General features: G+C 39.9%; 1 protein-coding gene across 2 annotated transcripts; it reads right to left on the reverse strand.

Annotated features, from left to right (window-relative positions):
• Positions 1–8132: 8132 nt before the first annotated feature.
• Positions 8133–45819, reverse strand: SMARCA1 (SWI/SNF related, matrix associated, actin dependent regulator of chromatin, subfamily a, member 1). 2 transcript variants are annotated; one of them, XM_064463314.1, is made up of 24 exons: positions 45618–45819; positions 40338–40424; positions 37598–37764; positions 36538–36638; positions 36316–36416; positions 35843–36022; positions 33421–33576; positions 33041–33172; positions 32193–32261; positions 31319–31428; positions 30409–30635; positions 29734–29855; positions 29180–29332; positions 27573–27705; positions 26459–26607; positions 25717–25836; positions 24383–24493; positions 24072–24185; positions 21550–21672; positions 19829–19961; positions 18732–18850; positions 18317–18529; positions 12995–13105; positions 8133–12311 (listed from the first exon to the last, which is right to left on the reverse strand). In XM_064463314.1, exons 1-24 carry the CDS (start codon positions 45711–45713, stop codon positions 12240–12242), a joined length of 3099 nt encoding a protein of 1032 aa, XP_064319384.1. In that variant the 5' UTR covers positions 45714–45819; the 3' UTR covers positions 8133–12239. The 2 variants fall into 2 exon arrangements, with proteins under 2 accessions (XP_064319384.1, XP_064319385.1); XM_064463315.1 differs by lacking the exons at positions 36316–36416; positions 40338–40424; positions 45618–45819 and having other exon boundaries at positions 37598–37740.
• Between the last annotated feature and the right edge of the window lie 14881 nt (positions 45820–60700).

The raw sequence follows: 60700 nt of genomic DNA on the forward strand, positions 1-60700 counted from the left end.
ACTGTGGAGTTCTGCTCAACACTCTTGACTGAGTTCAGAGTATCTCCAGTGGTAGGAGACTGCATGCAACCACCACCGGCAGTGACAGGGTAACAAAGACCTGCCACAGCAGTCAAGGAGTCTTGGGTTTTAAGAATCACTTCAATTCCAAAACACTGATTTGCATTTCATTCTGATGAAATCAACAAGAAATGGTTGCCAGCCATTACTATCCAGGAGCACAGGCGATACCTGCTTTTTGCGCAGCGCACAGAATTCAACCAGAAATCTGACTGCCCCATACCTAGGAACATCAGCAGCTATTGCTTGAAATTAGAAAGGCACATCTTTGTTCTGTAGGCTACAATAATAGAGTTTCTGTGGGTTGGCAGGGGAGATTCTGCAAAATACACATATCAAAGAGCTACACAGGCATAAATATTAGCTTCTTTGCACAGCCTGACTTAGATGAATATGCAAAACAAAGGCATCCTGGGAACACCTGTGAAGCCCCTTGACAAACTCTGCTCAATTTTACCAACATTTCTGCTTTTGACAGCCAAAAAAATGTTGAGGTAGAGTGGTTCCCAGAGTACAAAATTCTGTGTTCAACAAATATAAATGACGGACAGAATATGTCCAATAAAAGAGCAGTGTTTGTGATACAGAAGAATTGTTTAGCTTTTGGGGCTTTCTGAAATACGGTCACGGAACAAGTCCAGGACCTGGCCAATGGCAGTAGGCACTGCACTGAAGGAGCAAAAGATGGTCTCAGCCACAAAACGGTACAGTGAAAGTGATGAGGGAGGTCAAGTAGTACCAAAAACCTTCTAGAGAAGGCCAACAGCCCCTTTGGAAAGAACATCAAATGGCTCAGAGTGAACACATAACAGTAGTTTCGCTGCAGTCAGACTGAAGAAAAAAACAACATACAAGAGAAGTTAAGTGCGGTCTTTTTCTTTTGATGACTATTAGGTCACTAGTAAGTTATTGGAAGAGGATGTTGTCTTAATTTCTCCATTTGGAAAATATAGCAAACCTTAGAGATACCTCCTCAACTTTGCTTCAACAGGTAAAACATCTATCAAATTTTATAGATGAGTTTGCATACACCTTTTTCTTCTGATACCACTGACTCTGACAAGATATCGGTATCTGTTTCTGTCTATATAGGATAGCCACAAACTACAGTCTTTGCCCAGTTACTGCTGCTGTGATTGATGTGAATCCTCTGATCTCCAGCAGGAAAGTGGTCCCCATCTGACAAAACTGACTATCTTATTTTGTCTTTTATTTTAATGTCTCCTGCCAGCTGGGCTCTGCCTCCACTTGATCAAGAGTACTATGTCCTCAAACAACTCTTATCCTTGTCTTCCCCCCGCCCCCCCCTCTACTTTTTAAAAGCAGTGGCCCAAATCCATGAAAGCAGTAAAAATATTATATTTTCTCAACTTTTGTTACTACAGCTAATTCCCAATGAGAACAATAATTTCTATAGCAACCCTCAAATGAAGGTCTCAAAGCTCTTTAAATCAAAAATAAATTATGTATGTAGACAAGCCAGCAATGCTGCTCATCTCTGGTTGTAGGCACCTTCCTTCATCCAAAAACAACACAGAAAAAACAAGTACGTAGTCCACTAACACAGCCTTAGCAAAGCTGTACTTTAGCACAAACCCATCCTGCTGCACTAATTAGAAAGCACTCTCTCCTCAGCTCTCCTGCACCTTGGCACACACAGGCAGGCTCTGAATGACAGGTGACTCACGTTGCTTCATCTAGTCTAGGCCACGAACATCTAGCTTTGAGCAAGGAATTCCACGTCCACTCAAAACTCTTGGAATAACTTAGAATGTAATGGTTTAATTCCAATCCAGGAAAAAGATAGGACTATTTTCTATGTGGTATGTTAATAGGTGTTATTAGGTTCATATTACTTTTAGTTTCCTCCACTGACAAAGACTTTCTGACCGCTTTAAGACAGACCACAATCAACACTGCATTGAGCCCTTTGTGCAGAAAAGATGTTTATTTCTGAAGAGTGACACAGTCAGCCTATGTACAATATTCAAAAGCCAGATACACAGAGTGAGCTAAAGGTAAATATCAGATGGACTTTAGGCCACTAGAATAGCACCATATATAATTTTCCAAGGAGTTTTGTATCTCAGAAAATAGCCATGCATAAGATCCTATTTGCTCATTCTTTTTCATTCCATCTACTACAACTCAGCAGCACTGTGCTCCTGTTTAGAGTGAATTATTCCCATAATCCCTGTTTTCTGCCTCTGCACCTAAGATTAACGCTGCTTACTGTGTACATGAAGCACACAAATGCTCATGGGGCTCTGCAAATGGCAAAAATGAAATGGTGGGCAATATGCAGCAAAGCATCTGATGCGGAGCTATGGGGATCAGCATGAACATAGAGTCAGCAATACCCTGCTTAGGTAACATCTGACCCCAGAGAGCCCTTAGTACACACATTTAGTACACATATTATCAGAGGAGTAGAATCAACATTGTTAGTTTTAAACACAAAGCAACTGGTGGCAACTGGTCAATACAGAAAGACCATTAGTGTCGGAGGTAGCTCTGCAGTAGGAAAATTTAAAAATTACCAATTCACAGAATACCATAAACCACCTTACAGCAAATCAAACTGATGCCTGAGTTCTACCTCCTGCCAGAGATTCAGTCTCCACATAAAACCATTATACCTGTCTTCCCAATTCAAATCAGCTCTATTATTTAAAGGAAACACTATCAGAAGAGAACAAGCTCTGCCACAGTGTACAGGACTTGGTGCTTTTAATATCAGAAAAAATGATTGTGTAACCATGTTCTGGTTTTCAGTTGGTTTTGGCTGATTTCTTACTTGACCATCAAGCTGCTACTCGTAATGATCCATGAAAGGCAACAGCCCTACTCACCTGTTGGCATGTGAGGGTCATTCTCCCCACCTGGTAGGAGTCCAGGTGATGGTAAGGATACCCTCATACCTCTGATGGGCAGTTGGCTGCTCTCCAACACCATTGGCAGGAAGGCATCTGCACTTCAGAGCGAGATCAATAGCCTACCTTAACAGTCTCCACCGCTAGTTGACTTTCCCAGTCTCATAGCTACGGCATTTTAAGGGATTGTGGAAATAGTCATCTCCTTCAGCCAATATCAAGTTGAGATATCGTTGTCCATAAGGTGAGCAAGAGCCAGAAATGGGCACTGAACTACTGCATCAGCACAGCGTGGTCATGGCTCTACCAGCACCTGTAATTGAGAAAATTTACACAAAAGGCACAAAACCACAATTAAAAGGATTGTATGCAAGATAACTTCCCACTTTTCAACCAAACCCAGAGAAGATCAGATGGGCATCAGGACCTGTGATCAGAGAGCAAACCCTTAACTCCAGGTTTCTGAATAAACTTCTAAAATGGGACACCTGTCAGTCAGCATTTTAAGAAAATCTTATCAGCATCCAAGAAATAAAATTATTCTTGTGTTTCTGATTCCGCCTAAGGTTCACTACAAATTAATTTGCAGCTCAATAAACTTATGACATGTTTTCATGTTATAAAAACAAAGGCAAAAACTTATTTATTCACTTTTTAACTCATACATCCCAAATCAATAATTGCACCTATTGATCGATGACATAAATTCAAAACATTCATTTACATTGAGTACTGTAACCTAATAAGAAGGCAACAACTGAATTTGTTGAAATTGATTTTCCTTTTGTTTCCAAGAGAAAATCTTCAGGTCCATAGAATAATAAGATGCAGTGCATGGAACAGTTAATTATCAATGAGTATCACAAACAGCTAAAATTAGATTTCTTTTTGAATATGGAAAGAAAAAGTTGACTCTCCAGGGCTGATGTTTAAGCAAAAGATATTTCTTATACTTCTTCCACATTCAAGCAATATGAACCATGGAAAGGTGAATTTCAGCATGTACTAAAATCACTTTATAACATAAATAAGTAAAATTATTTCAGAGATATGTTCCTACAGAAGCTATAAAGTAATGCTGACACATTTTGTATTGAAATGGCAGTATTTATTTATTTATTTTAAAACCCAGCAACATAATTTTAGTAGTAAGTCACTGAAGCAAAACCCTGTGGCACAAAGTGATGCTGCTTTTTGTGGTGCAGAGGGGCCTCCAAGCAGCGACTGAATGCACGCAAATACAGTCAGCACAGTCCTGCGCGCTGGCTCAGAACTGCTCAGAGTATGGCACTCAGTGCCACATCAGCTAATAATTTTGCTTAAACTTTGATGGAGGCCTTTTAAGTTGAACATAATGCAATTTTTGGACAGGAAGGCCTACCCAAATCCCCTCTCGTGCGGTAACTAGCCAGCCAGCCAAGAACTCTGCAGGTACATCTGGTAAGGACTGGCAAACTCTGAGGAGAGAGCTGGACTATAGCCTCGTCGAGACAAAAATTGAGCCATTGCAGAGAGCACCTCAGCACTGCCACACCACCGGCCACATCCACATGCAAAGGCAGCAGCCCCATCCTCAGATTTCCTCCTTTCAGGTCCACCACTGACACTGGGGGTCTGAATGGGTAAAAGCAGGAGAGCGCTGCAAACAGGGAAAGCAAGAGAGAAGAAAAGCCTAGTGCTGCCTTCACAAGCTACATGCACAGCTCCAGTTCCTTTGGCGGTAACTCCACTCACCTGGGAGCAAATTACAGCGGCTTTACTTTACATTTCGGTTTGCTACCAATAAAAATAGACAGATTTGGCCATCAATCTCCAGTTAATTATACAGAGTTTCCCTGCCCAGCTCTCACCCCAGCCTGGCATGGGCCATTGTTTCCAAGATTTAACGTTTTCCCTCTGCGTTTCAAATGTCAGAGGAGGGGCCTGCTGCAAGAGCAGCATTTCCACAATAACTGGGGATTGCGCCAAGACACCCAATCTGTTAATTTGGACAGGTTTCCAAGGAGCCTCCTCATGAAAATATCCACGATGTCAACTGACCCAGCAGGATTTGAAATAAGGCCTAGAAGCAAAGGCTTCCTCTCAACTAAGAGCCGCATTTTTATTAAGCGCATCACGCACACCTGTGCATCTTTCTGCTCCTTACAGGGACCTGACCACCCTTCTATCCAAATACCAACCAATATTTAAAGCAGGTTAGTGTAATAACTCACAACTCCTCGTCTCTTCTCCGTTTGCCAGCCTCGCAAGCACAGCTCAGCACGCAGCGGCACAGCTTGGCGTCAGGCTCCAGGACTGGCCCAACTCAGTGTCCTGAGAGGCCACGCAGGCTCCACGCGGGAGGGTGACAAGTGCCTCCGAGGGGGGTTTGTAACCCCCAGCCAGAGGCGTGTGTAACCGATGGCGGCCTCACACGGGCTGCAGGGCAGGAGGGAAGACCAGACAAGCGACAGCCTCCTTTGTGTACTTTGTGCCCTTTGTACACTCAGTACAAGGTACTGAATGAAAATACTAATCCACATATCTGAAATCCTATGGGGCACACAAGGTTTCCAAGTCCATGAATGGCCTTGATCAGCTCCAGGACAAGGAGGGAAAGCAAGTGCCATAGGCACGAGTGCCACCTCAAGACAGAAGGGGCAGCCACTGGCCCAGAGGCTTCTCCTGCCACCCAGAGAAGAAACTAGGCAGGCACAAGCCCCATCAGGTTAAGCTTTTTTGAGTGGAGCTGACTGAAAGAGGGGGAGGTGGTGCAGAGTAGGCAGGGGAAGACACGCACGCTCGTACCGACAGCCAGGCTAAGAGGTCCCCTGCAGCGTTGGGGCTCCTGAAGCAGACGTCGTCCCGCACCTTCACCCAGGGTTACACCCCACCCAGCTGAAACAGCCTGCTAAATCCAACACAAACACCCACAAAGCATAGTTGGAAATATCTAACTGGTCGGTCGCATCAACTAAATCAGGTTATCAGTGCTCTGGTTTGATACTGCTGAACCAAAGATATTAATACATTTACCAATACATTGAGTTAGGCCTCCAATTAGTTGATACTGAAATTCTCAAACTAGGAGAGTGTCTGCAAAAGGTGTCTCAAAATCCCTAGTGAGCAGCTATTCTTTTCAGAAGAGGACAAGAGCACTTCACTCACAGTACCTATTCACATATTTTGACTAAATAAAAACTAAGATTCAATATCAATGAAGAACTGAAAATTAACGTCCATTTTTCTATGCTGTTATCATGCCTACTACCGTGGAATGTAAGTTCATTTAACAAAGCATTAGTCAATGAAAATATATTTCAGCAGAAAAAAATTGTAATTGGCAAAGTTGTCAACATTTTATCCATACATACATAAAGGAAACAATTATTCACACAGATAAATATGGAAAGAAAGTTTATGATTTACCAATGTCTATTTACTATATTGCTGACTTTACTGTAAGACAGTAATATTTTATAGCCACTTCCTCAAGGTGAATGACTATTAAAAATTTTAAATAGTCAATTTCTTCAAGAACCCTAAACTGTAATGAGTTACTACCTGAACAAAATGCTGTATTATATTTATTTAGAAGTGAGGACTGACTGCTAACAGCATGGATATATCCTTGGAATTTTGTTAAAAGTTCCACGAGATTCATAAACCACCAGTGTGCAACACAGTTTGCACTATCTTCGCAAAATCTCAACAATTTTATGAGTGTAAGGACTACCATCCTTAGTATTATTTTAATAATTTGGAATACTCAGTAGTCAATACACTTTCTTCTTTTCCTAAGCAGAAATGACAAAATAAAGGCAAAAACCCAACCAAAACACAAAAAAAAACCCTGAAGGAATGAAGACATGAGAAGCAAGGTATCTAGAAATTCAGGTGGCACTAAGAAAATGTGAAAGCAACAGTTCTAAGGAAAGAGAAGTAACGGAAGCCTTACTGGACTCTAAACCCTCACTGTGAAGCAGTCTCCCGAGGAATATCTACCTGTTAAGCTAGAGAAAGAAGACACACAACGAATGCCATTTACCAAACTGCTGAGTGGAATTGAAGATTTGGTGGCCTTCAGCAGTGTCCACCTAATTAACAAATAAGAAGATAAATGAAGATGACTTTTCAGCCTGTTCTCTTATGACAAGAAATTGCCATGAAGAAATAAAAAGGCCTGTTTCCTGAAAAAGGTGTCTGTCTATAGCTTGACCTTCCCAAAACCACTGAATGCATACAGCAAGAGCGATCATCACATGCCAATACCAAACTCCACCGCAAACCCCACAGCTACTGCGTAGCTCCACCCGCAGGATCACTGCTCCCATTAGAAGTTCTGATGTTTGAACAGAGCATCTTCTCCGGAAGAGTTGGCAAGTACTGCCAATCTTGAAAACAGGACTTCAGTGCTGGTAGACTGCCACAGCGAATATGTAGGAAGCAGGAACTAGCTATGCGGTCATGCTCAGCCTGGCACTAAGCAAAGCTGTCTGGAAGAACTACGGTTCTTACAGTGAACCCAACAATTGTTTTGGCCTGCTACCGAGGACACGGTAAGGCGACCCATGTCTCTATTCCCAGCTCCTTCATTCCTGGTCTAGGTGCCTCACCTGAAAAAGAGTGAGGTCAATCAAAAGTCAACATGAAGCAGACAGAATTGCTACCAGCCAACGCCAGGACAAACTGGTCTCCTGGAGCTCCTTACCATCTCTCCTTTTTTCTAGGGGGTCATCCTGAGAGAAAAAGTGGAAACTGAGCGTTCATTTCGGACACGTACCTCTCCAGGCAGAATATCTGGCCTGTCTACTAGTGATCAACAGTTGCAATGACAAAACTCCTGGTCCCTACCATTCTGTGTCTCTACACTTAAGCTCCAAAGTGTTTTATTTTAGTAACACACCAGAGGTATGGAATAACAGAAAAAAGTAATATGCTTTAACACAGGATCAACATACATCCTATCATACTTACTAAGAGATAACACAGGCAAGGCTGTCACAAAAATACAGACACTACTAGTATTTTATTTTAGATTACAGGAAACTAGAAAGTTTGAAAGCAGATGTGGAACAGCCGCACACACACACTTACATTCAGCCACCATAGCCTGAAGGTTATGAGGGGTACAGGAGCAATGAAAACAAATCAAACTATTTTGAACAGTATCCAAGTGCACCGGCCCATCTGTACCAGAAGCATAATTACCAGAAGACATCAGGTTTGTATTAATTTTTATTTTCATATATGTACACCTTAAGAAACAAATCTCAATCTGAAAAAGTTCAGAAGTTATCTTTCAACAGCACAACGTAGACATACCTTTGAGGCAGCAAATATTATCCTATTAAGGCTCTTACAAAAGGATCGATATCATGCAAATGCAATTAAGGAGTACATTACATTTCAAAATATGCAAACCAAGTTCAACTTTAAGTCTTTCAGAAAAAGAACATATCAAACATTATAACTGTGACCCACCAAAGCATTTACATACATGCTTGAAGCTAAGTACACGGACTAGGTAAACTTAAGTAAAATGTAACAACTGTCAAGCTATCTTAACCAGATCAGAACTACAGTCAGTGATGAATCCCTTCCAGCATCACAAGTGCCAATGTCTGTACCAACCGTGTCATTTTACATTCATATAAACCGCTGCTGACTGCAAAATTCCATATGCTTTTTCAACCTGTAAGGCCCACGTTTTTTAGCTTTGGCATCAATTTGTGATCACTCGAAGTTCTTAATCCTTCCACTGAACCTGGGGAAGAGGCATGCACAGAGAGCGCCTGTATTATAGCAGTGAACAGCAGGAACTGCAGGAGGTGCATAACAGAAGTTGCTTCCATCACGCATTTAGAAAGATTCCGATTTATTTCCATATACCGTACCCCTTGCTTATGATATCAAAGAGTGAAAGCTGGATTTTTTTTTTTAAACCGTAACCAGCATTAGCACTACATCAACCAAGCAATGCTAATCTACAAGAAAAAATTCTTACTTAATATTTTAGTATTGTAATGCTACTTGTGCAAACATTATCTAAAGACGGTCTAATATTACCAGCAGGGAGAAAGCTTCATTCCTTCTCTATGTCTTTATAACAAATTGAAACTAAATATAATGAAGATGGTCAGCTGTGTGACTTTATTGTCATCACTAACATAACTCAAAAATAAAAGGACTGGTAATTTGAAAGCAATGAATGTGAAAAGAAAAAGAACCCAACTCTTGCAACCTCTCCCAGAATGATACGTGCACTGCCTGATGTGTGAAAGGTGCTAGATGACTGCCTTTTCTTTCAAGCCTAATGCTAACACACTCAAATTTCAGTTGTCTACTCAAAGGAAAAAGTAAATTATTTTCAAAATTTTATAACATGTAATTTTTTGCAACTATCAGATTGCCTAAAGGTCCGACTTCTGAGGAGTTTCGTATCACATTACATTCAGTGCTTACAAATGTCTTACAAACGGTATTCCTCACCTAAGAAAACAGTAGTTAAAACTAGGAAGATTCTTTTAATTAGTCCATCTAATTTTGAGTCACAGCAGCATATCATTTAGATACTGCTAGGCACATACTGCATGTATATCTGCAACTAGAAGAATGAAGAAGGCAAAGAAAGATCCGTGTTACTTTAAACCTGACCAGCAGCTGTTAGCAATTTTCTTCAGTTCTCGCTGTGGGGCATGATGGATGGGAAGACTCAATATGCTGAGGAACTAGTATATAGTGTACAAGTGCTCTCAAGGACTGTTGTTCAACAGCACGTCCAGTTTAACTAGGAACTACAGACTTCAAGAGATAACAGATAGCTCCTGGGAGCATCTATCATTCTTCAGAGAAGCTGTCTGATGGACAGGATAATATCTGGAAGAACAATTGCATGATCTTTTGCTATATAGCTAGTATATCACGTCATTGAATGAGAAGAAAAGTGAACATTAAACTAAGTGGTAACTCAAACCAAGAAATCTGCATAAGAAGAATAAGTTGAGATATTACCATTTTAAGACTTTCCATACACTTTGCAACACAGAGAAACTGGATATACGAAAACATGCAAGTCAAACAAAGCTAATCTACAACAAACAAAACCAGAATACAGTTATTTCAAGAATTAAAACATTAAAATATTCACCCGCTGCTAAACAGGAGCAAAGGAATAAGGACTAGAACTAGTCGTGTAAATTCAGTAAAAATTCAATTGGCTCTTCCAGCCTTTATTTCCCTCCTCTTTTTACTTGGTTTTAAAATTTCAGGCAATAAACTTACTGAGTGAGACGGGAGTCGAAAAGCAAATGTAAATAAGGCATCTTTCTCTCTCTATTAATAGCAATGCTCCAGGGATTTGTGATTATATATGTATGTAGCTGCACGGCCTTCTTCCAGGCTATAATTACACAGGATGTCCTTCTCCCAAGGATAAAGCAGGATGTCAACTATTCCAACACCAAAAATATTACTTGAAAAGACATCCTTCTTTTCTGAGCAGACCTATCCTATCTGGGTTGCATACTCATTTAAAAGCATGCACTTACACCCATCGCTAACCTTCTGGCTGAAAGTTGTGCCCCATCACCATTAGATGTAGCTCTCGACTCATCAGGTGAATCTTAACAGATGAACACGCTTTTTTACACTACAAGTCTTCGAAATAAAAGCCCAGTGAAATAATTAATAACTTGGTCCCCAAACAAAAGCTCCATTCCAATATACAAGATCAAATTATTAATCTTTCAAAACGCTCAACCAAGCCATCACATCCATTTTGCCCCAAACCTTAAACACAGACTATCAAGAAAGGCTGGAAATTACTCATTCATCTTACAGAGATTAACCCCAGAAAACTTCAAAGACATTCCAATATATTTTAAATGACACAAGAGAATATGAGTAGAACTCCATCCTAAGACTCAAGAACTTTTTTATAAAGTCCTGAATTTTACGAATACAGAAGGTAGCCAATGCAAAAAGCATGAAATACAAAGATTTTCAAGAGGTTTTTTCATCTCAAAACACCTCAAACCACAGAAGGAAGCAAACTGCACGAGAAGAAATTTACAAGTAGTCTTCAAGGGAAGTACCATGTAAAGCACACTGCATTAATCTAGACTTGACATTATGAGGGCATGTCTCACTGTAGCAAGGTCCATACTAAACACCAGATCAGAGACAGAAGATTAAAGTAAAACATTAGATGTCACAGTCACTGTTCTACTGATCTGGGAAAGGCAGAGACTCCAAGGTGAGCAGAAACTATGAACCTGCTTAATAAAGGCCATCCTTGCAAAGTCAAAAAAATCATACATCCAACACTTTCATCCCTTCATTAAAATAGAAACACTGAAAAGGAGCACTCCATAACATATCCCCATTGCTTCTGACTGACATGTGAATCAAAGGTAAAAGCGGAGAGTTAGCAGAGATAATTAGAGCAACAAAGATCTTTTGGCACAAGGCAGCAGAGCCGAGAAGCCTACCAACCAGAAAATGAATTATTTTGTTTGTTACTTAAAAAGAAGCTGAAGAAGTTGACTACTTCAGTTTATTAGGCGTAGAAAAGTTTTCATCTAGAGGTCATTCTGAAAAACACCTCATCCTGTCTTTAAGCATGTATGAAGCCCACCAGAAACCAGTGATAAAGAAGAAAAGAAACAAATGTATAAGTATTTGCTGGCTTCCCTTCTGAACGTTTCAGAGAAAAACGTCAATTTAATGCTGACAGCAACCAAGGATGTCAGTCTAATTAGATTTTTTTGTTCTGTCATGCTCCTGATCCTATCTAAGTACTCCTCTGAAAAAAAAAAATCTGATCGATGATGAAGGCACAATTATACAAACCTTAACATTCACTCTAAATGTAGCTACGCGAAAAAGGGAGAGAGGGTAGGGAAAACAAAAGTGAAGTATATTTCTCTTCAAATAATTAAGTCAGTTTATTTTCCAACAGCCATATAAATTTAAAATATGAAACAACAATAATACAGCTATAGAATCTAGGTTTTCTTTCAAAGCAGCAGCATATAAAACATATAAAAGCTAAAACCTCAGCACAAGCTTCAAAAAAACAAGGACTGAGTGAACTTTGCTGAAGACATGAAACTCACAAAATACAGTACACAAAAATACTGGAATGCGTAAGATATAAAGCTACACATTTTAGGTAAAGAGAGACATTGTAAAGTATACAAAATTTGCAAAATTAAACCATGGGATTTGGGGGAGAGTACCATGAATACAAAGAAGTTGGCAATTAATATTTGTAGCTGGAGAGAAGAAAGTGGCAGTTTTACATTCAGCATTCAGTTTTCATGTTCACGACTTCACTTTCTTAGCATCCTTTTTTCCAGAGTTCTCAGAAGCCAAATCTGCTTTTCTCTTCTGTGACTAAAAAAGGGGAAAAATATTTTATAAATTCAACAAAATGGTGGCTTTATTAAAAAAAAATTAAGTACATGACTAACTATTCAGAAAAAAGATAAGTGACTCTAATGTATTACGTACTTCAATTCAGCTTTGTGAGATACAATGGAAGGGCAAACAAAAATCCCAGATTTAGACACTTAATTCTGCTGCCCTTTTTCTCCTCTTGAAATCATTACGTGGTCTCAGTGATAGAGGTACCACACATACCATGAACTGGATGAAGGGACCTTGACTTATATGCAATTCTGTTCTAAAGATGGCAACTCTTTGAAATAAAAGCAGCGCTTCTTAACGTTTCTTCTTCCAGAAACTATTATGTAGGGGAGGAACAACAATCTGAGATTAAAGCAAACATATGGTGTAAATCTGTAGGTTGAAAGAGGGCAGTGCTACGTTTTCTTAAAAAGAGTCTTGCTCTGCTACTTAAACAACTCTTCTTAAAAAAAAAAAAAAGCCCCAAAATACTATGAATTGGGAACACCCATGTAAAATCTAGGAGAGCTGTGAACAGACAAGTATTTCAGTTTAATCTCTCAACTAATGGTTTATACTAAAACAACCAGTGGCTACGATCATCTTTCTCATTGTCTAACAAAATATATTTGAATTCCACCCCACTAGAAGTAAAGTGCTGCTAAACATACTGCTGTAACTTTTGCTCCTCTCTTCTTCTTTTCAGCTCGCTCTTTTTCCTCAATTTCCATATTTTCTTTTTCTATTAATGATATGAGAGTATTGCAGCGCCTCTGAAACTCCTAAGGAAACAGAAAACATCAAATACTCTAAATAAATTATACAAATTCCCTCATTTGCATAAATATGGTCAAAATTCTTGCATTCCAAAATACTGAAGTTTTCCAAAATATGTTTAATATTCATGTACTAATAAGATTGGTTTTGTCATTGTTCCTCATCTTACCTTACTGCAATCTTTGTTATAAATGGAGAGAAAGAGATTTACTGAAACATTTGACTTCCTGACAAGGAGTTTTCAGGATTGTCTGTATCTTCCAAACTGACACCCCAAAAGACTGATCTGATCTTTCATCTTGTTTAAATGAAGCACATTATAGCCTGCCAGCATTCTATGCCAGATTTTAAGAAAAGAGGTTTTCAAGTGTATCTTTAAAGTAGAGAGAAAAGGAATCAAAGCTATCTTAAGCAATACTTTTCTGAGGCACGCAGACCAGATTTTTTGTGGAGCTCCAAACTGGCAAAAATCAATCCAGTCTTAAATCATGAACCCACTGTAGTATTTTTAGTCAAACAGCACCCAAAAGGCAGCAGGCCCTAAATGCTTTTAGCATCAAGACTTCCAAGTCATCTGAAAGGGATCAAGATTAAATGCCATAAGGTCATCTATACTTTAAGAAGTATTTCCAATGCAACTCTAAAAGTATCTGCATTGCAGTTAATAACAGTTGACCTGGTTAACAGAACTCATTTGACTTGGGCAGTTTCTTGTATCGCATCTCAAAAAAAAAAATAATCTGTCCAATACGTAATAGCACTCGTTTTTACTATAATTATTCCATATGTTCTATGTACATTGAGAACAGTGATTCTATGGGCTTTTCTTTCCACCTCAAAGCAGGAAGCTTTCTTCTGAGAGGAAAAAAGGTGGTAAAATGCATCTTATCTGTATTAAATTCAATGAAGCAATTTTTGAACAGCAAGCTATCCTAAAACTACGTAGTAGCATCGATCTTCACCTACAACTGGTCTATTTATTTGCAATGAAGTAAACAGGTGACCTTTTTGCCCAGGAATTAGTCCTTATTTTCTCAGCATCTGTAACCTGTACATTGCCTCAGCCATTACATTAGGTGATGGAAGACAGTGCATCCTGCACGCTTTCTTGAAACATTCTGAAACAGTCAAGTCTGTGACTCATCTTTCAGACTTAATACTCTCAAGCTTAACCACATTCCTTAGGTTCTATAGTTTCCACAGATTTGTCTACGAAGGGGGCTCCATGGCCTTGGGTGAAAGCTGCATAATTCAGAATGGACACAGAGAATCCTTCCACCACATGAGATATTTTTACCGGAGGGGAGGTGGGGGGAATTTCTTTGGGACATTTTTCTTTACAAGTCCCTACTGAAAAATGTTCCAGTCTCATGCATGTAGTTTTGCAAAAAAAAAAACTATGATAATGAGTCATTTCTATCACATCCATGTAAAGGTAACGCCACACCCCGCAGTACGGGTTCAACCATAAATTTGGGTACCACGCTTGTTGTGCCCTGGAATGTGACAGTCCTGCTGGAGCCAAAATACTCTCGCTTTAACCAATAAAAACCCTCAAATTCCACTCACACAACAGTTTTTAGATAAAAAGGCAACAAGTCTGAGAAAACTTGAGTGCAAGCCCTCCCAACAGACACTGCATCCCCAAACGTAGGACAAAGAGCCTCTGTCCCAAAACCTACACACTATTGTTGAATATAGAGATGATCAAAAGTAAAAGACAGAAGTAGAAAGACAATTATCAATATGTCAGAAGCATTTTACATCATTTAGAGTTGTGTACATTGCACTGACTTAGGAGCTGTAGGTAAAGACCGATGACAAGCTGCTCCATAATAACAATCAGCTCAATCTTTTCTAGTATGTGAGAAACTGGTTTGTGCTAAATTCAAGACAACCAATTAATCAGAAAGGACTAAGAAATAACCTTGATGCATTTGCTTAAGGCACTAAGAAAAATATTCCTCTTTCCTGGGGAAAAATGCTTGCATAAATACATACATTTATTGAAGTGTACAAGTTCATGGTTAAGACTTTCCAGAAGGACTACTACCCCAGAACACCACGCTGTGGACAGAGGATGGACTCAAAAACAATTTTCTCTGGAGAACCACAGAAGCAGTTGACAGTAAGATGTGACATGCACACAGGTTTCTTCTACACCTACCATCAGAAAGAACCTGCATAATAAATCCGGCACCGAGCTACTGAAATTTCAGTATGGACTGATTTTATTACTATAAAAATACACTTAGAGTTTAAAATGCCTTGCACCTTTAGAGATGAGATTTTATTCAGTGTGCCCTGATACTTTTCTCTTTAGGATGGAAAGAGATAAGCTGTACTTTGCTTACCCCTTCATAGATATAAAGACTAGTATTGCAATAAATAAGATGGGAGCACTGAACCATCACCTTCTGCATGACTGAAGGCAGAGATGCTGAGTTGGGAGTGATAGTAGTCCTAAGCTCTGTCAGTGGGCCCGTCTATTCCTGTATTTACAAAGGAGTCATTTGTCTTATCCTGGGTAAGGTTTGCAGAAAGGTAAAAGAGAATATGTGTAATTTATAACTTCAGCAAACAGACACATGATTCACTGCTGCCATGATATTTTGCATTCTTCCTGCATGGACAGAAATAAAGGAACAATAAGAACTAAACTTAAACATTTAAACCTGCATGCCTAGTTAAAAAAAAAACCCACAAACCTACAATTTTAGGCACTCTCAATCTCTTTGAAACTTACATTTTGGGTAAACCATCTGGTTTTGGAATAAATAAATGAAGCAGAATTTTTGTTTCCCAAAGAGAAATCTTCAGAGGGAGAAGGAACAGAAATAAGAACATGGAAGATAAATTAGCTGTTTATATGGAATTCAAGAGACATCTAGTGGTTAGTAGAACACAAAGTTTTCTTGAAGAGCCTGGTTAAATTCTTTTCAGAATGATGCTGCCCTTTCTGTCTTGTTTCATACCAGTTTGAATGTAATAAAGGGTAATTTTGAGATCACACGTGAATTTCAGTATTCTAGGAAGTTTTATCCACTTCCACTGAACTTACTGTTTACCACCTATAAAGATTTGTATTTATATTTGGCTCATTATTCTTATCAAGTGACTTTCCAGCACATGTCTTCATAAAAATTACCAAGCTAGTGCAAAATGGACCCATAGAAATTAATACTTCCACAAATGTCAGGATATTTGAATACATGAAATATATACATGACTGGCAATTATAAACTCCTAAACCATACTTATCGTGACAATTTAAAACATTTAAGAAAATTAAATGCACAGTGAAAGACTCCTTCAGCTTTGTATTTTCATACTATTCTTTTTCAATGATGTAATAGCAGAAAAACTAAAAATATTCATATTAATGGATAGAATTTTAAGATAAAACATACACCAAAAGATTCACTATATTCTCAGTGCCTCAAGTTCAGCATTAGACACCACAGCACATATTTCTACACTTTAGCAAATGATTTCTATCCCCTTTAAAAAGACAATTATACTGAACACAAGGATCTGCAGGAAGATTTAAACTGACTATTTAACTCTACCCCTGATTTAACTATACATCAACTTATATTAAATGTTGAGCTACATTTTTAATTTTTAGTATCCACTTCTATGATTTACTTAAATGGATTCCTCCACAGACAAAAGAAACTTCATAATAGACTAAATATTGTAGGTTTCCCTCTTTATGGACATAGTTTTAAAATCCAGTGTTCTTCACACAGACATTTTAGCCAGTAAAGGTTGTAATGCTTTTAAATTAAGGGCTAACTGCTGCACTATCACAAATGCTTTAATTGCTGAAATATCAGGTAGAAATTGTATTGCATAATTATAAGTAGCACTAGGAAAAGCAAGTATTCCCACCTGTTCAAATACACATTTTAAATGTTTTATTTATTCGTAGTACAACACCCAGAACTCTGAAAGAACATTTTATAAACAAATCCTAAGGCCAGGAAATAAAGACAGTAAACAATAAGGCACAGTGGTTCTGCAATTGCTGAACTAAACTACTAAAAAAAGATCCAAGTTTGTATACAAAATGAGATGTAAGTTACATGACTGCAGCACAGCATTTATTTAGAAATTTGCTTACAAGGCAATAGGGAGTATCTATGACAGCTGTGTAAGGGACAATGTCCTCCACTCTTTTGTATCACACTTCAGCTCTCGCTCATCACAAGCGAGTAAGATGAAGTTATTTCCAGTATTATAAAAATAATTTGTAAGTACATTTTTCCCATATAAATACGTTCACATGAAAATGCACGTGTGTGTTTCGTACATAAGGTGCACAGACTTACAAATTTTACTCATAAGAAAAAGGAACTGAATCAGGCAAGATTGGAGCAAAAGTTCCAGGGCAGAGCTAACGACTCTTTATCATTAAGAGAGTCCCATATTTTGAGGTTGGTACCTACATAGCTCATTATTTGCAACCACCAAAGCTTCTGTTAGTGTTATCACTTCCCACTTAATGACTAAATTAAAAAAGAATGGCTCTGCTCTTCAGACAAAGGAAAAAAAACCAGCTAAAATTAAAATTCAGAGCACAAGTCTACTTGCCATCAAACTTGTTTTATATTCTTTAAGTATGAACAAAATCTTTAGAAAAGTACAACTAAAAATATTTAAGCACTTGCATGTGCTAATCCTTTTTCACAACTACAAAGTGTATTTTAAAACAATTGTTTCAATGATTAATTCTTACGTGAATCACTAAATTTCCTCATGCTTTTAGAAATTAAAGTACCTATATTAGAAAAGCTGTTCTTTTCTCCCAGTATGTAATTCAGATGTTTTCAGCCTTTAATATTATCCAATAATTCTCAAAAGCAAGTCGTATTTTAAGAGACGTTGTTTGGTAAAACTTTTAGTTTGCAATAAAGGTAACGAGGATATTTGTAAGGATAGTCTACCTCTGCATTAATCCCTTTGGGTGACATGGGACTTTAGCTTGGCAGATTTTCTAATCTGTTTGTTTCAGCTACATTCTGTTTGCTGTACTAAGGGAAAAGGTCATTTTATTGTAAACTAGAAATGAGAACAAACCCCAAAGTTATTCTTTCAGCACTTGTTTCCTAGACTTCAATATTCTGGCACAAATGCAAATATCATTGATGATGCTTAAAGAAAAGGAACAAGGCACTTCGTATAACGACTTAGTCCATGTAACTGATACCTACCATTGCAGTTCTAGATTTGATAAACCAGTCAAATCTGAACTGAGGAGCATTGCGCACACACTGCCTTAGTTCCTCGTACACATTTTCTTTGTCAAAGCCCATCTTGTGTAACATGCATATCAAAAATCTGTCTTCCTCTTCTGTGTAATTTTTCCCTTTGTTTGTTCCATACTGAATACGCAACTGATGAAAAGGTGCTTTATACCTTGCAATCTGAATGCAAAACAAAAATAAGGACTATTAAGCACACAATATTACATCAAGGATTTATTACACATTAGTGTAGGTTACTTATACATGCATGGTATACTATATATGCTATATAAAAGGTAAAACTCCCATCCCCAACTATTCCTTTTCTGAAGGAATTTGGAAGAAGTCAGCTGCAGAAAACAGAAAAACCTGCAATAATTACTTTGGCATCGAGGGCTTTCTTGATACTGATCCTCCGTTGAATTCTTGCCTCTCCTCGTTCAATTTGAGCCATAATCCTCTCAATGTCCTGTAGTTCATTACAACGTTCCCAGAAAACAGCTAGAAATGCAAAACATAATTTTAAAATAAAATCTTCTCCTCTGCTCTTACTACCTTACTCAGTTGAGGCACTCCAGCAAAAAAAGTAATGCAGTTTGTGATTCCATTAAATCTTAAGATTTCCTAATAGTCTCCCTTTTGCTATGCTAGCCAAGAAATGAACTTGCACAGACCCGTTACTCAGTGTCTCTAAAAGTTAACTATAAGTAAAGTTTTAGTAACAACTGTAACAAAGTTTATGGTCAACATAATTAGTCACGTAAAACTCTGCAAAAAAATTACTTCAAAGGATGGCTTTTCCTAACAACAGTGAAACAGGTTAGGGCTGCTAGTCCAGCAGTGAAACATTCATATTCAATTTTCACTGGTTATCTCCAAGGTCAGCAACTACTTAATCTCTCTGTTATAAAAGCTAATAATTTGTCACTTCTCCAGTGACATCCTTCAGCCAACCCAAAATAAATTCAATACTTTGAAGGGAACTCTTGTGGAGATCTTCCTTTCTAAGCTACAGGAAGAACACTGCAATGTTAAATTTTATGAAGGCTTTTAGTAAAATTAAATCCAAGGATGAAAGAGGAAGAACTCTGTGCAAATTAAAAGGGTTATGTAAATAGAAAACACAAAGATACAGGGTATTAGCTAAAATTGCATATATACTCACAGCATAAGAATGATGTTGTCACTATAAGGCAACTTCATGGTTCCATAAGACCATGGTGTCAATGTAAACTAACTATTCCAAATTCTAAATTTTGGCTAAGGAGGGATAAAGGCAGTTGAAGGCGTATTTATATGCTGCAAATTCAACGTTTTTAACAGAATTAAGTCTTCTGAGAAGAACCATCATGTACTTTTTTTAAAAAAAATTAATCTTATACACATCCAAATTCTACATCTTGTAATTTTAGAGGAACATGCAACAAAAATAATGGTGATACCATGTAATTAAGAAATAGATTTCAAAATATCACGAACCTGAATACTCAATGACCTCCTCAGGTGACTTTCCCTCCACCTCACGGGCAATATTGTCTATATCATCACGACCATATTTCTCATTAGCTTTAATAAACTGGTTAAAATCTCTTTTATTCCAGTTTGTAAAACCCTGTAAGCGGCAAGAGATCAAGAAGGCATTACTAGGTAGAAGGGAAACGTTTTGCAAAATTTTGCCGTATGTATGTATCATTTACTCCAACGGGCAATGCCTCTGCAATGTCACATAATTACAGTGGTTAATGGTCTTTCAGGATTTCCATAAATTTGTATTATCCAGGGTTTATTACTGAATCATTAGAAATCTAAAGAGTTATTTTTGTGCATGACTCCACATCCATTAGCGAGAGCTTTTTACTCTTCTTTCTTTTGAAACTTTTTATGTGGTATTTCTCCAAAGAAACAAGCTCATTGATAGGTTACTGTAATTTTATTTAAGTCACCCTTCAGCAAATACAAGCAACAAATGTCTTGGGAGTACAGGGTGCACCAATGCAAGTGTCATTACAAGGTCTTAGAGTAGCGCAAGTACCTAAAGCAAGAGCTCCTACTTCGGAGATTTACAAACCTTGAAGCAGACAAACAGTTGGATGAAAGCATAAATATGTCAAGAAACCATCTCTAGTCCAAAAAGATGCAATCAAATGGAAACTCTACAGCACTGTCAAACAGAAAATTTGTTATGTACCGAAGAAATGAATCCAAAACTGAACAACAGTTAAGTGAGAAGCAATGCACAAAAACATCAGCCAAGAATGAGACATTACAATTTAAAGACAGGGAAAGGAGAAAAACAAACAAACAGGAAAATCACATGTCTGCACAGCAATTTGTAGTGCACTGAGTTTCTTTCATCACAGAAGTGCATTTACAAGGAACTCTTGTCAGTTCTCCAGCTGAATAACCTCGCTCCACAATTAGCTAGCATTTTTACAAGAAGTCTAACATACACAATACAAATACTTCTTTCTAATCATTAACAGAAGTACTGACATGCGTATCAGCACCAGCTTAAAAATTTCCTCTGCTATCAACAGGTGAAATTAATGGTCAAATTGTGACCTTGCAAATTCCTTCTCAAGGTACACTACTCCCAATTCTTTTACAGAAAATGTTCTGAAGCAAAAAATCCCGTTACTTTTTGAGATACAACTTTCTCCTTAACAGCTAGTTTTTAATAAGCCTACTCAGCAGGGTAACATTCCAAAAGTCGAGAAGCTAGCCAGTGACAGGGATTCAGTCCCAGTATAAAAAGAACATGCCTAACAACCCAAGTAGGACAAAATTAATGGATGTGACATGTCTCATACATCTGCATAAATACCGTATATCTTGATAGAGGCTTATCCTCTCTGATTCAAACCTTCTTGATACAAAACCCCCCATGGAAAGTAGATGCATATACAAGAAACCCACTGATTGCATTTCTGCATGTATTGCTGGGTAGTGCATCTACTATACACGTCCTTGCCTCAGAAATGTTGCAGACATTCACGGAAATAGTAGGTGACTAAGACAAACTTGTTCAAGAACAGGAAAGGTACCCTCAAAGAAAAACCAAGCAAAATCATTACATATTGTGTGCTTTCTTCTTTCTATAGCATCAGCGTAGCTTTCCTGTGCATATTTAGTAGTAGTATTTACATTCCATACCAGTAAAAAAAAAAAAAGATTAAATACTTCACCTGTTTTTATTTTACCTGTGTTAGAAGCTTTTCTTTCTCTTCAGTTTCCTCAGTGTTCAGAGGCATAGACTCATCTATCTTCTTTTGTTCCTCTTTTTGTGCCTGAGCTGCATTTGGGAGGTCAGGATTCCTGGGGACCTAAAATCAGGGGTATCAGTAAAGAGTAGTGCAGCGATGTTATTAAAAAGACAGTACACTTTTCCATCAACCTTGGGTTACAATTTACAAGTGCATGTTGGATCTCACAGGACTGATAACAGTCCACACCCACTAAGCATTTGTTGTCACAGAACAAAAAAAAAACCAAACCCAAACAACAACAAACCCCATCACCCCACACCTTGGCTACCCTGAAGAAACCGAAGCACAATAAAAATATTAAAATAGCTACCAGAATATTTTCATTAGCATCTACAAAAACTGTCGCAAAATCGAAAATATCCTCCAAGACAAGGTGATGTATCAAATATTGTCATTTATCTATGCTTGTGCCTTCTTGTCTCACAAGCTTTTAATGTAAAGTTTATCTTCACCTATAAGTAACAAGACTCCTATTCACTTTTTCTTTAAGAAACTTCAGTGAAAAAACACTGTAGAATACATGTAAATGGTAAAATACATTTTTGCAACTATTAAAGCACTGACCTGTAAAACAGTTAGCAAAATGTGTTTTACCTAGATTTGAATCTTATTGCTTAAAGCTCCCAACTAGATTTTGTCAAATGTACACTGTAATTTTGTTACGCCCTGTACCCACTGCTTCTACGCACAATGACTCAGGGATATTGTGAGAGGCAGAGCCTCACCTAGCGTGGGCTGTCACAGTTCACTGATTTCAATGGCGCTAAGGATCTGCTTTCTTACATGCAACTGTTTATGTTTTATAACTGCAGTGAAATACCAGGCTTACTATAAAGCTCTGCACACCGCCAAAGTAAGGACCAGACAGAAAACACTATGTAAATAAGGCCTAGCAACGTTTTATGTCCACACTGACACCAATTTAGTATTTGTGACCTTTAAACTGTGTAGTGCAATTCCATACCACAAAACAGCAACCAAGTCAGACACCAGTATCCAGTAAAGATTCTGTAGACCTTGCATATCTCTGCAGCAAAAGGCAAAGGAAGTTAAGAGCTGTTTTAAGTAAATTTTCTTGGCTTTGGTGGTTTAAGTTCAGACTGGTACATAAAGCTCAGTCTCTACCTATTTGACACCTTCTGATCTTGTTTATGGCAGTCTTCAGTTTTAATAATAAACTCTCTTCAGATGGAAGTTATACTTCCATTCCAAAGCAGAACAAACTTTATCATATTTATCACCTTCACTACCAGTAAACAGCCATACTAAGTTTTTAAGATAACAAGTATTCATGTTCGGCCTATCCAGTCTGACATATTTCAGTAACAGAACAGAAGCACCTCTCTTTTTGCAGGCATACTGTCAACATTAGCAATTCTCTCATCCTTATTTGTTGGACCATTAATTGAATAATTTCTTTTCCTAAGCTAATTATACTTCCTTTAATTCTTATCTTAATTCTATCCTGCCATCCACAAAAAATTCTTTTAGCTTCAAACCAGATTCTGAAACACCATCTGCTTTTTCTTAAAAATATATTTTGCTAATATTAGTTGTACTCTTTTGCCACACCAATTTCCTTTCTGTTGCTTTGTATGACAAGTTTATGTTCTCCAACATATTTTATATGTGATTTCTTCTTGCTGCAACCTGCCATGAAACATGGAGCTTTTTAAAGCTACAAGTCTGGAAGTAGGAGATCCACTTGATTTACTCAGCCAATACTGGCACAAGTAATGAAAATTAACATCAAAACAGAATCCATGTTCACTGCTTGTCCAGTAATGTCAGCAGGAAAAGGGGGAAATTCAGCTAAGGCATAGTAGAAGGAATAAAAAAAAGGAGCCTGTTGTCTGCTTTTCTTTTTGTAGTAGTAATACATTCAGACTTCTCCACACTTTTAAACATTTTGTATCACAGCAAAATGCAAGGAAAATGGATGCCACTTTACTTACCTTCATATCAACACAAAGTCAACTTTAATATTACCTGAAGTTACTTACTCACAAAATATACAAAAGCTGTAATGAAAAAAATCATATGCTGGAACGTGATCTTATGTTAGCCAAAAATTATTTTCTCACCTTAGACTATATATCGCATTTTTGGTTTTGAGAAGTACACGAAGCACCAGAACTGTCTTTTCCCCACTCTATTTTACTGTTAGGAACCCCACCACAAAGCACAAAGCTACAGAGATGTGAAATTTTTAATGAAGGAAGGAATTACAGATTACTTTTTCTGTTCCGCAGTGGAACAGAAACAGGGGAAGAGAGGTTTTAAGCCATTTCCTTCATAATGAGAAGCACTTTGCAAAAAAAAAAAAAAAAGACCAGAATGCGTATTTTTTAGTTGCAGCCTCATTTACTTCATTTAGCTATTGTCAAGGTTGCAGTAAATCTGCAGAGAAGAATACAAATACATTTCACTAGTTTGAAGAGGATAAAAAGCATTACCTTATATCCTATAGTCTTACGATAATACAGAATTTCTTTTTCCAGAAGTTCAAATAACCGTGGTGGGAAAAACTGGAAGTCCTGAATATTTGGCTGTTTTGGAGGTCGTGGAGCCTTCAAAAATACACAGGTATATTAAAATTATATAAGCTTGATTTCTGTGCAGTAAGACTGCCATAATTCAGCAGCAGGGGCAACCTACCACTTTGCCAATAGATTCATTTTATTACTGGTACAGGGTGAGAGCAGGAGATGCAACATGGGAGAGGAGAAGAGCAAGAGAACAAAATAAAAAACTTGCCAGCTCTTACCTTTGGGACTTTCGGTTCGCTAACACGTAGGGCTTCTCTGAAATAGGCGTCAACTGCGTAATTAGCTTTACGTTCTCGTTTTGGAGGCTCTATCCATTCCATCATGCTCAGCTACATGCAGAATAGAATAAAAAGATATTAAAGTAACTGTACGCTTTCCTAAGGTCACAAAAACGACTAATGTGGCGCTGCAGAACAGGAGCATAGTTTTGTACGGCAAATCTAACAGTTGTGCTCAACAATATGGATAGTACAACAGAGCTGAAAACTAAGCTAGAAATTATAGCTGATTATAACCCATATTTAAACACATAAAAGATAATACACAATTAAGGCAGCGCAGCGGCACGGATAGATCCCTTTACAGTATTCTACTTACGTCAGACACCTGAGTAAGGTTATGATTCCATCTACCAAAACACAATGGAAGGACTGGGGACTTGGGCTCTGAATTCTATAATACCTTGTGATACGAATGAATTGCTTCTCCTCTAAATACCACAATGAATAACCTCTACAGAGGCTACAACATTGGCAAAAAAAAAACCCCATTAGCAGAGAATTAATTTTAAGTATATTACTTGAATTAAACTCAACAAAGCATATTTCAAGACTATGCTGTATTTAGCTGGCTCTTGTAATGAAATTATCAACATGAAAAAAGAATCCTATGTATATGCACACCCCCAACGCTCTGTTCTCATTAAATATTTAATTTTTCTAAATGTTGCTTCAAAATTGATTAGAAACCTGGGTTTGAAGGGCATTCTGTAGTTAACAAATAAAGAGCTCACATATCTGGTTCCAGATAAGACCTTAGGTTATCTTGACTATATGTCCCGTACAAAACACAGACGCTTAGGTAATGCTGTGGGACACTGAGTAATATGACTCTGTTTGGATGATCCTTCTATAATTAGGTAAATTGTTGCACAAACAGTTCACATTAATGCTTGTGACTAAAACCTTCACTGCAAAAAATACTTTAAGTCTGAGTTCCACGTATAAAATCATTATCAGACCTGTTTTCTCCTCTCAGTTATGTCGCAGTAAAATACCACCGGCTGCAGCAGTATAGTAGGATGCAACATAGTATTTTTGCTGCAGAAATGATAAAATCTAAGCAATTTTATCAGATCTTACCATCAAGAAAAACAATGGGGCTGAAAGCTAATTTAATGAAAATTCAGAGTATTGATGCTTCTGCAGAGCTAAGTGAATTTTTCAGTAGCTTCTTACTTCTCTAGAACTACCTTTATAGCCATAACATTTCTAGTATTGCCTTTTTGCTTGCACCTCTAAACTAAGGTCTTGAACACTTTAAGAAAAATTACCTTTTGTTTTTCTCTATAATCTTCACCTTCAAAGTTGTATAAACTCATCTCTGTGTCCATCGTGAAATTTCGTAAGGAGCTCTCCCCCATTTTCTGCAATCGTTCATTCATTTCAGCTGTCTAAAAATACAGGAAGACACTTTAGGCTCACTCAAGCTGTTTTACCTTTTCTGAAAAAAACCCAGCTGTCATCATTATTAAAACATTCTTAATGTCTTTTTCTGCTTCAAACTTGCACTTACATTTTTCTTGTAAGGAGAGACACCCACAGTGCTTTTCAGTACTGAACAATCTGACTCCAAGACTTGCCATTAAACTAAATGTATTACACTGGGATGTAGCCCTACAACTGTATGATTTAACTTTTAAATTTATATGAAATTTATGCAGAATTCTTTGAAGCTGAAATAGTAGTTCATTTTCCACAGAGCTCCCTATTCCCTAATAAAGTTCGATAAAGGTTTTGCATCTACTAGAATTGTTGGCATAAAATTTACATCTCTCTAGAACCCCACAAAATTAACAGTGCTGAAGATATGATACACACAGACTCAACTTTGAAAATAATTATAACTCACTAATTCAACTCCTTCAAAACTTTCATCGCTTTAAAATATTTATGAATAATAAAGTAATAGTTGGGCATAAAAATAGATTTACATAATCAGATTTAACATATATTTTGTGCCTATATATTTAATGTTTGACACATTTCAAATTCTGTACGAAACTGTTCTCTAACCTTCTTTTCACCTCTTTCTAAAATAGTGGTTATATCTTCCTCTGTCAGCTCACTATCTTTGGAAGCAAAAACATGCGTGGCTCCATGCCGGATCATCTGCAGCATTTCATCCTTTGCCAGTTTGTTAGACTGTTGGTCTATGAGCCTTCCTAAAATTAGAAGAAACACGTTGAAAGTTACAATACAAAACTTCTAGTAGGACCATGCAATCAGTGGATTTTTTTAGTTCACTGGCAGAACAAGAAAAGAAAAACAAAAGAACGACACAGAAAACAATCACATTTCACTTGAGCTGAAAATAAACAGAAATCAGGACCTTCGGGGAAAATAAAAATAACAGCAGCTTTGGAACAAGCCATAACACTGAATGTTTCACATTCAGATAATCCAGATTTTATGTTTAAGACCTTATTCTTACGAAGTTAGCTGAACTTTTAAGATCAAAATCCTATTTCAAGATGAAAAATTACAAAGTATTCTGTAATAAGTACTTAAGATTTTTAACACTCACTTCACTGATTTCAACCTAAATCTCTAAATATTTTTCGCAAAATTCTAATTTCTGTCCCAAAACTTCACTTATCCTATCTCATCTCTTCACAGACCATCAAAATTTTGACCATCATCCTTTCAGTAGCCCACCATTTTGGAAATACAACCAACCTTCAAAACTTAGCTTGAGAACCTTGTTTTTTTTACAAATTATTCTTCCAAAAGCTTCTAAACAATGACACACAAAGCAGTTGCAATGTTCAATAAATACATATGTGGTATGAAGCACATCTATATAATTATTTTTATCTGTCATGGAACATATCTTTTCTTCCTTTTTAACATATCACAAAAACCAAGTAACATCTATGCAGCTGTAGTTTGCCTTCCGCATTTAGAGTCCTAGGGTAAGTCTACGCCCACAGCATGTAGGAAAACAACATTTTTTCACAAGTTAACAAGTCAACAAGTTAATAACTTATACATTATAGTTTCTTAGGTTGATTTAGCATACTGCTATTATACACAAGGCCTGCTTCCTGTACATCTGTACAGTTATTTAACCCATACTTGAAGGGACTGAACAATTCTGTTGCAGACAAACATATATAGCAGTTGATACCTTGTTGTATAACTATAGAGTCCAGTCTCAGTTTTATTTCAGCTCTTTCTACAATCCTCTCTTCAACAGTATTATCAGTGATTAGTCGGAACACCCGTACTGGTTTCTTTTGACCAATACGATGCGCACGATCCTAACAAACATAAATCAATCAGTGTTCAGCAACAAAAACTCACAAGCAATAGACAGTTAGCTTGCTATATAGCAGAAGCAGCAGACTGAAACTAGCATATATTTCTTGGTTCCATGCTTATTCAAGAGCATACAAAAACGTAAAACCAGTACAGTAATATTTACTTATAGTTGGTTACTACATGTTTTACTTCTGGGTCGTCCTATAGTAATAAATGCATCTACCTCATTGTAAATGAGGATAACGAAATGTCTGTCTAGACTGCAACTGGGAAGTGGCGATACAACAGTATATACATGCAGACATCTGCACTGCTGTCAAACTAATTCGCTCACTTGACATAGGTATTGAAACTGTGACATCCCTGGCTTGAGCATATTAATTCATGGGCAAAGTCCATGCAGCCACAGCTTCAATACTGTAGTTGTCCCAGGCTAGCTACATTAAAGCTTCAGTATGCAGCTCACAGTACAGGTACAACACACAGCAAATGAGGTAATAGGACTAACATACAATACTAACTTGTAACAAAACTTGTGTTTATTCTCTCTGGAAAACATGAATAAAAATATTATTTTGTCCTCTTAAATAAAAAAGTTAAACAACTAGCCTTCAGGCTGTTGATACCAGGATTTTCTAACTGTCCTTTAAACATGAGTCGTTAAATCTTTTCCTCTCCTGCATGATATTAATTTCTTCCTGAAAATCCTACTAAAGCTCACAAATTACACTCATCAGTTTCCAGGAAGTCAGTCTACTATTGGTAGTCAGCATGCAAATCAAAAGGATGAGTTAAATGCATCAAATATTTACTGTGAATAAGAGCATAAAAAAAACACAAAAACCCCAAAACCAAAACTAAAGAAACACCCCACAAAACACCGAATACCTAACCCCCCCAACCATGCAAGAGGATCATGCAATTTTTATTCCACATGAAACAAATTACAGACTTGACTTTTTTTTTAATATATTCAGCACTCAGAAAGAGAACATTTTAGTACGTTTAATCCAAAGACAAGGGGTTTTTTTCCCGCTGGCATCACCATAAAATGGTTTTACACTTCTGCAGAAACAAGGTAGGTTGCAAAAGCATAAGCTTCCCAAAAGGGAGGAATATAAAGCTGCGAGCTTTTTTTTCTGTGCTATTATTTTGGAAACAGCCCTCTTATTTGTTTATTGTTGTCTTCTGGAAAGACAAAATGAAGAATAATTCTATGGGTAAACAATACTGATACAGTATTTTGACGGCAGAAATCTCATTCAATTATGAAAATAATTAAGACAGATATTTACAGAGAAAAATCTACAGTTTCTCCCACAATTCTGTTTGTGCCCTTTTTATTCAATTCCTCAGTTTCTTGGTATTAAATACAAAAACAAAATTAACAAGAATGCAAGTTCTGGAAACGCTTACACAAAATAGTACAATGACAACTTTAACAAACAAATATATATGAGGGAGTTGACTCACCATGGCTTGCAGATCTACTTGAGGGTTCCAATCCGAATCATAGAGAATAACCACATCAGCAGTTGCCAAATTAATTCCAAGACCTCCAGCTCTGGTACTCAGCATGAAAATGAATTTACTGCTGTTGGGAGCATTAAATGTGTCTATTGCTTCCTGAAAGAAAAAAGTGTCATTAGAGTTTTCAAGCAAGCTTCCAGTACGTTGGTGGCTTTTCAGTGAAATTTCTTTGAAATTTACAGAATTTTCATACCAAAACCAATCTTTTACAGAAGTAAGAAAACTGTAGGTTTGCATAGGTGGAAAAATCCATTCTGAGTCCACAAAATATTACATTCTTAATTTAGTTGAGGAACAAATGAAACCGCCTTTACTGTGGACTTTGGTTAGGAAAAACATATACCCTTAGCAGCCTTTTTAAACTGTAGCATTTTTGCTTTGCTTTAAACAGCAATGTAGCTACATATGTGTTTGTGTACATATATATGTAAATAATAACTTCTTAATTATCTAATATGTAAACCAAAGAAATATCTTATTATATACAACTTTCTAACCTCTCTTTCTTCATGCGGTGTCTGTCCATCAAGTCGGCAGTACTCATATCCACGCCACATGCAATAGTCTTCCAAAATATCCAGTAAGCGAGTCATCTGACTAAAAAGTAGAACTCTGGAACCTGACAGAGCAACACAGAAGGTTTTGTCATTGGTTTTATGTTTTCACATTGATCTTATCACAGAGCCTACTACCCAGAGTGAGTAAGAATTCATGTGAAATAATTCTGTACTATGCCTAACCTCCTCAAATCAGTCTTTCTATGATGTTACTTTTCTGGTATTGATTTACCTTCTCCTCAGACAGGTTATTTGATAATTTATACAGAAGAAATGCACAGCTGAAGAAACTGAACACTTAAAACCACGTTAAGATAAGGAGTTGATGACTGATGTGCACAGACAAACTAATCCTCTCATCAGAAATTTGCTTAAAGACAGCAGAAGGGAGGCTCTGCTCTTCCTTTCCTTCTGCTTCTCCATATTACTAGCCTTCATCATTCCTGTAAGACTTCCTTCCCTCCGTGTGTTAAGATATACAGAGAAATATTTTCAACAAAAACCTCGCTGAAAGTGCATTCACCGGAGGAAAAACAAGAACGTATCTATGCAATTTTTGAAAGATCGTTTTACTTACAACGAGCATTCAGATCACTGTTCATAAACGGTGCTCACCTTGCTCTCTGAGTTTTGCTAGCAGTTTATCCAAAACTAACATTTTACCACTGTTAGTGATGAGATGCGTGTCAGTGGTATAAGGAGGACCCGGCTCAGCACCATCAAACAGGTAAGGATGGTTACAGCATTTCCGCAGCTGCATCAGAATATTCAGTAGACGCATCTTATCCATTTTCCCAGCTGAATTCAGGATATCAATATCTTTCATCAGGATCCTTGTATACCTGAAGTTTTACAGGCAATTGTGAACAACTCTCAGTATTTATTTGATATTTAAAATGTGAATGAAACCCTGCAATATCCTTATTACTTATTTCTGGATGTGGAAGTTTGTTTATATAAGGAGATATATTATTATGAAACTTGGCAAGAATATCTGACTGACATGATAATAAGGATTTATAAATCCATATCTAAACATGAAAGGCAAATTGTCTGTGACAACGATCTCTGTTTACTGGGTTACCTTACACTTCCATTTTAGGACTACGAATTGGACTGAAGATATCATTTACTTGACTGAAGCTGCTACACTGACCTGGCTCCTTTTCTCACATCTCTTCTGGGTATGTGGCTCCTCAAGGTTTTATTTTAATTTCAGCTCACACTTTTACTGGTGCATACATACTTGCATCAAAGGAGGAAGCTTAGAAGGCATAAGTTCTTGCAAATAAAATTAAAGGAAGGAAAAGAAGTTTCTGCTTTCTTCCTCCCAATCGTTTCATTACCCTTCCTGAGCTCTTTGTTACTTGTGCATCTTTAAAAAAAGCCCCAAAGACAACTATAAATAAGCTGCTCCATCTGACTGTCTTAACATGCATCTACAAGAGACAAAAACAAAAATCAGTGTGAAGAACAGTAGTGTTCTTTATCAGAAAAGAATCTTACTTTGATGTAAATAACTCACCATTCCCTCTGCATTTTGCTGAGCCCAAGATAAATTTTTACTTCCTTCTTTGGAGGCAAACTCTTTTCTACTTCCGCTTTTATGCGACGTAATAAAAATGGCTTCAAAACCTACAAAAATGAAGAGGTTTTCCACAAATAAATTTTTAAAATTGATTGCCTCAAATACAAAATTAACAGAATCAATTATCTAATATTTATTCAGAACTAATCAATATCTATTGCTGTCATGGTGTCGCCTTCAGAAAAATTCTGCTGAAGTCTGCAAAATGAGGTTTTCCATTAATAGGCTACGTTCAAACATAAATATGTAACACTATATAAAGACCGGCATATTCATCCCAGTTGTTATCCTAAGCACGGGCCAAACCCATAAACTTATAAAATCTATTTATTACCTTTTAACATAACCTGTTTCATGTCCACTAGCAGCATATACAAAATACACCAACATTTCAAAGATAAGCAATGTATGTTTTACTTCCTTCTGATTTGCTTTGTTATTGTATGATGAACAATGTCTTTTATCTCATGCACAGTAAAACAAAGGTAAAGCATGCCTTTATTCAGACTAGCATCACATGTGTATCAGTATACTATTCACGATAATAAATGGTTTCAAAAAGATCTCCAAATTCTTCATTTTCACATTTTATGTAGAGATTTTGTCTGCTTCAAACAGAAATATTACAAAAGCAATGTCTATAATAGTAAGTTCCAATATTTATTTAATGAAAATTTTCCTGGGCATTTCTGTAACTCAATACCTTCATGTACATCTTCTCAACTTTGAGGTGAAGGGGGAAATAATCTGTTTTCCTTTTTTACACTGTGTATGCTAACGATGAGACATGATTACAGCTTTAATTACTTACAGCATGAAGTCTTTCTACAAGTTTCTGATCACCAAGACAATTTTTAGTGTCAAACCATGAGTCAAAATCCTGTGGTGAGAAACAGCACAATTGGTATGAACAGTTTATCATCTGTAGTTTCAACAGACACATGTTGACTCCCTTTCACTCCAGCTGAGAGTGGTGTAAGTCTTAAGACAAATTATTTCTATGAGTGAAAGAAAAATCGGTCTGCAGCTCTGTGCCAGCTCCCCAGCACGTTGTAACATTCAAGTCAACTAAGTAACACCACAGACAAAATACTAATACTCTGCTTGATTTACAATGGTTTTCCACACTCATCACTGCAGTGTCCAAGTTCTTTCCCTTACTGCTTGTGTAATGATGGGGCAAGAACGTAATAAAAGAAAAAGAAAGCAGAATCCTTAAGTAAATAAGATGGACAAGAGAGCAAGGACAATGGAAGCAAGTCATACAAGTGCAAGGAAACATTAACAGTAAAAGAGAAGAAAGATAACTCAAATCCTAAATGAAAAAAGGGCTTACGTCTGTTTTGATGCTTCACATTCTTCATTCTGCATTGCCTTCCCAAATTCTTTTCCATTTTGCATAATTATTGAACTATTTAAAGTATTAAATTCGCTGTTACTGGCCTGAGGCCTTTTCTGCACTACGAGAATGCACTGGTTTAACTAGGTAGAGCAAAAAAAAGCAACCTACAGTTAGGTAAGCCACAGAGCTTCTACCGAATCCAGGTCTTTCACATCATGTGTCTCTTACCAGGCTTGTCATTCTTTTCTCCTGCAGAAAGCAGCCTGGGAATCTAAACAACAAGAGTAAGACTGTACTTCCAAATCTCAAATACTTACATCTGCAGAATTGAAGACATCAGGTAAAAGAAAATTGAGTAATGCCCACAGCTCATGGAGGTTATTCTGTAAAGGAGTTCCTGTAAGCAGCAATCGATTTGTTGTCTTGAACTCACGTACAATCTCTGACAGCTAGAAATAAAATTAAAAGTTATCATCATCATGTACATCTAAGCATAATAAATTTTCATCAGTTTCTGAAACCTGGAACAACGTCAACTAAATTTAAGTGAGCTACCTATGAAATTCGCATTTACCGCCCGACAGCTTACAGCTTATATTTTAAAAAAACACCACACCTAACACTTAAAATCTGCTAAAATCAGATGGAATCTTTTCTGTCAAATTATCTTCAAAGTATGAAATAATTCTGAATTTACCTTAGACTTCTCATTCTTTATTCTGTGGGCTTCATCAATTACCAGGTACCTCCAGTTAAATTTTTTGAAGACTGATTTCTCTTTAATTACCATTTCATATGATGTAACACAAACATCCCATTCACCTGGCATCATAACATCACGGATAAAAGCAGCCTAAAGCAGAACAATTAAATTAATAAGCATTTATAAATATGAACAATTTATATGGAATTCAGTGAAACCTATCTCCGCCAACATTACTGATGTGCTAAGCTAGCACACAAAAGACGACTCTGAAACACCTTTTCAGTAACTGAAAGTTACTGTGCAAAAGCCTTCAATCCTTTGTACTTTAGGCACAGACAGATCGTCAGCTGGGGTTACACAAAACACAAATTTTCTCCTATTCAAAAGTAAATATTTACTCTTCAGCATAATTTTTCCACAATTTAGATCCAGTACATACTAGCAATATGGAAAAAATCCTCTGAACTAACTAGTCCAAAGACAAAATCCACAATAAAGTGTTTCAAAACAGCTCACAGAGCCCATTACCATCTGCTCTCTTTCCTGAAGAACTCCCTGCTCCGCCCCATCTCTATTTTGTAAGGGATACATATCTAGGCATACAAATCCTTTCATATGAATTAATATCACCCTATGGAAAAGCAACACATGCAGGTCTCCAAGAACTAACTTAGTAGGGTACACTGATCACCCCAGCTACTAGGACTGACAGAACTGTTCAAAGACCATAGCCTTGAAGAGCTACCTAATAAAGGAGTGTTCTGTACGATACTATGCACTGACTTACAAATGCAAATGTAAGCTCAGAAGTGCTTTAGCCACCACAGAACAGAGAGATTAATTAGAAAATGAGGAAATGAGAAGTTATGACAATACAAACATAAGACTCTGAAAGCAAAGAAAGTATGAAGTGAAGGTGCATGCTTCCACCTTCAATACAATCTTAATTTCATCCCCTGGAATTAGTAATAAACGCACTGTGCTACAAACATTATCAGGCTTCAAATTAAAATAAGTCTGCAAAGAGCAGTACAGTCAAATCCAAGGCTACTGCACTGGAAGGATCTTTCCAAATCACTGGCAGAACCAGCAGTTCCTCTCACAGAATCATAGAACCATTTAGGTTGGAAAGACCTTTGAGACCATCAAGTCCAACCGTAAACCTAACACTGTCAAGTCCACCACTAAACCATGTCCCTAAGCATCACATCTACGTGTCTTTTTAATACCTCCAGGGACAGTGACTCAACCACTTCCCTGGGCAGCCTGTTCCAACACTTGACAACACTTTTCATTAAGACATTTTTGCTAATACCCAATCTAAACCTCACCTGGTGCAACCTGAGGTCATTTCCTCTTGTCCTATCTCTTGTTACTTGTGAACACAACCCCAGCTCCCTCAGCTGCTCCTCATAAGTCTTGTTCTCAGACCTTTCCCCAGCTCCGCTGCCCTTCTCTGGACACGCTCCAGCACCTCAAGGTCCTCCTTGTGGTGAGGGGCGCAAAACTGACCCCAGCATTCGAGATGGGGCCTCACCAGTGCCAAGCACAGGGACACGATCCCTGCCTGGCTCCTGCTGGCCACACCAGTGCTGACACAAGCCCGGGGGCTGGTGGCCTCCTTGGCCACCTGGGCACTGCTGGCTCATGCCCAGCCGGCTGTCAGCCAGCACCCCCAGGGCCTTCTCCGCCGGGCACTTTCCAGCCCCTCTGCCCCAGGCCTGGAGCGTTGCCTGGGGTTGGTGCGACCCAAGGGCAGGACCTGGCACTTGGCCTTGTTGAACCTCATAGAGCTGGTCTCAGCCCATCGATCCACCCAGTCCAGATCCCGCTGTACAGCCTTTCTACCCTCAAGCAGTAACAGGCAGCCATGCAATCCATATGAGGAGCCACAGAATTCACAGGAACATCCGGCTCACTGAACACCTTCAAGTTAGAAAACCATCCTATATCTGTTTTAAGACCTTCACTAAGAAAGATGAAAAACTCTACAACAGAATCCTAGTTACAAGGCAATACATGGACACAAGACACAAGTAAAGAGTGGAAGAAGTCACATAAAAAAGGTGAACAAAGAGGTAACAAGTGAGAGCAATAAAGGAAAATGAATAAACACTGTGATAATGCAAGCACAGAAGAGCGGAAACAAAAAAGGTGCAAAAATCAAAGAGGAAGACAACAAAGAAAGAAGCAAGTCAGACAACGGTACTTTGACCCAGTCTATTATTTCACCTATTCATTTGCATTTTTTCCTCTTAGCTACGAGCATAACATTTTGCATTTTCAACGCTCATACAGTTAAAGATTACTAAAAACTACTGTAATTAACGAAGTAGCTTAGGGAGAATGCCACATACCCAAATGCTAGTTTTTGACTAATAATACATACATCCTTGAAATCTAGAGCACTTACTCTGGCGTCTTTATCTCCAATAAGGCAAACAGCACGTAATGATGGAACCCAGCGTTTGAATTCATTCATCCAATTGTGCAAAGTCGATTTCGGAACCAGGACCATGTGTGGCCCAGGAATGTTTCGGTAATGCTTCAGATAGCCTAATAATGCTATGGTTTGCAGAGTCTTACCAAGACCCTGCATTGACAAAGAGAGGGAGGGAAAGAAACCCTCTGAAATGAAATACCATACAGAAAGAGTTTCAAACAATTTTCCTACTACATAATTCTTCCACTTAAGTTGTTTAAAGCAAACTACACAGCTAATGTTCGCAATACAATTTCTTTCATTGCGTTACAATTCCAGTTGTGAAAAAATCTAACTGTTGTACAATGATGCATACTACTGCATATACATTAAATACTATAGGCACTTTATTGTTGGATTTTGTTCAATAATTACCACAAAAATTCCAAAAGATTACTGCTTACCATTTCATCTGCCAGAATGCCATTAACACCATTTTCATACAATGAGATCATCCAGTTCAAACCTCTAACCTGATAATCTCTTAGTGTTCCTCCTTTCACATCTGTAAATGTAAGATTCCTCTAAGTAGAAAAATACTAATTCTAAGTAGAAAATTTTAATTGCGATCTGCTCAGATTTTAATTACATCAAAGCAATCAGGAAACTGTCAATACAATACTTACATGAAGGAGACTCTTCAAATCGAATACACACATTAGACGTTTTTCGACTCTCTGACAACAGCTCTTCATCTTCTTCTTGTTCTGTGCGCCTGTGACGATAACTAAAGAAAGAATCCAAGATTCACATTTATATTAAATAATTTCAAAACACTGACTATAAAACCAAAAGAGACAAATTATAACGGAAACAATAATTGATCTACAATGTGTGTGTTCAAGTGCCCTGACCAAAAGCATATCCTGTTAACAAGTTATTCCTTATCGTCCACTCCAGCTTTAATTAGAAAGGCTGATATGAAGCCCTCTCCTCCAGAGCCATAGTTATACTCTGACAACAAGTATCATGAGTTCTCTAAGGTACTTTTTAATGACCAACACAGAAATGCAAGACACAACATCAGTGGTGGCCTTAGAATCAATTACTTGATAACTACCATTCAGAAGAATCACACATTCAATTAAAAAAAAAAATAATTAAAATTTATAAAATAGAAAACGTCAGTTTGTAAACATTCCAAGAACTAGTTGCTTGCTGTTACAAGACCCCTCAGAAACACTACATGCAGGCTACACCTGCATTACCAACTAGTATAGCCAGACTAGTGGAACAAGACAACTGGCGCTGAGGATCCAACATCCACACTACAGGCACGTTATCTTGTTTTAACTTGGTCTAGCTCCACTCTGGTCCCGCTGACGGGTCCACTAGCAGGTGGAGCGCATCAGGCCCATTTCTGGAGTGCATCTTTAGTTCAGCATTATGCAAAAGAAATTCAATTCACATGCTCCAAAATCACTCCACAACATGGACCAAAGCATGGTAAGTGGCAAGAATCAGGGAGTTTGCTTTAAAAATGCACTCCTGATCCAAGGTCATACTAACCCTGATGGATCAGCACACATACACCAACCAGCTTTTAAAGAAATGATGATACACCATCACCAGGAAAAGTTCTGGATTTAGTTAAAGCACAAGCTCTATAGAGATAACTAAATAGATATGTCAAAATGCATCATTTTTTTTAAAGTGTAAGAGGTTGGAAATAAAAATAAAACATACTCCCCAGCTGAAATCAAACTCTGTTTTTCATCTTTCTTCATCCGTGGCCGTCCCAACTTGACTTTCAATGGAGATGTTGGTGATTTTTGTGCTGCAGGCTGAATAAAATGTGCAAAAAGTTCTGTCTGCTTCAGGAGGAATTCAAACCTTTTTGCTCGATCTGCTTTCTAGTTTCCAAAGAGGGAAGAGAATTAAAAAAAGAAAAATCAATAACTTTTTCTTCATAAAAAATGTATTTTTATTAAGAAACAGAATTCAGACGCTCATGAGAACAGCTTATGTGAGGAAGGACTGACAGGACCATCTGCCTACTGTTAGCCAACTCAGAGGGCTACAAGCATCATGAAATAGTTCTTGAGCTGCTTCAGCTTACAGCTAAGCATGAGTTACTTTAAAGCAGCCAATTGTAACACGTGGTAGTTCAAATGATCCTTCAGGAATATCACAGCAATCTGGAACACATGGCAGGACTCAATAACCTCGTCCCAGCAACTCATCCCCATCAAAACTCAAAGATTAGTAAAACAACCCAAAAACAGGTTACTTGTACAGATTGCTTAAGTCTGCATGGCACACCAGCAACTGCAAAGGGATGCTTTAAAGGACTGTCTATAAAAGAAAGAAAAAACTAACGTTCTGACTTCTTATAAGGGATAAAATCCTAACCCTCCTCAAGTCAATGGCAAAACTTCCATCAGCTTCTAGGCTATCAGGATTTGATCCAAGACAACAATGGGGTAGGTCTGCTTTTACAAGTATGACTAAAGTAATGGATGCACTGGCTCAGAACTGCTTTCACTGAAGTTGTGCATTCTGCTGTCAGATTTCAAATTTCTATCATTTCAGTTTTGCAATATCAATAAGGCATATGCACTTCAGTATATAAACACAGCAAGACATATGTCCTTCTCTATATTTAAAAGACAACATGTTACATAATTTTTAAGAAAAATATGATAAAATGCAAATACTCTCTGACAGAATGCCATTGCTAGGCACTGTGTAACGCTATACCGCTTAAAGCAATTTTCATGTGATCTCATTTATATATCTTGATATAAACGGCAAAAGTGAAACTGTACTTCTGTACCATAACCCTTCTAAGAAATATACGAACAACAGAAAGCTTTTCTGCAGGTAACTTATATGCAAGTAAAAATGCTCTAATAGCAATAACACAAACCAAAGAAATGAAACCTGACGTGCAATGCATGATCTTGCCACACGATGGCAACGCATTTCTTTTAATAGCGCACCACTTACCTGCAAATAAACATCTTTACAAGGGAACTCCTGGAAACAAATTACTGTTATTTTACCCTTGCATTCATTATTGGACCATTTGCATAAATAACTTGAAGACTGAATAAATTGCAAACATCAAGTAAAACTTTCAGGGAAAAGAAACCTAAAAGGCAGAGTAAAGACACGGATGTTTGTGCTCATACAGGATAAGAACAAATCCATTCAGAGGATTTATATTAAACTAATAATACATGATGGTTTTGGCAAGCTAACCATAACTGGTAAGGTTCTATACTGAATGCCACAATATACTTTTTTGCCTGCAAAATTATTGGCTGGGTATAAGAAGCGTGCCTTGATAAATAGTAAAGCTCTGGCTCACAACTGCACAATTGATGAAAGGTAGATTTTTTGAGATCTATTCCCTTTGCCTCCCAGAACAACTGAACTAAGATTCTAATTTAGGAAAGATGTAAATTCACCATGTATTACTGTGAAACCAAATTCAGTTATTTACTCAACTCATTCTCAACAGATTTACTTGTGTCTTCTCTTTGGCTAAAAGTTAAGTATTCATATAAGTAGATATCAGTTTTTCTATGTCTAACAGTGATACTCTTCCCTGGCTTCTGTGGGATCCAATCATTTCAGACTCTACTGTAATTATTATGCATCCATTTAACATTAAAGCTTTTAAGAAAAATGCATTAAGATACAGATACCAGCTTCAAACAAGAACTTACTACATGTATCATTCAAGAATAAGTCTTGCCTCGTCCTGGTTTCTGCCTCTCTGTAATACAGAAGTCACCCTGTTACCTCTCCTCTCCAGCATGACAAGCTCACTTCATTTGTGTCACGGACAGATCCTCCTTTGCATTGTTAAGGCACATATATTATGGGGCATATCAACATTAAAAACCTTTATGGTTTTATATGATGAGAAAGTGGCAGCTTCAGTCTTCCTCTCACTTAAGAAGCAGCTTCAGGATGCCTCTGACATGACTCAAGGGATCATCAAATAAAGCTAGCAGAGACAAATTCAAAACCAAAAGGGGAGAGTTTTAAAAACAAAACGCAACCGAACAGAAACTCCTTACCACAGGAGGTGTGGGTAACTAAACCTACATGAGGGGAAAAGAAGCAAGCAGACAAATGCGGGGGAGGGAGGGAACAGAAATCCACTGACAACTACCGAGTATAAAAACTACAGCCTCCAACTCCAGAAACTACACAGACAAAAATACTTGGAAGAGTGAGCCAGTATTTAGCGGAAGTATCGCTATCTGCTTCCTCTGTTCTCATATTCTTCACGAAAAACCTACTGTTAGTCACTGTGAGATACACCACACTGGACTAGACATTTAACTGGATCTTGATTTATTTTTCTTTTCTGACACATCCAGTCTGCAATAACTCCTTGTAACTGTGTTGATCTAGTTCAAGCAAACAAACATCAAAAAGCTGCAGTATGTTTTATCGTGAAAACACTTACCATCTTCTCTTCATATTCTGGATCAACTTCTTTTTCAGGTCTAGCTGCCTTCGGAGGAAGTTTGAGTTGAAACGGGGGATCATTTTTCTGGAATACAAATTTTAAACACTTTAAGTATCCTCTTCTTTATTTACTAAAGCAAAAAGAAATCAAACTGAACAAACCTACACACTACAAGATAAGCACACTACTTTTTAAAAATAATTATTTCAAAATGAAGCGACTCTATTAATCACCTTATTTCACCCAAAGCAGAACCTGATCTCCATGACAAAACTAAGGAGGAGATCCGACCAGATAAAATATAACTTGAAGATCTGTCTCATCGTCATATTTATCTCTACAGGTGGGATCCAAGTTGAAAGCACTGAAAGAATGCACTGAAGGGGATGAAGCTGAATCTTTCACAGAGATCTTGCTCTAAATGCTTAATTAAATATGAAGATGGAGACTCCCTTTTTACAAGGAGTCACATGGAGAGGACAAGGGGGAATGGACACAAATTGCTCTTGGGGAGATTCCGATTGGACAAGAGAGGGAAATTTTTCACAGTGAGAACAGTCAATCTCCCCAGGGAAGTGGCTGACTCGGCCATGTTGGACACCTTCAACAGTCGGCTGGACAGGGTGCTGGGCCATCTTGTCTAGACTGTGCTCTTAGCAGAAAGGTTGGACTAGATGATCCCTGAGGTCCCATCCAACCTGTGATTCTGTGAAATATCTTGAAAAGATATTTTGAAAAATTAAATGTGATTTCTAAATGTAAAATTCCTAACTGTAAATTTCTGGCACTTGCATCTTGGTTGGGTTTTCTTTGTTTTCACTTCTAGATCAAGAGTCACAGTTCATTTGGAAATACAGGTTTAACTACTCTTAGCTACACACCTAGGAAGAGACACAAATTAAACAACAAGATCAATCCATGCAGCAACGACTGCATGATATGCTCTTAGACAGTTAACAAAGAGCTACCTTATTTACTATAAATGAAAGAAATTTACAAAACTAACAAAAATAGTTGACTTTTGTAGTTTATGACATTCATTTCTGTCTTCAATTGGGAAGCTCAAAGCAGGTTTCCACAACTTCAACTGCTACACTGCTATAGTGAAAAGAAAAAAACAACAACAAAAAAAAGGAAAGAAAAAACAAAACCAACAACCAAGGCTGGCAAAAACCATGATATTGCCAACATATCTTTTTAAAAAAGAGAATAGTAAGAGAAATATTTGGCTGATTTTTTTTCCCTAATTCAGTCTTTGACATATGGCTTGTTACATACCTCCTGCAAATTAAAAAAAAGGGTTTTTTGAGATGTATTAGATTATAAAAATGTCTTTGAAAACACTGAATAATCTGAAAAGAACTGCCAAAGTGCATGTCTGTATAAAATGTAAAAAAGCAGAGTCTTAATCTGACAAGTGCTTTAAGTTTCAGCCTACTATAAATACACTAAAATGAAATAATAATTAGTTTTTTCAGGGCCAAGTAGCAAAACCAGACCAAATGGGACTACATTTGTAAAAGTCCATCAAGCAACATTACACACTTAAATTTCAGAACTGTTACTCATAAATATATATGCCAATAAGCACAATCATGCAAATGGGAGGAATATTTTCTGAAGTCAGAGATCACATTTTCAAGTTTTGACCCAAAGGCATAATTCTCTGCAAAGGTGAAGAATACTAAGTGTATAATGAAGCTGTTTGACAATTTAACGATTTTACAAATGCATGAGTTCAGCTTTGCAAGGTCAAATAATTATGTTGCAAATAGGGAGCATTAGAAAAGTTCTATTCACTTACAGCTTCTCCAATTGTATCATCTCAGAAAGCCGTGTTAGGAGAGGACAGTTACACCAACATGCTAAAGAGCACATCATATATACATGTATATTCATACCTCCATTATATTACTATGTAACAGTCACTCCAGTAAGAGAGACTGCCAGTGCTAACATCAGGCCCAATCCTTGTTATTAAAGTGACAAAAACACTCCTCCTTGGAGGAAAACAAAATTAACAGTAGGCCATTTCAGATGTCTCCTTCACTTTCCCTAGAAATAAATTACATAGATATGTGCTACTGCAAACAAGTTGTCTCTCTACCTCAGGTAAGTATGAAGCTTCTCCTGCAGAAAGCAGAACAACTCAGTATTATGATAATCCCTTCTAACTGCAAGTTTTCCAAGTAAAACATAATGCAATATTATCTTTCCAAACCCCAAGAGGGATAGTGCTAATGCCAGTTCTGTTGTTACTCAGATCTCCCCAGAAGAAGAAAACTGATGGTGGCATACAAATAAAATTTATTCAGAAGTATTTGTATATAACACACTGAGTTAAAGAAGTAAGTGAACTGACATTTAAAGTTACTACGGCCACAGCACTCTCAAATCACATCCTACACCTTACCTTTCAAGGCAAAACAGTTTCCCTGCCCCCCGACTCCTCACTGCAGTGTTTCTGTTGAACACTGATGGCCCCAAAATATTAGAAATAACAAACGGGAGACCGTCAAAAGTGGTGAAAAAGATAACTTCAGACACATGCATCCCAATACCCTTTCTCTTCCTCGCCGCTTACAAGGGAAAAGAATATGCTGTAGTTTCACTAAAATCCTATTCTGTGCTGGTGGAGCAGGATGGGTAGTATGGATAAGCGTCATATCCAAACTTGCTTCTGCATTATGTTTTGAGCTATATCAAAATTTAGTAATTGACAAGGTCTAGATTTTTATGAGTAAGGACACTTCTCTCTCACTACCAACTGGATCATGTACCTAATACGACACAGAAACCACAAAATATTTCATCAAGTCTCTGAGTTTTACCCTACAAACTTTACACAAAGCATCTGCATCACACATCAATTAACAGGAAACAGGATCAGCAGAAGCCTCAGTGCGAACAACTGATTAACCAGCAGGAAAAGTACTTTCATTTTTAACTCTAAAGTTAAAAGCTTTAAGCTAGCTGGTAACAATCTGCCTCTACCCTAGAAAAGTTTTCCAATAAAGATTAAACCCTGCTTAAGAGAGTAGCCTGAAAACCAGTGTCATTTAAGCGCCTTATGTGACCAGGCAGCAGTTTCAAAAATAACAGACCCTGAGTATTCAAAGGATCCAAAATACTTGCCCTTGAAATCTCTACTAACTAGCCTAAGTGGAGCTACTAAGTTCAGGCTGAGAGAGAGATTTCTTTCTAGTAAGTGCAATAGTTAGTCCTAAATTGCTTAGGTCACATGAATACCTAAAAATTACTGGAAATAAGAACTGCTGCTGCGTTAGTGGACTTTATTCTTGTCACCTGTGCTTTGGAGAACGTGAAACAGATGCATTAAGAATAATTAGAAGGACCCCTTCTGTGTTTAACTCACATATACAAAGTGGAAACACATTCCATATAGCCACTAAGTTAAGACACTGTTTTGGTACTACTACAACACTATTTATAGTGAAGTAGTGAGAGGGGAACAGAGCACAACAGGTTGTATTACAGGCCATTATTCTGCAGATCACATAACTAACTGTATGGCCACGTAACAGACCCGCGGCCCAACATGAAGTGAAATTCCACAGCCCAAATAAAAACCTCAAACAGCAAAATCTTCTTTTTTCCCCATTAAGAAACATATTAATCCGTATAGGACAGCAGCACAATGTTGACATTATTTGAAATCATTCACTGCCTTCAAATTATTTCTCCAGGCAGGCATTCTCTAAACATTTAGTACCAACATTTTATCACTTGACATGCATAAAAGTTTGCAGAATAAATTGTATCCAATACAGAAACTTTTTCCCCTGAAAGATCAGGTAATGTTCAGAATTACACTGTACTATATCTCATAGCTGTTTTTGTAAGGAAGGAAGGAAATAAAGAATCAAGTGTTCTTTTTAAGCAAAAATGGACTTTCATCAACTGGAATTAAAGTTCTGATTGCACTGGTATCAATATTTCTGCAACTTTCTCCAATATCATAAAAATACGACATGTGAGCATCATTACTAAGTTTATATAAGATTCGTTCTTCAGGTTAAATCATGTTCCATTTCCAAGGAAACCCAAATATGTCACTTTTCACACTCCTTGGGCTTAAACCTGTACTCTTCTTTCAAAAAACTGAAGGGAGGAGGCTGGCAGACATCCATGCTCTTCGAAGGGGTTTATTCTACATCATGGTTGTATTTTAGCCGGGCAGACAGAAGGCTGGAGCCCCGAGGGCTGGGACAGACCGGTTCAGCCAACAACTCTCAGTGCAAGAAGGACCCTGAGGTGCTGGAGCGTGTCCAGAGAAGGGCAGCGGGGCTGGGGCAGGGTCTGGAGCACAAGTGTGCTGGGGGGCGGCTGGGGGAGCTGGGGGGGTTTAGCCTGGAGAAGAGGAGCCTGAGGGGAGCCCTTCTCGCTCTCTGCAGCTGCCTGAGAGGGGCTGGAGTGAGGGGGGGGCTGGTCTCTGCTCCCAAGTAACAAGCGATAGGATGAGAGGAAATGGCTTAAAGCTGCGTCAGGGGAGGTTTAGGTTGGATATTAGGAAAAAGACCTTTACTGCAAGAGCGGTCAGGCATTGGCACAGGCTGCCCAGAGAGGTGGGGGCGTCACCATCCCTGGGGGGGTTCAAAAAATGTGTAGACGTAGCACTTGGGGACATGGTTTAGGCGGCCTGGGGGTGTTGGGTTGATGGTTGGACTTGATGATCCCAGAGGTCTTTTCCAACCTTAATGATTCTATGATTCTCCGAGCAGCCGCCACCGTGACACCCCAACCTAGGGCCCTGCCCGTGGGGGTCACCCCGGCCCCCAGTCCGCTCCTGGACAGCTTTACCTGGGGACAGGGGAAAGGAAACAGCCGGGCGGGGGGCACTAGAGTAGGGGCCCTGCGGTGCCCGGGCTGCGGGGGCCGATACGGCTGCAAGGCGCGGGAGCACGGGTTAAACGCGCAGCACCGGCGCGCCCGGGGCTGCAGGGCCGGCAAGGGGACACGCCAGGGCCCCCCGCAGCGTTACGGACGGCGGCGACGCTGAGGGCCAGGCCCGGGGGCCGGTCGGCACGGCGGGGCCGGGGGTGTGTCCGGGCAGGGGCCGGCCTGCAGGGCCGCCGCGCAGCCCGGGCCCTCATGGGCTGCGGCAGAGAGGTCCCCGCGCTGCCGGCGGCCTCAGGGTCGGGACGGGCCGGCGCGGCCCGAGAGGCGGCTGTAGGAGGAGGCGGGCGGGGCCAGGCGCGCTCGTCCCCGGAGGCTCCGCCGCCCGCCGGGATCCCTCTCCCCGCCCCGGAGCGGTACCTCCTCGGCGCCGGGCTCCTGCGCAGAGGCCGCCGCAGCGGAGGTGGAGGGCACCTCGCCGTCCGGACGGGCGGCGGTGCCGGTGTCGGTGTCCATTTTGTGCGCGGCTGATGCCTTAGCCGCCGGGGCGGGGGGTTCGGGGTCTGAGGGGCGGCCCCACCGCCCCAAACACCGCGCTGTGCCGCCCCGCCCCTCCCGCCGGCCCGCCCCGCACCGATCTCGCGATACTTCCGCGACAGGGGGGTCGTTTCCCGCCTGCATGAGGCGGCCCCGGGGTTAGGCGGGGACTAACGGCGGGGCCGCAGGGAGGGCGTGGGGGTGCGGAGGTAGCGGGACCTCTGGGGAGGCTCCCGGGAGCAACTCCCGGCCGTTCCCCGCTGGGTGCTGCCGAGGGGCCGCCCACAGAGCGCTGCTGCCGCCCGTCCTGTCAAGTGACCCCACAGCTCACGGAGGAGAAAGCGGGCAGGGCGGCTATGCACAGCGATAACTCTGGGCATGCCCAAGGGTGGTGTTACCACGTAATGCATCCTCTCAGGGCCTCCCAGGCATAGAATCAGAATCATGAAGGCTGGAAGACCTCTAAGATCATCAAGTCCAACCATCAACCCAACACCCCCAGGCCGCCTAAACCATGGCCCCAAGTGCTACGTCTACACATTTTTTGAACCCCCCCAGGGATGGTGACGCCCCCACCTCTCTGGGCAGCCTGTGCCAATGCCTGACCACTCTTGCAGTGAAGACATTTTCCCAGTATCCAACCTAAACCTCCCCTGACACAGCTTGGGGCCGTTCCCTCTCGTCCTGTCACTGGTGACTTGGGAGCAGAGACCAGCCCCCCCCTCACTCCAGCCCCTCTCAGGCAGCTGCAGAGAGTGATAAGGTCTCCCCTCAGCCTCCCCTTCTCCAGGCTAAACCCCCCCAGCCCCCTCAGCCGCCCCTCAGCACACTTGTGCTCCAGACCCTGCCCCAGCTCCGCTGCCCTTCTCTGGACACGCTCCAGCACCTCCATGTCCTTCTTGTCCCAAGGGGCCCAAAACTGAACACAGTACTCGAGGTGGGGCCTCCCCAGGGCCGAGCACAGGGGCGCCATCCCTGCCCGGCTCCTGCTGGCCACACCAGTGCTGACACAAGCCCGGATGCTGTTGGATCCATTGGATATATAAATGCTGTCACTTCCACTGTGTTTCAGAGATGTCACTGGCTTTGAGGGGCCTGAACTGGTGCTGTCATTGCTGAGTTCCTTTCCATGTCCCACCTGCCACCTTGTTGTAATCTCCAGAGAGCAGTCAGCCTCTGCCTCGCCTGCAAGGGGCAGGATGCCGTCTCCTTCCCATGTCTTCCCAGACAGGAGTCCCTGTGGCCCTCACACAGGCATGTAGAGCATTTGGACTCTAGACCTGTTGTAGAAGAAGGAAGCATGGCTGCTGACAGAGAGCTGACAAAAGGATAAGGTGCTGCAGGAGCCAGACAGTAAAACAGAATGGTATGGGGCAGAAAGCATTCTACTTGCAGTTTCTTTTCCTTGGTTCTGAATCCTGTTTCAAGTAGCAAGTGTGTTTTCCTAAATGCCCGAGGCTGTACTTCAGAGAGAAAATCATCACTTAACATCTGCAGGGCTAAGAGGTACCAGTGGGGCTCCCAAAGCAAGAATAGCTTGTGGGAAAAGCTTATTTTTTTCTTAAGCTGTTTCAAATTTAGCAGTGTTTGTGTATTTCATATTGAAAATTGCATTAATGAAGCCATTCAATTTAGTTACTGGAAGTGCACACATTTTTGGCTGTCCATGCAAGGCGTTCAGATTCTCAGCTGCTGAGCTGTAGCTTTGCTCACACTGCTAAAAGATTCCAAATCAGTCCTTGAGATTGCAGAAGTAAAAATCTGAGAGCTCCAAATCAGTCATTTTACCTGGTGATTACTTACAAAGGCAATATTGTGAGCGTTTTGTCCAGAGAAATAGAGGAAACCCTAGCCTTGTAGGCAGAATGAGCAGTAAAAGCTTTTTGATTCCAGTAAAAAGCTCAGTAGCTGTTATCAAGATCTTTTTGCATAACTCAACAACTAAGCTGAGCAAATGGGTTCTTGCAGCTCACGTATGGTGCATTTAGAAAGACCTCTTGAGACCTCTTTTCCATCCGTACATTGACTCCAGTAAGGTGCCATTTTGTGAAGAGTAACTATATGTCTGAACTGTTTCCGTGACGGCCTGATTACCCTGAAATTCAGTATCTAAATTATGGTCTAACATAGAAGATTTAAGTTCTAAACTCCCTTTTTCTGTGTTGTGAAGCAGCTGCAAAACAATAACAGTGATGTTCCAAATTATTTAGCACCCTATTGCCTTTCTGCATCTGTTGCATAGTTTGCAACGAAGTGAGGCCCACAGCTTCTGCAGTAGCCATTCCACGTGATTTATTTTTAAAAGCTTTGGGAAGTACATTCTTCATAGCACAATTGAGAAGAATGACATGACTGGTTTTGAAAGAGTACTTGAAATAGCTTTTCCAAGCAGGGCTATCTAGAAAATTAAGTTTACCGTTAGCTATGTAAAAAGTCTCTAAGGTAGGAAAATTCCAGTCTATGACATGTTTGTTCTTAGCCTTTACGGAAAATAGCTCACTAACCATTTCTAATATTTGACTTTCCTACTACAGTTTCAAAGGGTTGTAGCTTCTGTTTATGCAAAACACTCTCAAGTGTTTGCCACAGCTTGCTTTTTACTTGAAATTCACAGGAACATTACATGCTGTACAAAACAATCAAGCTGCTGCTTTCATGAAAGATCCCTTTGGATATTTTTTGCTTGTGTGCTTAACATTTGCATTTGGCACTTTGCATAGGTGTTCTTAGTTGCTTCTTATAAAATATGTCGTGTACTCTTGTGGATCCACAAGGCCATTGGCTGAAAAAAATCAGTTAGCTATATGACAGATTTATCATATGATAATCTAATTTATTTTAAAAAAAAGTAAAGTGCTTTTTTGTACTTTGTATACTATTTTTTTTTTACTCATATATTTTCTAATATGTTTGCAAAATTCCAGAGAATTTCTCCAACTGTTTTTTTTTTCCCTGTGGATGGCAGGCAGGGGCCTAGTTGCCATGTTAAAATTGTAGATTTAGGTATTAGCTCTTTGTCTTCCCAGTTTTATTGCTCCATATCTTACAGTCTGGCAGACAGAATCACCAGGGCTGAATGTGTAGTCCCCTACACACTAAGGTGTCACAAAAATTAAGGCCTCCTCTGTTGAACTCAGATAGATGGTGCTTTACATACTGTATGATAAAAATTATGTTTTCTTGTCAGACACAAAAAGAGAAATTGCATATACTTAGGCTCACTGTTACCCACTTTTATGTTTCAGACACAGCTGAAATATGTAAAGTGTTGATGAGGGATGGATCCAGGGGCATTTTCAGGTAATATCCAGGTAAGACCATAAGATTTTTGACATTTTGTACTGAAGCTACTCAACCTTTCCCAAACAGGAGACTAATTGTAGTGGTCTTAATTTCTCTAGCACAGATGTATTGAGTTTGGGTAGCTTTTTAAAATGAATCTTACTATTGTGTGGAAATACTTTCTAGGCCAAGTTGTTACAAAAGCCTCTTCTGTGTGAGTTTGTGTGGATGAGTTGTATAGGTACTGACCTACGGGTATGGGTGGAGAAATGTTACCAAAAAGCAGGCTAAAGAAAGATATAGAACCTGCTGAGAGATAGCATGTGAAACTCCCCAAGGAACTAATAAGCTTTAGAGACCAGTAGAACTGTTGAATTCACAAGAACGGATAAACTCAGTACACCAAGAGTCTGCCAAATCCGTACCATCAGCACGCACAAGCATCAACCAGTGGTGTAACTTGGACCACAACCAAAAAGCAGTGGCTCTGGCTGCTAAATACAAATGAAGCTGACAGGGCTATGTATACACCCGCTGGAAAAAAGAGGATCCCTTCAAAGACTTTCTGAGCACCTTAGTAAGCAGCTGGGGTTGGCCTCCCAGGTATTGCACAAACCAAGTGACTTAGTGTGTGTGCGTATAATCGAACCATGTGAACGCATTGTGGGGATAGTTGTCTGCCGTTAGCAGGAAAAACTTGATTCTACGAATAAGAACAGCTTAAATAATAAAAAGTGTCTTAAATTTTGCTTGTGATTTGTGTCTTCCCCGACTTGAAAATCCAATTTACAAGTGACAGTACCGCTGTCAAATGCCACTAGGTGGCAACACCGACCTGTACTCGCCTGAGGCCGGCTGCAAAAGTCCTGACTTCAAGGTGATCCAGCAGCCTATGTGCTATTTAATATAAATGCCACTCGGTCTTAAAACTGATTCAATGAAAAATAGGAAAATACAGAGAGAGATTTGTAAACCATCTTTTACCTGCTGTTATTAATTACTTCTTAATTGCCCAGAATAGCAAAAATGTCTTGTTAAGAAGTGCCTTGGCTAGGTAGTATCCTCTGACTTTGGGATCTGTTCACTCCCTTGTGCACATTCAGGAAGCTCTCCATTAAATGCCATAGTCCAAAATCCACATCTACTACCCTAGTCCCTTCTAGCTTAAATGTACTAGTGATGGACTTAAACCACAACTGTGTAAAACAAGTTAGCTGTAAGCAATAAACAGCTTTATAGCTTGGAAACAAACAGGATCGGGGAGTAACAAGAGTGCTACCTCTGAGGTGTTTGTGAGTTGACTTGCACAGTTGCCACCCTTATCTCTGCACCCACATTAGCCTAGCCCGAGTGTGAGCAGCCACAGTGCGCTAACCACACATTACCCTGACTGCAGTGTTACCATCATGCTTAAAATGCTTATATCAAGTGTTGTTATTTAAGTATTGCTTATATTAAATACTTCTCTTTTTAATCTCAGTTGTTAACTGGTTCAGGGTTTCATGGTTGCCTTGGTAAAAGGACACTGGTGACAGGGCTGAGGAACCAAGTGTTCAGGGCCCAGGGGCACTAATAGACTCTGGCCACCCTCCCCACCCATGAGGGCCAGGAGCCCCCTTTAAGCTCAGACCTGGGCCTTCAGGGCCTGTCTGAGCTAACTCCCAGGGCACAGCAAAGGCTGGCTGCTCCCTGAAGGGTGGGGAGCCAAGCACAGTAGCATGGCCAACAAGGCAGGGGCCTCACCAGCTAGTGTCCAGCCCCACAGCATCTGAGCAAAGAAGGCAGGTCTAGAAACGGTAGCCAGGCTCCATCAACAGTCCAGATCATCAGGTGAGCCTGTGGTAACAAAGCAGATCCAAGGTCATGCCAGTCCATAGGTCAGAATCACATCTGGTGAGGGCAACCAGGATCAGGCACAGTCTAGTGATCAGCAGGCAGCACCAACATTAAGCTGAGCTGAAGACTGGTCCTTCTACAGCCCAACTCAGGCAGGGACAGAAGGTCCAGGGCTGAGCCCAAATGGGGTTCCTGGGCCTATGGGCAGGGTGTGTTAGTAAAGGCCCCAGGTGAGGCTGGCCAGAATTATTAAGGCCTATTAGTGCACTCAGGCTGCTATCAAAATCATATGTCTCTTAAAAGCAGAAAATAGGCAATATTCTCCTTGTCTGTATTTCAAGCATCTTCCAGAGAGTACTACTCTCAAACAGCTCTCCCTAGGCTTTTTCTGGTGTTCATGCAGGCTCCTATGAATGTGTCAGGGGTTTCCTTGTATGTTCTTTGTCCTGTTTCATGGTGTTTCTGCCTCTTGCATGTCTTCCAAAATGTAGTTTACAACACAGCCAATCTAAGAGCAGTCTGAAAATAGTGGTCTCACTGCCCTTCTCCAGGTGGGGTCTCGCTCTGTGCTGTCCTGTGCAAGCAGTGCCATTTATCTTAACACAAGGTGAGCAACACCAGCAAAGCTGATGCAGCAGAAAACTATTTACCATCTTTTATCATTTTCCTACTGGTTTAATGCTCTAAACAGACTTGCTATATGGTCATAAAAATGACAGAAGTGATACAAGGAAAGTGGTGGGAGGAGTTCTTAGGTAGGGGCAGGAAGGAGAGCCAGGCCTCCCTTCCAGAAACACCTGGCTGCTGGGATGTGAGTAAACCCAGACTAAGTTCATGCCCTGGCACATAATCAAACTTCATCTACCACCACTGTCTCCATCTCTTGGTTCTCAAGTCAACTCACAAGGTGAAAACCTGTGACACATCTCTTGCAGAGTTTTACTCACGGCCTGTGGTTTAATATGTGGCTCCTGTTGTTTAAGTTGTCTTCACAACCATTTACCTGCTCCCTCATGTGGCCTAAGCTAAAGGAGAACATTGTACAGACCGAGTCTCATGGGAAGGACTTCTTTCAGTGAAGAAATTACTATTGTTTCTGTGAAGTCTGCTGCGTGGCTGGAGTGGCTTGTTTGGCAGAGAAACCACCTCTGCCAGCTTCTGTTATTACGTCTTCCATTGCTGAGAATTCATAAATGCCACCTCCACTCATACATCAGTGGTCATGTCCTTACAAGTAACTTTGGTTATGCCCAGCAGCACCATTCTATGCATTCTTGGACTTACCTGTGCAGCCCTGTTTCATTCAGATCCTTATTTCATAGGTTCCCTTCCAAAGTTTGTCCACTTTAGGGTTGCAGATTTTTTCCTTCATCATAGGATGAGAGGGAAACCTGGGCCTCCTCCTCTAGAGCTTGCAATATAGAAACTGCTTCTGAAATGAGTGCTTGGTTTACGCGTCACTCATTTGTAACCCAGGTTTTGTTGAAGATGTCATTTCCGAGGGTGTCCATTGCCGCAGAGCTTTGTGGCAGTTGAGCAGATAAAAGCAGTCCGGCCCCTGCATGATGTAGTTCATGGCTACAAACCACAAGCGATTACCTGACTCTGCCTCACTTAGAGGCACAAGCACACCCAGGCAGTGTACTCTAATAGGCTTGACATTAACTATTCTTATAGAAAGGGGATTGATCAATTGATTTATTCATTCGTTTTTGTGATGCAGGCTTCATATTCATGCATCAGTTTGGAGTATCAAGTTTTCATTTTACCCAACAGTCTCTGGAGCTGCCAGTTGGGTTTGCACATACAAGACCTCATTCAGCATTGAAAACTATAACAAAATAGCGAATGTGTCCTTCATACGTGGTTCAAAGAGCTGATAGCTGTACAAATACTCATTGCTTTTTCCCAGCTTGTGTGCAATATTGCATTTTAAATTCCAGGGTTTAGCAACCAAAGCTTTACTGGGATACTGCAAAGGCTTCTAATATAGCTGTATTTCCAAACCACACAGGTTTTTTGCCAAATACTTTTTCACTTGGTATCCACTTTTTTTTTTTTTTTCATGTCTGTGTGTTAATTTTGTCAGTGGGAGAGCCGGGAACTCTCACAGTTCAGTAAATTATGGAAGTGAGAAGGCTGTCATCTCTTCATAGATGTGATGAGCCAGGTTTATATGATCACATTAGAACGTGTTAATTTACTGAGCCCCATCAGGAGCTTATTGCAAAGATACCTTAATTGCCTCTCTGGTTACTGTTAGTCCTTTGTAACTTTGAAATTAGACATAGTGGCTCCTTCCCCCACGCCATGTTTCTGTGTTCCTCACCCCTTGCACTGTTGTCTCTGCAGGTTAGCAGTTAGCTCAAGGTTCTAAAAGCAAAAATTGAGCCAAATAAAGAAAGTTACTAGCTTTTTCTCAGATCAGCACAGCAAAATAACTCAACTGCCCACACACACAAGGGCCAGTGCCAACGCAGCAGCAAAACAGACGTGTGGCAAGATGGAGGGTGGGATTGCAGCCACGCTAATTTGTATCAGTTTAAGCTACCATAAACCAGACTTTAATAAACAACATTGCAATTGTGTGTTCTGTTGTGAACTCCAGATTTTGCCCACCTACAAGCAATGATGTCATGCAGGTTTAATAATGATGAGGGATTCCTTTGGAGGTCACACAATAATTCCGGATGTAATAAGCTACAACTTTGCCAAAACCTGGAGCGTTGTGTCAAGAGGGACCCTGACCAGAAGAGACTGGTTTTGTCGATAATGAAAGGCATTTTAAAAGTGATTTTAGATGAAAGCAAAAGCTGTCAGAAGAGGTTTTCCCAACTGAAATAAATCTGAAGCATACTTAGGTGCTCACCGCAATGGCATCCTTTCCTCCCCTAACCTGTGCAGTGGTTTTGCAATATTGAAAACTTGTACATAACCTTCCCATAACGGAGACAGAATCTTACAAAATGTTGAATATTTGTGAGTATCCAGCAAGCAGGCCAGTGTAGTATAGCTCTTAACTCTCTTTAATGATGGTTGCAATGCTTTCTTCACAAATTCTCTGTACAAAATAAATTATCTCTTTCTTAAGCAAAAACCTGTTTATGTGGGTTTGATTTTACACTGTTATCCCTAAGCCGATCACAGACTGTTTGTAAATGTAGCAGTTCTTGTTCAAAGGTTTTAGCATGCACCAGGAGTTCCTTTAAATACAGGAAATGCGCAGAAGGATGCTGTAAAGTACTGCCTCCATTGCCCTTGCGAACATGGCAGATGCATTGCATAAGCCAAAAGCCATCACTTCAGTGGCCACAGGCTCTATCCTGCTGTGAAAATACTTTTAATTCTGTCCTTTTTATCCACTTTTACTTGCCATTATCCACTCGCTGTGGAAAACTAGATTCAACCTGTTATATTTTCCAGAGTACTACATGCTTCTGCTGAAGGATCTGCTAAACTAGAGTAGCTGTTTTTAGTTTATCCTAGTCCACACAGAATCTGTTTCTGCCTTTCCCCTCACTCCCCCATTTTTTTGCTATTTTTCTCCCCTGCCTGCCTGGGCCTTCTTTCTTCCTCATCCTGTAATGATTCTTCCTTTTTTGTAACAGTCTCAAACACACAGCTGCCATCAAAACAATTCTTCCTTTCCTGCATTTACATTCTTCACACAGGGCAACCTTTTACACATGTAGTTCAGAAACCTGGTCTGTTTGCTGTAATACCCTTTATTCAATCATAATTAGATAAAGTAGTATTTCTTTTTTCCTTCGATTACCTAGAAGGGGAGGGTATCTGTTTCACCCACTGTTTTGCCACCTGCATGAAAACGTCTCACAAATCACATCGTAAGAGGTAGGGTTCCTATAACTCAGTAACACATTTTTGGGCAAACAGAGGACAGCAGACGGCGTCCCGCATTAATTTTTCTGCGTTCATTTTTGCATTGTTCTGAAGTGTTCTCTGGTCTCAGTAAGAATATTTCAAGGAAGCCAAGAGCCATCCTGCACTTCATGATGAGCCTTCCACATTTGTGAGTCTGAAGAAAACTAGGTAGATTTTTTTCACTTAAACATAAAGCTACAGACTTCTTTTTCCATGTGTTTCTGCAGGCCTTCCTGAGACCTTTCTTTAAGCTTCACATCCAAACTTCAGGCTGCTCTGGATAGTTCGGAGTAAACAGGTTTCAGCAAATCCTCACTTTCAGGAGATTAAAATTAAAATTTAAAAATAATTTGCTAATTCTGATCTGGAAGATGCATGTCATAATCTTGATGTCAAATAGATTATTTTGGATTTCTGGCTGTTACAGATTTGACTCTGTCATATCACCAGAATCCACCAGCCACGCACAGGTGAATTCCTCCAAATTGCCATATAAAGTTAACCAGCAGAGCCTCTCACACGTGGGCTGAGTAGTATTCATCATGGTTATATATGAAAAAGGAAGTAGATTTTTCTTAGCTTCTGAAAGTAATTTTGACAATTAGAAAATAAATTTTGGCTCTTTAAAAAAGCCGTCTTCTCTACTTCTGTATCTCCTCCCTCAGCCGCAAGGATTTTTTGCTGAGCTTGAGGGGCCATTGATAAATTACCCCACGAGGAAATCCTCAAAGAAGGGTTGATACCAATGCATATGTAGAGAGAAACAGCCACGACTTGCTTGACCAGCTATGTAGACATTATAAGATTATTTACTAGTCTGCAAACAGAAGCTGAAAAGTAGCAAAAGCACCATTTCTAATGTGTGCTTCTGTGGACGACAGAGAACAGAGAAACCTCTCTTCTGGCAAAAGTGCCAGACCAGAGGTTAGTACCAAAGTGGGGCTCCATTTATTACCACCCCCGCTTTAGAAAAAGGCAGTTGTACGTCTGCAAATAAATACGCCATTGAGCAGAATGCCAGCTCTTCCATCAGTTACTTTCCTGAACAGGAGACTTTCCTATGAGATGCTGGATGTCGGCTGCTGTTTCCCAGAAGAGATTAGTGCCAGAGGGCGTTGGTCTGTTTTCAGAAACAGATTGACAGAGTTCTCCCTATGTGTCATGAGAGCTTTTGGTAAAATTAGATTCTGCCCTGTCCATAACAATAAAGGCCATACCCACATGCAGCTCACATAGTTCATATACTTCCTGGAGCAAAACCACAGCAACGTTCAACTGTCTGTTTTCCTTTTTTATTTTCACAATGGATCCTGCTTCGAAAGCAGGTATCTGGCCGTCGGCTCCCGCTGCCACTGAGGCTTTGTGGGTGGTGGAGTACGCAGCACGGTTCAGGCAGAGCATATTCATCAGTGTAGTGCAGACAGGTTTGGCATCGTTCTGTGCCAATGGTCAGGCTGCAATTTTTGCAGTTAATTGTTTAAACAACAACAAATGCTGTTGCTCTGATGATCTGTGTGCTTTCCTCTATTAGACCTGATTTGTGGGGTGAGGACAGGCTACTGAAAGGAAGAGAAGGGGTTCAATTATCCCCTGTGACTTTGCTGAATTTGTCCTTGTGAATGGAAAGAGAGTGAAATATTTGTCTGCAGGGGGGAGCAGAGTGGTAACTGTCAAGAACAGCTGGAACATATATACTGTGTCATGTCTTTCTGTGGTCCTGGGCTTTTCTGCTTGCTATGGGAATGCTGCAGAGGCATGTCAGCATTTTGCTGAGTAAGCGTGGTGAGAGCTCCATATGTAAACAGGGATCAGTCACTAGATGAGAGAAAAGGGCTGTTCTCCCAGGGCTATGGCTGTCTTTTTCGTGTACCTCAACCTTCACAACCTCTGCAGGCTTTTCTAAATTAAATACGGGGCTATATTCTGGGAAAAATATATGCTTGTGGGAATGTCAGTCTAGATAACTCTGGTGTCTCTTCCTGCTTTGATATTTTGTGAACGAAATAAATCCTCCTGATTCTTCCCATCCTCTCCATCCCAATTATTCTTCTGTCCACAGTGGAGCAAGGGCTTTCACTGCTCTCAATATTAATAATAACACCACCAGTTGCTCTGCAACGTGGAAATGGGCAAGCTGAGATAGCACACGTACTTCTTTCAATCAGTTGCCTGCAGAGTCATGAAGGAATTTCCCATCAAATGCAATTAGCCAATTTGTTCTCTTCCGTTTTATTAGCAGTCAAGGGTTGTTTTTCTCTGAAACATCAGGAGCCTATGTTAGGAAAGGAGATGAGTAGACCAGTAATTTCACGAGAAGCAGAGAATTCCTCTTAGGTGTCTGACTGATGTGAATTGCAGACACATTCAGGGTCAAACCGATCATGCTTACTCTGATCTTTGCCAGTGGCACATATGAGGTTAATCTGGTGAAGACAAACACTCTGACATGATCCCAGTAGAGACAGATTCTTGAAATTTGATTGAGACATATCAGAACATGAGTGACCTGGACAATCTGTATAGAATAGAGGACGATTTTACCTTCTGGGGTTTCAGTTTTATGTTTTACATTTTATTTCTTTTTACCTTCTCTGTAATCATGTATACAGTTCATATCCATGGTGCCTTCTCAGCTTATGACTTTATTCTAGGAAGTGTCACATCAAGAAAAAAATTCTCTCTTGTCAGACTTTGAAGGTTTGCTAAGACTGGCTCTGATCTCATATAGAAAGAAAAAGAATGTTATCCTAACTGCAAGTCATTTTGGTTTGGGTTTTTCCAGTGGTCAGTCATTTTTGAGAACATTCCTGTAGCTCTGCCTGCAGCAGATTTGCAGAGGCAGGCACTGCTGGCCAGTGTTATTGTTACCAAGCAAAACCTGATCTCTTTCAAGGTAACTACGAGACATGTGTAAAATAAAAGCTTAAGAAGTGAGACAAATAAACCTAAGCAAACGTATGTAATTCTACACTTTCAAACCTTTCAGCATTGCAATAATATTTAGAAAATAATTTTTATTTTTAAACTTTTGAAATTGGGTTTTGCCAGTGATTTCAGCGTATATATTCAAAACTTACCTGAAGTCCAAAACTAAATGCTAATGGATAAATGCAAAAGCTGGAACTAAAATAGAACACCCCAAGGGTTTCGCAGAAATGTGCAGCCAAAACCAATTTTTCTTTGCTCTTCTTTCCCTTCACTTTCCATTTTGTTCCCAACCTCAGCTCACTCTCTACATATGCCTTCAACTGTAAGATTTTTAAAACAAAAGCCCTGTCATTCACCATCGTGATGAAAAGTTTAAGTAAAGAATGTTATAATTTAAAAGTGATTGAAAAATTTGTGCATGGAGCAGGACAAGAGAAATCCCGCTTCTTCCATCAGGGCTAGATACCATTGATTTTTAAGCCTGCTATTGTCAAACACATACGTGAGTGACACATCAGCGCCATGAAAATCATTAGGGTAAGAAAATAACTTTATTTGCTCTTTTAATGTTTGGAGCACAAATACCAAGACGGCACAGCAGCTTTCATAACAAACAGGTTAACCCCCACATGCTCTGCTTAATTGTGATTTCTGGCTTCCTGTATTTCCCCTGAGGCTACTGGCACCGTAAGTAAACTGGCACAGATTTTATTTATTCTGAATATGCTGAGCTGCAACGTGCAAGTAGTTCGGCAGGTGCTTCGCAAGCAACTAAGCTGTTCCAGCAGTGAGGACAGGAGCCGTCTGACGGAGGAGCGACACATCTAGCAGGGAACAGAATCAATGTACCCCTCCCTGTCACCATGGCTACCACTCAGCAGGCAATTTTTGGGCAGAAGTGCCAACTTAAGCAACTGCTGACTTCTTATTACTGCCCCTGCATCATCCGCTCCGTTGGGCAGGTACGAGTGTGTAGTAGGCCACAGCATTTATCAGATTGGGAAACTAGTCCTGATCCAGCTGGAAAATCTCTTTTTTTTGACTCATTCTTTCCCAAACAGCCAGCATTCTGGTTTAGCTCATCCTGTAGCCACACAAATACGCCATGCCTGTGTGATGGAGGAGGAGGCAGCGGGGCAGGAACAAGTGGCTTAAGAGATGGGGACTACTGGTGATTTAAGTGGCATTATCCCTGAATGCAAGCAAAGATGGAACCAGAGCTCTCTTGAAGGCTGTGGCTTGGTATTCAGTGTTCAGATCTGTTCGGCAGTCCAGGCTCCTCACCAGCCTGTCCTGCCCCCTCCCCATCTCCTCTGCTGCCTCGTTGCAAGCGGTTATGCAGGTGCACAAGGAGCCTGACTGGGGAACCCATCTGTCTGAAGAATGATCCAGTAAAAGATGGATATTGTTATGACACCGCACGGATAACACATGAAATAAATCACAAATAATTTTATTTTGGCAGACTAATGTTTTAAAACCTTCAGGTTTAAGGCTATCCAATCTGTCAGAGTGACACAGTAAAGTCACATGTGGAAGGAAAGTGTGACTTTCCTTCCCTAAATAAGTTCCATGGCTGGATGCGTCTCTCTGAGGAGGTGTTACAAAGCCTTGTTCACAAACCTGCTCTTAAACATGTGAAGTTGTTAAAACATCATCATTGTGGATAAAGGATATATGGAGTTGAGTGAAGGTGGTAGTAGAATGTCATGTTGGGAATTAAATAATATTGCAGGTGTGCATGAAAGTCACTTACTTAAAAACAAAAACCTGTCTAGAATCTATCTAGAAGATATCCGTCGGAGAAGTCAGAGCACATTTGAAATGAATTGTTTATAGTTTATTTGTGACAGTTTTCATTTATGGTAAGATTCTTTTAATACCAGTGGTAGTGTAAAGCACTAGCAACAGGGATGCTGTGAGTTTAATCAGATTTATTTATATGGTTATGTAAATGTACATGGGGCATATATTTATATATTGTATGCCATTTATAGTACATATTGTATTAAATACGATAAATACATATTGCCACAACATTTTTGCTTAATATCTTGAAAAAAAAAGAGCATAATTTCTAGTTTGTCAGATTCCAGCAGCGACACTGCAAGCCGTTGTCATCCTGCCCTGCCCAAGAGCTCCAGCACAGCTGGGAAAAACTCCGTGACAAGGTTAAACTCTCGCCCAGGCCTGATGCCGCCCACCACACCTTGCAGGGTCAGGCTCCACCACCCGCGCCGTGCCTAGGCAGAGGCATCGGAGACTCCTCAGAAGTTACAGACTCATAAAACCCAGGGAAGAATCACTGCGTCCGCTTTAAATCTAAGTCAAAGTTATAAGCAACTTCTTAAAAATGAATACAAGCTGCCCTGTCCTTGAAAGGCCAGGAGTTTCCCATCCTGGAAAGAGGCGATAACTCCAAGGACACCAGCAATGTTATGCACTCTGTGGTCATATTTTTCAGTTGTGACAGCAGAGCGGCAACCTGTCTCCCTGAAGTCGCTTCTGAAAAAATCTGTTTCTAAAATATCTGCAACAATGTGACCAGAAAAACCGAGTTTATTCAGCGTAAATTCAGACAGGGGACCAAGCGCCGCTGAAAACCCCTTGAATCCACAAGCCGAAGTTTGGAAGCAGCGGGCCAGGCAGCCGGCGGATCCGGAGCGGACATTTCAGTGCGGACAGAGCGCAGCAGATGTGCGGGCTGTCCCGCACCCGCCCGGCCGGCGCTGCCGGTGCCTTCAGAGCCAGGCCAAAGCCCTTCTCCCAGGACAGACCCCGCATGGGGCACCGCGCTGCAACAAGCGCTTCGTGGGGGCCACGGCACTCACCGCGCCCCCACGCAGCTCCCACAGCTCAGCCGCGGTGCTCGTTCAGCCCGCTCCTCCGGGCAGGGGGATGTCGGCAGCATCCCCGGGAGGAGGTGGCGGGGTCCCCCGGGGCGCCATGCCGGTGTCTCCCCGGGGCGCGGTGCAGGGGGCTCCCGGGTGCACGGAGCCGGGGTCCCCCGGGGCGTGGTGCCGGGGTTCTCAGGGGTG

This window comes from Phalacrocorax carbo, chromosome 11 (assembly GCF_963921805.1).
Source record: "Phalacrocorax carbo chromosome 11, bPhaCar2.1, whole genome shotgun sequence".
Lineage (NCBI taxonomy): Eukaryota > Metazoa > Chordata > Aves > Suliformes > Phalacrocoracidae > Phalacrocorax > Phalacrocorax carbo.

Excerpts from the sequence above, each read along its gene's own strand:
- SMARCA1 (XM_064463314.1), bottom strand. The coding sequence starts at position 45,713 with ATGGACACCGACACCGGCACCGCCGCCCGTCCGGACGGCGAGGTGCCC. Across the intron at positions 32,262-33,040 it reads ATGTCTTCAATTCTGCAGAT|GATTTTGACTCATGGTTTGA; the intron begins GTAAGTATTTGA and ends TTCTCACCACAG. Across the intron at positions 24,494-25,716 it reads ATTATAGAGAAAAACAAAAG|CTGAGCATGATGGAATGGAT; the intron begins GTAATTTTTCTT and ends TTCTGCATGTAG.